Genomic DNA, 72,089 nt, shown 5'->3' with positions numbered 1-72,089 from the left:
TTTTTATGCATTCATCATGAAAAAAAATAGCATAGCATGTTGCATAGAAAAATAATAAATCACGTATGGAGCATTACGCAGAAAAAGTCATGCATCATTGCAAGCATAGGCTGGTCTCAAGCTGTGGTTATTGTTTGAGAGGTGGTTTTGACAGAAGTTGGAAGATGTTACTCTGATGGGTTTAGCATCATGACGTCAGATCAGCAATATTCCCCAGTAGTGCGATGCTGGAGGAAACTTTTCCGTCGGACAGAGATAGAAATGTTACGCGATCAGCGCGACTCGAGCCGTGGTTACCGCTTGAGATTTGGTTTTGCCGGACAGTGAAGACGATACTCCGAGGGGTTCAGCATTGTGAGTTTGGAGCAACAGTATTTCCCAGTCATCAGTAAGTGTCTGGTCGATCATTGTTCGATATCCTGTCAACATCATTGTTTGATGCCTGTAAACATCATTGTTTGATGCCTGTAAACATCATTGTTTGATGCCTGTAAACATCATTGTTTGATGCCTGTAAACATCATTGTTTGATGCCTGTCAACATCATTGCTCGATGTCCTGTCAACATCATTGTTTGATGCCTGTAAACATCATTGTTTGGTGTCCTGTCAACATCATTGATTGGTGTCCTGTCAACATCATTGTTTGATGTACTGTAAACATCCTTGTTCGATGTCCTGTAAACATCATTGTTCGATGTCCTGTCAACATCATGGTTCGATGCCTGTAAACATCATTGTTCGATGTCCTGTCAACATCATGGTTCGATGTCTGGTAAACATCATTGTTTGATGTCCTGTAAACATCCTTGTTCGATGTCCTGTAAACATCATTGTTTGGTGTCCTGTCAACATCATTGTTCGATGTCCAGTAAACGTCGAGTTCTCCCAGTCATTGTTTAATGTTTGGTCGAGTTGTCTTTGGTGTCAGTAAACATCATCGTTCGATGTTCAGTAAGCATCGAGTGTCTTCCCAGTCATCAGTCAGTGCCTGGTTGAAGGTGTACCCTCTGATATGTCGCCATCAGAGTGGTGATTGGTGTTGACGTTGCCAGCGGAATTATCGCGAGAGGAAACAAGGTAACGGGGTTCAAATGCAGTGATCAAGGATCATTTGCGCAAATGAAAAATTTCGGGGTTCAAGAAAATGAAAAAGAGAGAAAAGATCAGAAAAATTTCGGGGTTCAAGAAAAGCATGAAAAGAAGGAGAAATAATAATCCCCAGCGGATGTGTGGTATTCAGGCCATGGTTATCCCTGCGTTACCATTTATTTTGGTATCCGGGTCGACGTTGTTGTTTCGGTGATCAGGCCGACTTTCTCCGTTCCAGACGGATTCTTTCAAGACTGTTTCTTTGCCGATTCTGACAGGCATTGTTAATTATTTCCCATCAGAGTGCAAATTGTTCGTCTGTTCTTGGTATTCAATCACTCTTCATCCTGATCATCTGAAAGCCGAGGCTGTTCATATCGACAGGTTCACAGTGGATTGAATAGGGGCAGCTGTAACACCTCAAAATTTGCCCTCCTCTCTTGGGACTAGCTTAAAATATTGCAAATCATTTTTTAGGTCATTAGGCATTGCATATTGCATATCATGTGGTTACATTGTGCAAGTTATCCTCCTAAGTCTTGATCAGAAGATGAAGAGGTCATGATGCAAGCTAGGGTTTCATTGGACTGGTCATTAATCATCTAAGGATGGAGGTCCAAATTAGGGTTTCATGGTTCTCAAGGAGATTGGTCTTCATCTTGGTTGAAATGATACATCATCATCATCATGGTCTTGATATCATCTAAGAAGATTTAGAAGATTGATCAGATACCTTGAGATTAGGGTTTTGACCACTGGTCAACCCTAATCAGTTGCATTGGGCCAATCAGGGCATAGCAAGGAGATGGGGTCTATGATGGATATGGGGATCATTTCATGATTATATGGAGTTTATTGAGGCTAGGGTTTCATCCTTGAGCCATTTCATCAGAGAATTGGGGCTCAGATTGATCAGTGCATTGCCAAATTCATCTGTTAGTTGAAAAGTCAACTGTGGTCAACTGTGCTTGATTTTATGGATTTTGAGGTGGGAGAGAGTTGGATACACTTCATTCATGTTGGAACAAGCTTCATTTGACATGTCAAAGCTCAAGAATGAAGAAAATAAAGTCAGAACAAAAATTGCCAAAAATAGAAAGTGACTTGTAATGGAAGTTTTCAAAAATGGAAAGTTTTTCACCACAAAATTACATGTCCAAAAAAGCTTCAAATGAAAATTTGTTCAACATGAAAGTTGTAGATCTTGGTCTCACCTTTCCAAAAAGTCCAAGAACTTGAAATTCCCATGTGTGGTTGGCAAGATATGGTCCATTCATTTTCCAAAAATGCCCAAAATCAAAGTGCCATAACTTTCACATGGAGTGGCCAAATTGGATGGTTTTTCTTTGAGCAAATCACATTTGATATGTACTTTCATAATCCGTCATCACATTTTGCCAAAAGTCTTCACATAAAAAGGTCAATTTTCAAGTGCAACAATTAAAATCCAAGGGCAAAATGGTCCAATTTGAGAAATACATGGAATTTTGAAATGGGACTTTTTGCAACACTATCCAAATGAAAAATGTGACTTGTTCCAACTGTCATGAGCTGTCATGGTGCAATATTTGGCAAGGCCATTTTTGAACTTTCACCTAAAGTGCATTTTCACTAATTTTCCAAATTTTGGTAATTGTGATTAAGGAAGTGGATTAAGGTGGAGTATAAGATGTTAATCATAACAGAATGTTAATCACAATTGCACATTCCAAGAAATCTAACAAATTTTCCCTCCATTTTCTCCCAAATTCTCCAAAAATCTTCATCACTTTTTTTCATCAATCTTCATCAATTCTCAACCAAATTGAGTAATTCTTTTTGATTCATCTTCCACATACCTTGCTCTACATCTGTTTTGGTGAATTCGTGGAAAAAACTACAAGATCAAGGACTGTTCATGTTGTGCACAACAATGGCATTTTGAGAATTCTCACACCTGGAGCAACCTTGAGCTGAGATAGCTTCTCCAATCATCTTCCTATACCTCAATCATCATCTGTTTTGGAAAATCGCGCGTGGAAACAAGCTGATCAACAACTGCCATTAACACAAGGTAAAAATTTGAATCTCATCATTGCTCAAACTATGCTAGGGTTTAGAAAGATCATTCAACATAGATTAACATGATATGCTTGGTTTGTGAATTGATTGAGTGTGGAGAGAGATATCGTGAGTTGAATGTTTGGATGTGAAACTTTAATCGTTCGATCCCGTGGCTGTGTTAGGAATTAGGAGAAAATAGTTGCATATCTTGAATCCTTGTTGAAGGACGGTCACGTTGATGTATGGATTGTTGCGTTTCGTTGAAAAGTGTTCTTGGCGAAATCTGGAAAAATTTGAAGAGTTCTTGGTGAAGAACGAAGGGAATAGTGTGTTTGATCTTATTTTTTCCTTTCCTAGTTCAAATTCATGTTACCCGCCTGTTTGGTCCAATAGAACGCTGGCAACACATTAAATTGAAACGCCGTCGTTTGGTGCTGGCGCTTAAATATTACGAAATTGCCACTGGATTTAATTATTTATTATTATTTCATTTCTTTTTCTTTTGGTTATTTCATTTTGATGCCATAACTTAGAAAATTCATATCTCACTCATTTTGCATCCAAATTTTATGAGAATTTTTGCATTGTTCTCATGATGATGTGTAGAATTTGATTATAATTTTTGTGGATTTTTTGCACGTGTGGAAAATTAATTGACCTAGGGTTTGTTGAATGTGTCACATTTATGTATGTTTTTCCAAATCCTTCATGAAATAGTGATGCTTGCAAAGAAATTCATGAAAATTTTTGTGCTTGTTCTGGATATCTTGATGGTGATTTTCATGTAGAGTTTGTGATTTTTGGATACTTGGTTGATTAGATATGATTTTTTGAATTAAGGTGTGACAATTTGTGTCACACCAAGCTAGGTCAACTTCATGATTTTATTTAAAATGCTTAGGGATGTTGATTTGAGATGAAATTTTGTGTGGATGATCATATGAATGTTAAGATTACATGTGAATTTTTCTGGAATTTTTGATGTCATTTTCTAATTGATTGATAATTTTCTTCTCTGTTGGCTCATTTGGTGACATTGTGTGACACATGTTGGCATTTCATTTGTGAAATTCTCATAATGTATTGGATGAAGATGAAATTTAACATGTGGATTGTAGACACATTATAGGACATTGTGGTTTTGATCCCATTCATTTCTTAATTGTTGTCACTGTTTTATGATTTTTGGAAGTTGATGCTTATGTTGATGCCTTGTTTTGGCTTGTATAAATGTGTCTGGACTTCTTGATTTTCATTGCCCTACTTCCTTTTATCCAATTGAGCTGAAAATTGACATGCTATCCATTGAATGTGTCCTGTTTAGGTGTGAATTTTTGTGGGATTAATTGAATTGTTTTGTTATGCTTTTGAGTGAGATAGTTCTGTTTAGACTTTTGAAGTTGCAAATTGCATGTTTGGTGCTATATTGTGCATAAAATGATAATGGTGATTGATATGAGCATGGGACCAATTGCATTTGCTTCTGATTTGTTTGAATGTGATTTTGGATAATTTTCACTTGCTGTTTAGAATTTTTTATCTCCTTTGGACCCTAGGCTTGGCCTAGTGGTCTAGTTTCTCACATTTGGTTTGGATTTTCAGGTTTGAGCTACAAATGCCCTAAGGAGTAAAATGCAAGTTGCAAATTGAATTTGTTTGATGTTGTCCACTAACATTGATTTTGTGTTGTAGCGTTTGATGCTTGAGCTTGAGCTCATGGCTTGCACTTGTGTGCATTAACTTGTGTTAACTGTACTGATTAACATTTGCTGTTTACTGTTGGTTTGTCTGAGTACTGATGATGCTTGATTGATTTCAGGTACATTAAGTTGCTTACAGTTCCTTGAGAATTTGTGCTTGTTGTTGCTTGGTTGTATAAACCAATTGAGGTAGAATTTCTTTCCTCCATGTAGTCTGGAAGACCTGGCCTGTTACTTGGCCAGGCACCTGTCTGAAGTCCTCCTTAAGAGGCGATGATTGTGATTGTTTATATTTGTCCCAAGCAGGTAAAGACCTTGATTAAGGCAATTGGTGGATCAAAGAGATACGCAATCTATCTCCCACTATTCTGTTGAGTCGTCCCTCTGCTCACACAACTGGTGTTGATGCATTGGGACATTAACCCAAGATCAGTTGTGTCAGAGTCTTTGAGCGTAGAAGGGTTCCATCTTTCTGAACCCACGCTCCTTTGTCTGAAGCTCTCCCTGGCCAGGGATAAGAGCTGTGAAGTCTAATCTTCACTCACCTTTCATCTGCTTCACCTTAGCCCCTCAATGGCAAGGTTAAGAGCGAACACTACCTCTGTACAGATGACTTGCTTCGGCAGTCAAACCCTTTGTTTGAGCCCACTTGAATGGTTATAGTGTGTGCCATGTGAATATATGTTTGCTTTGATTTGTTTATGATTGCATGCTTGTTTTTCCTGGTTAGGATTAGCTTGCTTATGCAAGTCAGGATAGAAACCTTAACATAGGGCAATGATGCATGATAACACTAGGCTCGAGTCCAGCTCCCTGGTAGTGTGTCTCCCCTTGGTTTCTGGCTAGAATTTCTTTCCCTTTCAGGGGAACTACATCGCCCTGATCCTCGTTCCAGACGAGGTATGTAGGCAGGAGACCGTGCGAGGTCTCTCCGGGCACACTTTTCTTTCTTTTTGTGTGTGTGCTTGACAGTTATAGGCTCGAGTTCCCGACTCCCTATTAACTCGTTGGTTGTTGTGTGCTTGGAAGCTGATGTAAGTCCATCGAGTGGCACTCAGGTTTCAGTGTGCGTGTGTTTGGTTCGGATGCCGATGTAAGTCCAGTGATTGGCTTTCGGGCTCCACGTTTGCCTTCTTGTGTGCGTTTTGGTTCGGATGCTGATGTAAGTCCAGTGATTGGCATTCAGACTCCATGTTTGCCTGTGTTTGTGTTTTGTCTTGTTTGGCGTGCGTGAGCCGAACTACGGCAGCTCTGATTCTCGTTCCAGACGAGATACGTAGGCATAGGATGCGATATCCTATCGAGCTCGTTCCTCTTAACCCCACCTGTGTTGTCTTCGGTGCGTGTGTGTGTGTGGTGTTTTAGCAACCTTTTCTTTTCTTAGAGCGTGGATCCCGTCGAGTACGACGGACGTGAGGGGTGCTAATACCTTCCCCTCGCGTAACCGACTCCCTTACCCTTTCTCTTTGGTCGCGAGACCATGCTTTTTCCAGGTTTCTCTGAGCGTTTCCTTTCCCTATCTTGGAATAAATAACGCGCAGTGGCGGCTCTGTGTTGTTTTTGTTTTAGCCCGCCGGTTGTTTTTCGCGGATGCGACACCCTCTGATGATGACAAGTTTCTTTCCATTAACCCTTTGACGATGATACTACATATATAATTCCTTTTCCACCAACCCTTTGGTGATGCCATCCTTTACTTCTTTCCGTCAACCCTTTGACGATGACAAACTCTTTTCCATCAACCCTCTGATGACGATATGTTACAACAAATCTTTTTCGTCAACCCTTTGACGATGATATAAATTTCTTTCCACCAACCCTTTGGTGATGACATCCTTTAGTCTTTTCCGTCAACCCTTTGACAATGACAAACTTCTTTCCACCCACCCTTTGGTGACGACATCCCTTAGTCTTTTCCGTGAACCCTTTGACGATGACAAATTATTTTCCATCAGTCCTCTGATGATGACCTTTACCTTTCCGTCAACCCTTTGACAATGATAATTACCGTTCCACCACCCCTCTGATGATGACAGTCTTTTCCACCAACCCTTTGGTGATGCCACTCCATAGTGAAATTATTTTCCATCAACCCTCTGATGATGACACTCTTTTCCACCAATCCTTTGGTGATGCCACTCCATAGTGGAGTTTCCTTCCGTCAACCCTTTGATGATGACACTACATGTATAATTATTTTCCATCATCCCTTTGATGATGACGATTACCTTTCCATCAACTCTTTGATGATGATATTCCCCACTAATCTCATTAAATGCCTACAAAAATAAAAAATCAGTTGCATTCCTACGTACATCACATGCATCAGTTCATGCATAATTTTCCTACCAAACATGAATTTCATCAGACACAATCCCATCAATCATCAGCATACTTATGCATAACCTTATACAAAATCAAAAATCAGTTGCATTCCCAATGCCTATCCTAAATATCCCCAACAATTGCATCCCTTCATACATATCATGCATCATCCCATGCATAGTACTGCAATCCAAAGTGGGACATCATACAAAAATAAAATACCAGGATCTAGGGTCATTCATATGTATCCCGGACGTTCCTTATTAATTCAATAAAGTTATTACCCTGCATGTGCTCATGGAATTATTTCCCAGCAAGTCATTCTTCAAATTTTGTGGTTAATAACGATATTCCCCAACATCTTTGCTATCATTTCTCCCCAAGCAGAGGTTACCCTAAAAGGTCTCTTATTAACTTCTCCACTACAGAGCTTTGCCGATAAATTTCCTCCAAAAGGAATCTTTTCTAAAATATTTCCCCTAACAGACGAACATTTGAGATACTTCTCTAGTATCCTCGAAGAGTCTTAAATTCAATTAAGATATCATTCCCTTCGTTTGGAATATCTTAATTCTATCATATAAGATGTTGCTTTGATATGATACAGAGAATCTCATTCTGCTGTTTGAGATGTTGCTTCATCAATATGAAGAGTCTCATTCAATTTTTAGAGATACTGCTCTAGTATCCGTGAAGAGTCTTAGATTCAATTAAGGTATCATTCCCTTTGTCTGGAATATCTTAATTCTATCATATAAGATGCTGCTTCGATTCGATACAGAGAATCTCATTTTGCTGTTTGAGGTGCTGCTTCATCAATATGAAGAGTCTCATTCAATTTTTAGAGATACTGCTCTAGTATCTGTGAATAGTCTTAGATTCAATTAAGGTATCATTCCTTTTATCTGGAATATCTTAATTCTATCATATAAGATGTTGCTTTGATTCGATACAGAGAATCTCATTTTGCTGTTTGAGATGTTACTTCATCAATATGAAGAGTCTCATTCAATTTTTAGAGATACTGCTCTAGGTATCCTCGAAGAATCTTAAATACGATTAAGGTATAATTCCATTGTCGGAATATCTCGATTATATCATATGGGATACTACTTCGTTGATACTCAGAGAATCTCATGCCTTCAAATCAAGACGATGTTCTGCTAATGCTCAGAAAGTCTTAGGTACAGTTGAGGCATCATTCCATTGTTGGAAAATCTCGATTGTGATATCCAAGATACTGTTTTGACGATTCCCAGAGAGTCTTGATTATTTCATTTTACCTTCTAAAAGCATTTCTTACTGTATTTCTCATTGCATTTTCTTTATGCATTTCTTCCTTGCATTTCAAAGGATAAAATTCGAGTCTTTTTGTATTTAATTATCTTCCACCATGAATGTACGAAGACTGTTGTCATCCATACCTTCTGGTTCAAGTTAATTAAATAAGGGCAGCTGTCATACCCCAATTTTGTCCGGGCATTTTAAAATTTTCATAAGTTTGATTTTATTTTTAGTATGCATCATGTGTACAACATAATATGCATTTCTTCATAAATAACACCAAAAATATCAGTCGGAATAAATTCTTGAATATACAGAAAATTTGGTTAAATCATTTCTCAAGTACGTGCAAAATCAGTGGGTAAAAAGTTTCGAAATTAAACTTGCAGGCGCCAGTATTATTAATCTACGATTTGCGTAGTTCAGCCTGGTGTGCTCGTTATATTTTTCGACGACTTCTTCAGTTGTATTTTAATCCGTCTGAGCCTTTTAACTGGTGAAGATTTATTTCAAAATTAAAATAAACGTTGTATATTTCCAATAAGTATATTTCGCACTGGTCATTTTAATGTATCCGATTTAATTTTTCGAGCAAATTTCCGCCCGACTTTTATTCATTTTTAAGTCGTTTTAATTTTGTTTTTTTGTCAAAATATTCAGATTAAATAAACAGAATTTTCCATGCTCTTATTTTATTTTTATCATATTTATTTGGGGAGTTATCAATTTTATTTGATTTAATTGATTTAAATCGTTTAAATCAATTAAATTATCTAGGATGAGCAATTTAGGCATTTTTTAAAGTTGGTTACAATTTGTGTTTCTTTCACTTGATCTCAACCATTAAATCAGGGTTAATCAAAGGCCCATGTTAGCAATCCATACTCCTTTCCATCATCCAACCAAAAATAGGATTTTAATAATAATAAAGAAAAATTAGAAAAAAGTTAAAATATAAATATCGTTCCCATGAGACACGCGTCTCTCTCCGGGCGGAGGAATGAAAACGTTTTGAAAATCTCCTCTCGTGTGAAGACAGGTGGCCCATTAAAAGTTGTCCATCCATTATTTATTCCAACAGATCTCTCTCAGAAGAGGACAAAAGTCTCCCTCCAATGAGGAGGAGACAACTGGACACGTAATAGGGGTCCCTATTTCTGAAATAAAAAAAGAAACTTTTTCTTTTAAGGAGGACGCTGCAAAAAGGCATGAAAAAAAAAACCTTGATTGAGGATCATTTTTCAGAGAAAGAGAAAACGAGAGTGGAATTTTTCTTTGAAAGAAGTTTCATTGTGAACCCTTTTCTCTTGTTCATCCACTAACACAACACCCATCACCCGCCGGTGCAACCTCTATTTCCCGTTCACACTCCACCCAACAACCTTCTATTTCTTCTTCGAACCACACACAACCTCTTCTTCACCACAACTGTCGCCAGCAAACCCTCGACTTCAACCTTCCATTGTTTTCCGCTGCGCCAACACCGCATAACTCCGTTCGACCACTTCGTCACAACCCCAAGAAATCTTCATCAACGCACACCACCACGAACAACAAATCACTCACCACTCAAAGGATCCCGGCGACGACTGTTCTACGACAAACCCCTTCCGCCGTCAAACACCCACTTTCATATCCACCATAGGTCTACCGCGAACCACCTCCACTCGGTTTTTTCATCAACCTTCCTTCTCCAATCCAGTCACACCTCCATCCTCGCCGTCTTCACCTCACCATAAGTCACCATTCACTACCGTCTCTATGTCGTGAATCCATCATAACACCACTGACCGCTGCTCCTCGACCTCTTATCTTCCTCCATTAAACCTCAAATCTGAACCACAACCGCCATGATATTCCCGCCACCATGAATCAACCTATAAAAATCTTCAGAGACACCACGATAAAAGCTGCTTGACTACCATTGTTGTTCGATTGCACCTCGGATTCAAGCTGCTCGCGGCAAAAAACACCGTGAAACTCGCCGCGCCATCCCAGGCAGGACGTCCAAATCCGTCCGACTCCACTTCGTCTGTCGGATCCGTGCATAAAACACCATGATAAAAGATGTTTTACCATTTCCATTCGACTACACCTTCGTCCAAAATAGTTCACAGCAAGCGTTTGCCATGTAACTCGTCGGATCCGTCACCGTCTCACTTGGTAAATCGATTATTTATTTGATTATGTGTTTGTTGATGGTTATTCGTGTCCTTTGCGTTTTACATGTTGCTTTATCTATTTTATTTTTCTTCGTTGATGAAAGAAATATTGAGAAAGGGTATGAAACAAGAAGATGAGTTTTGTTTCTACTGATTTCAAAGCTTAACAAGTAGAAGATAGATGTATTTTTTCTTTGTTATCATTTTGTACTGAAATCGTGCCACATGTTGAATCACCATTGGAAAGTTGGGAATTTTAAAAAAATTATGATATCTCTTTCAAGAGAAAAAGGGCCGCCGGAAATTGTAACTTGCACTCCAATTTTTTTTTTATCATGTGTAATAATATTGGAGTTAGGGTTAATCTGGGCTTTTGGATTAAGCCCAACTAAAGCTTGATCTCTTACACCCCTTGTTCATACATGAGCCCCATTTTGTGTGATTTATTGATTATTCCAATATACCATTTAGTTAATTAATTAAATTCTTATTTAATGCATTGATTGGATCCTAATTAATTATTATTTGATTAGTAAGTGGTTATTGAATTTTTCATTGCCTTACGATTTTTGGATGTTTAAATTCAATTCAACTTTCAAAAGTAATTTAGATGCACATATTATATTGATTGGTCTCAGATGAAGTGATTACTACATAAATCACTTTATAATTGCCGAATATAACGCTAAACTCAGTTTGCTTTCAATTTTGTTTGATTTCTGGTCCTGTAGCTTACTCTTGGCTTTTCTCATAATGAGACCTACTCAATTATGATTAAATCGATTAGATGATTGATACACCAAAAATTTCTATCTAAATCCGACTAACCGTGCAAATTCCAATCATTTTTCTAATCAACAACTTAATTTCTAAAGAATGTTCTTTTATAATTTTAAAGATTGGGATGAAAATGAGCAATGAGAAGCGTCCGCTTTATCACCTCTCAAGAATTCAAATGATTGGCGTACGCCACATTGATTGAATTCTTGTCACCCGATTAAAACCTTAAAACTTACCAATTCAAATCATTTTCTCAAAATTTCTAAAGACTTTATTTTTTATAATCTAAATTTTGGATGAAAAATAATGGGAGGCGTTCGCCTCACCATCTCTCGAATAATTGAATGATTGGCACTCGCCATATTGCTCAAATTATCGACTTCCGATTAAAACCGCAATCTTACAAACTTAAACAATTTTTCCAAACCGATTATAATACCAAACAATATTAAATCTAATTTCTCGCCCTCGTGCGATCGACAACTCAATTCTTTTCGGAAAGAACATTGCTTAATCCTTTCTAGTGCGTACACGAAGTAGTGCTTAAGCCTCCGAGAGCAGACAAGCCAATGTTTAACCGCTAGGATGCGATCTAAGCGTTTGTTCATTAAAACACATCCAACTTATCAAACCTCTTTCATCGGCCCCGTGCGATCGAACCTCTTTTTCAAAAGAACACTGCTTAATCCTTTATAACGCGCACATCAAACTAGTGCTTAAGCCTCTGCCGAGAGTAGACAAGCCAATGTTTAGCCTTTAGAACATGATCTAAATAGTCGTTCATTAAAAGACACCAACAAACCGTAGTTCCCCGAACTACGAATGCTCTGATTTCCTTATTGCACCATAAGGATACGTAGGCACGAGATTGCGAGATCTTGGCGAGCACACTAATAAAAAACCTCTCTTTCCCGCTTTCTGAGGTTTCCATCCATCTCTTCTCAATATTTTATCACTCGAAGAAAACAAACAATGTTAGCTAACACTCAAATCGCAAATTAAATTAAAAGGTTTCCGTTGAGTACAACGGACGTGAGGGGTGCTAATACCTTCCCCTTGCGTAATCGACTCCCGAACCAGAATATGGTTGCGACGACCATTATTCAATTCTTCAAAGGTTTTATCGATATTTTCCTATTCCTTAATTGGGATAAATAAATTTCGGTGGCGACTCTGTTCGAACATAATTTTTTCCGCGACCATCGCGAGGAATCGTATTTTTCGAGATGCGACACAAGTGAATCAAGTATGGGTGTGGTTCTCGTGTCAACCCAATGCACAAAACGCAGGTCAACATGACTATCCACGGGTTTATCCTGTGTATCTACTCAGCTCGGTTATAGAGCTTCTCTCATGTAACATCATCCCAAGCCAACATAGAGTATATAATATCAATATCCAGAATATAATGAATATTTAAAGAAATAAAGAATGTGATAAATAACATAAAGATAAAGCGAGTAAACTTTAAAGATAAGCACCTAAAGCAAACAAAGAAAGCAACAAAACTAGGCTGACTCTTACCTACCTAAGCAAGGACTTCCCAGCAGAGTCTCCAACTGAAGCTAGCGGAAATAAACCCGAACGCATTGCATGCTTGAACATACAACAGAGTCGTCATCGAACTTTATTTATTCCCGAAGGGAAGGGAAAACATCGATAAAACCTGGGGAAAAGAAAATGGATAAGGAAGATGGTTATGCAAGGGGAAGGTATTAGCATACCTCACATCCGTTGTACTCATTGGGAACTATTTTGATTGTTCTATGCTCGAATGGGTGTTAATATCTATGGGTTACTCACAAAAGAATAAAGGAAAATAATGGAATAGATAGAGTGCTCAGAGAGGATTAGGACCCTCATTCCTACATATCCTTATAGTGCAATAAGGAATTCGGAGCTCCGTAGTTTATAGAACCAATGGTTGGAGATAAAATAAAAGTGATAATAAATATGGTTTGAACCAATGAATAATGTTGTTTGAACCCAAAAAGGGGTGAAATTTGAACCAGGGAGTAAAGGTTGCATGCACCAATATATGCGGGGTGAGGCGTGGTACCACTATATGGAAGGGCCGAAAACAAAGGGAATTAAGTGTTTAATAATAATCCAAACAACTCTAGTTCAAAGGCAGACATTGGATGGAACTAAATGAAATAATGTATTTGGATCAAAGAGAGAGTATATCCCATGAATTGAATGAAGGTAGAAGACATTTAATGTAGGTACTGAGTAGTGGATAATGGAAGTTAATGGTAGAATAAAGAGTTATAATTATGGTAGAAAGAAATAGAAGGATTAGGTATAAGTGACAGAAGGGTATAGTTTGGAACCAAAGATAAAGGTATTGTTAGGATCCATAAAAGAAATGGTATTTAAAACCTAAGAGTAAAGGTGACATGGACCAATATGTGAGGGTCCTAAGCCATGGTACCACTATATGGAAGGGTCGAAAACAAAGGGAATTAAGTATTTGGCAATAAGCCAAACAACTCTCGGTACAAAGGTGGATAATCATCCTAAAAGGGTATATATGGAATTCCAAAGGGATATGGTATTTAGTTCTAAAGAGAGACAATAAGTCACTGAGATGATTGGTTATGATTGAAGATAGATGATGGTTCATAAAAGATATGAATGGATCCCTAAGGCAGAAGAAAGAATAATAATTAGGATTTTGCTCGCCAAGGGTTCGAAGCCTTGTGCCTATGTATTCTCGTGCAATGAGAAAGTCAGAGCTTCGTAGTTCATGGAACTAATGCAGAATAAGGACAACAAGAGATTTCCAAGGTATACAACCCTACGGGGCAAAAAGAGGAATGCCAAGGTCTATAACCTTATACGAAAAGATGAAAGATTTCCAGAGTCTATAACTCTACAGGCAAGAAGGAGTTTTCCAAGGTCTACAACCTTATAGGCAAAAAGAACGGAGGCCAGAGTCTATAACTCTATAGGAAAAGAACTGAACTACCAAGGTCTATAACCTTAAATTCAAAGGAAGGCACTGTCAAGGTCTATAACCTCATGGGGCAAAGAAAGATTTCCAAGGTCTATTACCTTATAGGCAAGAAAATTTCCAAGGTATATCACCTTAAAGGTAAGAAAGATTGCAAAGATCTACCACCTTAAAGGCAAAGGAAAGAATTGATTGAAGGAGGGTGCACAACCATAGGGTCTTCAAACCACATGATCTGAATATCAAAGAGAATGTGACCCAAAGAGAGGGTGCGACTAGCTTGCTTGAAGAAGACTTTTCAATTTCCTGATTCGAATTGCACTAAAGTCTACGAACAATGACGAATACCTTGAGCATCTGGGTCATTTGTCCCGTACCCAAGGATATTCTAGAAAAGGATAGAAATTATCCACTCTCATCATTCTTCGTTACTTAAGCCTCATGGCATGTAACTCTTATCATGATTTACAAGTAACTATAAAAGATTCTGATTGTTGATCTGGATGATACGATATTGCTTAAGGCTCATGTCACACAACTTAGATCATGATTGACAATTGTTGACCTTTGTTGTGCTTGAGAAGTAGTTCAATCTGTCTATAATGTGAAGATCTTGTACTGATTTGAAGTCTTGAACTTTTGATCTTGAATCTTGAGGTCTTGAGCTCCTGAGGTCCAATACAACTTGAACACAAGGGACTTGCCCTATCAAGTGATTAAGGGTCTTTTGATCACTTGAATATGTTTGGCTAATTGAGCATAGTGAAAAGGATTTGGTTGATCAAAATGAACTTTGATCAACACTAATTAATGGGAAAAGATCAGTTGGTTTATGTATAATCTAATGAATGGTTTACTCAGTCAGACTAAATCAAAAGATCCTAAGCAAAACCCTAGACTAAGGGAGCATGAAAATCAATCAATTAGCAAAACTCACATAAGGAACAAATGATCAATGAAGCCTAAACAAATCCTAAGCTAAGAGATCATGCATTTCGTGATTTAAAACCCTAAGTACTAAGATTAATGGCATAATTAGGAATCAAGATCTAGTTGATAACTTAACAAACCTAATTATCTAATTATCACTCTCACTAATCAATTGAAAATCTAATATTTCTAATTATATTCTAACAATTTTAAAATCTAATTATCATTAATCTAACTAGAATTCTAAAACTCTAATCAAGTTCTAAAAAAACTAATTAATCTAATTAAATTCTAAAACCTAATCAAGTTCTAAAAACCTAATTATTCTTAAAATCTAAATTAACATCTAATCAAATTTTAAATCAAATTCTAAAACCTAATCAAATTCTAAAAACCTAATTATTCTTAAAATTCTAATTAACATCTAATCAAATTCTAAAATCTAATTAAATTAAATGACCTAATATTCTCTAGTTAACATGATTAGAATTCTAATTATCCTCTAATTCTATTCTAATTAATCCTAATTCTAAATCCTCAATTCTATATATTTATAAAATCTACAATTAACCTAAGATTCTGATTAACCTAATTAGAAAAATAATTAACCTCTAATTATATTCCAATCATAACCTAAAAATAATAGGGAAATAATTAACTAGATGATTAAGAGGTTATTGGAGGTGTAGGCCCAAGTATAGGGGGTATAGGACATAAGGAGACTTGTTTGGATGGGCCAAGCACCGCTGGCCCAATTGCCAGGGCTTCAGGTGAGTTAGGAGGGTGTACATCAAGAACAAAGTGCAGACAATAATCACAATGGGCTGAGTGTAAGCCCAAGTCCACCACGTGAGGAAAGAAACAAAACGTTAATCAGGTCACGTATTTTAAAAAGAACAAAACTCACATCTCAACCTCGTGGCCGAAAATCTCCTCTGCTGCCAAAAATCGCCTTCGGCGGTGGCAAAGAGCCAAACCAACCACAACCTACATCTCCAAAATTATATGAATTCACCAACAATCTCATATAATTCCAAATTTAAATTCTCAACCGAAGCTAAACCTCGATGAGCCCTAAACCATAATCTCAGAAATTAATCGCAAGGGATATGAAATTGAAGCCAACATACTTAGGGCTTCAATTCCAAAGGCTAAGGACTACATCCCAACAATAATTTGAAGATGAAATGAATAAGAATCACAATGAAGCTTACTGGCCGGAGCAATTCTGGCGACTCTTCCAAGTAAATTCTTCGAACCTTTTTCACTCTTTCTTCTTCCTCCTTCTTGCTTCCCTTTTTTTCTTCTTCTTACTTATGCATTCTCCTTGAACTCTTCTGAGCTTGTGTGATTCCCTATGTGTGATTCTTGTTGTTTGTGTCTATTATTGCTTAAGATTTCCCAATGCCTTGTAGTACTATATTGAGAGAGATATTCAGAAAGAAACACTTGAGAGGGAAAGGGAGGATTCTGAGATTTGTGTTGAGAGGATTGTGGGAGTGTGATAGCACTAAATCACATAACATACTTGAATCATATTGCACATGTTTTACCATCCTTTTATTATAATTTATATTGTTATGCTGGTACTTTTCCTTGTTTTTAGGTACATGGCCTAGAAAAGGCCTTACTCGAAGAAACGAAGCAAAACAAAGGAAAATGGAGAAAAATGAGTAAAATGTACACATGGAGTTCAACATAGCATTCTCCATAGTGGTAGCCGCAGGGAAGATGACGTGTCTCACGTCCCAACGGTCATAAAAACTAGGTCTGGCCATTTTGGGAACATGGCAGTCGCCATACCTACATGGCGGTCGCCATCTTTGATTTTGACGCTCCAGTCAAAGGTAGTCGGAGATTCACCCCCATGACCACCATTTTTTCCTCACACAAATGCTGAAAAAGTTACATGCTTCCCTAGGTCTAGTACTAGTATAAATAGGCCATAAAGTTCATTGTTTTGGTTATCCAAGCTTAGTACCAATATAAGCCATAAATTCAGTATCATTAGAGCTTTAACTCCTTACATCAAAGGGTTATCGCATTTTGTTTGTGTATCAAGCTTGAAGCACTTTTATTTTGAAGTTATTTATATAAAAGATAAAGAAGTGAATGGAATATTATATATTTGTTATTACTTTCTGTCAGTATAAATACAGATTTGTAAAGCCTAATTTTGGAATGAATCAAGGTAATCAAATCTCCTCATGATTCTCCTCTAACCATACGCTGGTCTTTAGCCTAAAGAATATGGATTTACAATTCTAAATAATTACAGGAATTAAGACTAATTATTAGTATTGATATCCTCCCGCAAGTTGTATAATCTGGAAGAGATATGCAACTTGGACAGTAACGACTCAAACCGAGGACGAAGTAGAGGCTTTGTTAAAATATCGGCAAGCTGATCATCTGTAGACACGAAAGACACCCTAAATTTTCCATTTTGAACATTTTCTCGGACAAAATGGTAGGCTAGGGCTATATGTTTCATCCGAGAGTGGAAGACAGGATTAGCACTTAGATTTGTGGCTCCGAGATTGTCACAATAGATAACCGGATTGGTTGATGGTGTGTAACCAAGTTCTGTGAACAAAGAAAATACCCAAAGTAGCTCACTAGCTGTGTCAGCTAAGGCTTTATACTCTTCCTCTGTTGAAGATAGAGAAACAGAACGTTGCTTGCGAGAGCTCCAAGAGATGGGTGTGCTGCCAAGGTACAACAAGTAACCAGTGGTTGAGACATAATCATTCTTGTCACCTGCCCAATCCGCATCCGAATAGGCATGAAAGGTCAGCGGGGCAGTCGCAGAGATGAAGACTCCTTTGCCACAAGTGCCTGCCAAGTATCTAAGCACTCTTTTGAGTGCAGACCAATGTGTCGTTCGTGGGTTTTGCATGAACTGTGCAAGTTTGTTGGTGCTGAAGGCGATGTCTGGGCGTGTAAGACTCAAGTATTGAAGACTTCCAACGAGTGTTCTGTACTCAGTTGAGGAAGGCAAGAAATCACCTGAATCCTTGAGTAATGGAGCACTCGCAGACAAGGGAGTGGATGATGGTTTTGTATTTGCCATGCCTGATTTGTGTAGCAGATCAGTGACATATTTCCTTTGTGAAAGAAACATACCTGCAGCGGATGGAATTACTTCAACACCCAAGAAATAGCTGAGACAACCAAGGTCTTTCAGTGAAAAACGAGCAGCAAGTGTGGCAATTATTTTGGACAACGCCGCAGAGGAACTCCCAGTGACAATGATATCATCAACATATACCAATAAGTACACTGTAACTCCCTGTTTGTGGTATATGAATAAAGATGCATCTGCTGTCGAATTGACGAAGCCAAGGGAGAGCAAGAATACTCTAAGCTCCGTATACCAGGCATGGGGTGCTTGTTTTAGTCCGTAGAGTGCCTTTTTAAGACGACATACATGATCAGGGAAGTTTTTGTTGACAAAACCTGGTGGCTGTATCATGAAGACTTCATCGTTGAACGTCCCTTGAAGAAACACATTATTGACATCAAGCTGACGTATTGGCCATCCTTGGCGAACGACAAGTGTTAGGACAACACGAATGGTTACCGGTTTAACTACTAGGCTAAATGTTTCCGTATAGTCCCAACCAGGGCGTTGATGAAACCCTTTGGCAACTAACCGAGCCTTGTAGCGATCAATTGATCCATCCGGATTCCGTTTGATGCGAAAAACCCATTTACAACCAACTAAATTTTGAGTAGAGGACCGACTAACAAGATCCCAGGTGTTGTTATGGTGTAGGGCATCAAACTTAGCTTGCATGGCGGAGCGCCAATCAGGATCACGAAGAGCCTGAGTGATGGTGTTGGGTTCTATAGGAGCGGAAGGTTGGAGATGGAGATTGAGCTTTTTTACCGGTTTGACAATGTTGTTTTTAGACCGGGTGATGATCCCGCTGCCAATGGGTTGGGATGGTGGGGTAGGAGGGGGGATTGAGTGGTGGTGGTGGTGGGTTCGTTTGAGGTTGAGGTTTGAGCCATATCTGGAGAGTGAGTGATGGATGGATAGGAAGGGGAAATGGGTAAATCTTGTGATTTTAGAGTGGTGCTCACCATGGGTTGGTTTGTAGGAGGTAAAATGGATAGTTGAAGTGGGCCTGGTTGATGCTCTGTACTTGGATTGGATCGAGTGACTAGAGACCCGAATGGAAATTCAGATTCAACAAACTTCACATGGCGAGAAGTGTAAATCCTTCCTGTTAAGGGATCAAGACACAAGTACGCATGTTGATCAGCCGAGTAACCTACAAACACACACTTAACAGACTTTGGCGCAAGTTTATGGTTAGCATATGGTTTAATCCAGGGAAAACATAAACATCCAAAACATTTTAACTTATGATAATCCGGGCTAATGTTAAGTAGTTTGGAGTAGGGTGATTGATACCCAAGAATTGGTGTTGGGACGATTTATTAGGTACGCTACGGTGGTCATGGCGTGAGGCCAATAGGTGAGGGGCATACCTGAGTGGTGAAGAAGAGACAGACCGGTTTCAGCAATGTGCCGATTCCGGCGTTCTGAGATACCATTGTGTTCAGGAGTATGAGGTGGGGTGGGGTGATGACTTATACCATGAGTGCTTAGAAAAGGACGAAGACCAATATATTCACCACCATTATCTGTGTATAAGATTTTGATTTTGTGGTGGTAGAAATTTTCAACAAGTGATTTGAATTTGGGAAATATAGTTTGCACATCAGATTTGTGTTTCATTGGATAAAGCCAGATATAACGAGTAAAATGATCAACAAATATGCAATAGTAGCGAAGACCATCAATTGATAAAATGGGAGAAGTCCATACATCCGAAAAAATTGTTTCTAATGGATAAGAGGATTTAAGAGTGGATTCATGAAAAGGAAGTTTATGACTTTTGCTAATTTGGCATGAGTTACAATCGAATTACTGGAATTTATTTGAACCCAAAAGAAAATGCTGCTGGAGAAATTTGAAAGTGGAAGATGAAGGGTGGCCAAGCCGATGGTGCCATGATGCAGGGGAATCCTTGCGGAGAGTGTGAACGGATGGTGAGATGGTAGGCCAAAGGTAAAGTCCATCCACACATGAGCCTTTATAGGTTGTTTGACCCGTCTGCAAATCCTTCACATAAAAAGAATTGGGCAGGAAAACAATAGCAGAGTTAGTTTGTTGGGTAAGTTTAGAGACAGAGAGGACTTTTTGTTTCATGGAAGGAACACACAGAACATTAGACAGGGATAAGTCATTAAGTAAAAGTGTTCCAGAGTGAGAGATGTTTAAACCTGAACCGTTACCCATAAACAGCGAGTCAGGACCAGTGTACGGATGATGTAGTGCCAGATTTGCAAGGTCATTGGTGACGTGGTGTGTTGCTCCACTGTCAACTAGAAAACCAGTCTGAGATGGACCAGCAGCTGCAGCATTGACATGAGCTTGTCCAGCGTGAGCTGAAGAAGAATCCTGAGGTGGTGGCGGGACACCAGGATGTTACTGCCTAAAGGTGTGGCACTGAGCAAGAACATGTCCTTTGACATTACACCACTGACAGCGGCCTAGAAAGGGTTTGCGATTGCCAAGGCGTTGATTGGGTTGTGGAAAGAATTGCCTAGATCGAGTCCTGTTGTTGAAGTTTGGCCGTGCCTGAGCATGTAGCGCTGTTAGTGGAGCAGAGGTCTGGCTCTGAGCAGCAACAATGGATAGCTCTTGAATAAGAAGTTTTTCAAGAAGGTTATCAAAGGTGATTGGGTTGTCCCTTGCATTCACGCCGTCGATGACCGCTTTGTAACCATCGCCGAGACCTCGCAAGACATAATCAGTCATGTCTTCTACGGAGACAGGAGATCCAAGTGATGCAAGAAGATCTGTTGTTTGCTTCAGAGAATGCATATAGGTTGTTATGGATTGGGTACCTTTGGAAGCTGTACGGAGACGCTCCTTTAGTTGCTTGAGGTGGCTGCGAGATGCTTTGGCATAGGTGTTCTTGAGAAGAATCCAAAGATCATGCGAGGTCTTTGTCTGAGACACCAGGGAGGCAACTTCGTTAGAGAGAGTGGTGTGAAGGGCACCATAGATGAGGCGATCCTGTCGACGCCATGTCTGAAAAGCAGGATTGGGGGTAGTCACTGGAGGCGTTGCAGTAGTGGTGATTGAATCCGGCGGCGCGGGGAAGGATCCATCTGGATATTTGAGAAGATCATAACCATCAAGGAAGGCTTCAACTTGAAGTTTCCAATTGAGATAATTTGTGGGAATAAGTTTGGTAACACTGCCAAGAGTGATACAGGTAAAGGGTTTGGATGGTTCATAAGGGTTAGTCATGGTGAAGGTGCTATCGCTGGCCATTGGGAAACAGGGGTGGAAGCTAGGAACGGCGTCCTGAATTATAGAGAGGTGGCTGGATCGTTTCCAACTGATACCATATAAAAGATAAAGAGTGAAAGGAATATTATATATTTGTTATTACTTTTTGTCAGTATAAATACAAATTTGTAAAGCCTAATTTTGGAATGAATCAAGGTAATCAAATCTCCTCATGATTCTCCTCTAACCATATGCTGGTCTTTAGCCTAAAGAATAGGGATTTACAATTCTAAATAATTACAGGAATTAAGACTAATTATTAGTATTGATAATTTATCTCCCCACATTTACATTCCGTCGAAGTTTATTTTCGTCTACCCGCATTATATCAGATCCAAGTCTCGGATTGGAGAGGGTTCTTATCTTATTCAGCTTTATTTATGCTTTAATTGCTTTATCTATTTAATATCTTTGCTTTACTTTCCCCGCATTTTATTTATCGCATTTTATTCCCCTAATTTAATTTCCTCGTCTTAGCCTTTAAACCGCTTTATTTAAATCCGTCGTTATGGTTAATTCTAAATCTAAACTAAATACCTTTTTACTCACCATGATCATGTTTAGTTAATTTGTTCGTACTAGAATTTGAAGACCGTCCTTTGACGGTACTATGTCCGTTATTTCTTTGGGATTACAATTTTGGGCTGTTTTGGTTTTAACGCAATTTTTCCTAACTTAATCAAATCCGCTACTACGAACGTAGGATAGTGATAACGTCAGATAAGATCGAAAGTCGTATGACACTAAATATTAAAATTGGTTATTTTTGGTTAGTAAATACCGCGAAAGCACTTTATTAATTATTTAGGAGGTTTAATATTTCTAGAAGGTGGTTTTAAAACTATTTGCGATCGCGCGCCTACAGGGTTAGGACCCGATCACCTGAGCGGAAGCTAGGGACCCTTTTTATTTAAACTTACCAATCAAAATCACTTTTCGAATAAGTAAAGATTCTAATTCCTTAAAATAGGATTTACTACTTTGACACAATAAGCGCCGGTCATATGTGACAAATGGACGATATGAATTAAGGAGTAAATTCCGGTTCTGAATATGCAAAAGCGACAATTCCTGTTCAATTACATTCTTTTCAAAGTAGAAAATATTGCCCCGTACAATAATCCCATTAAACGCAATCAAGAGTACTGTTAATTGATGTGAACCACGTTCTAGTATTACTTGTCCGAATTTATTAAAGTTTATTATTTCACCTTGTCCCATTCTTAATTCTTTCGCCTTAGATAACCACCATAACAACTAGAAATGATAGATTGACAGTTAGGTCTCTGTGGGATCGATATCTTTTAAAACTACGTGATAGACTATACACTTGCAGTTAATTATTCCGATAGACTCATAATCTCGCGAACAAGTTTTTTGCACCGTTGTCGGGGACCAATTACGTCAAAATTTCGTAACTTGCTGTAACATTGTCTAGATTAAGGCATCCTATCTCTATCACTATGCATCATCAAAATGTTTCTTACAATTACCGCTCTCAATATTTTGAAGTCCCGCATGAGTCTCATAAACCCAATCTTAATATTATCTAGGATAATTATGTTGAGACGCTAACTCTCTCCAACCTATAATGCTCCATGCGGAAATTTATGGCAACGTAAACCATGCGGAATAAAGAGTTTATAAACCAACTTTTTAATACTAAAGAAACCCTTAGACAACTGAACACTATGGTCGAGTCCCTAGTAACTCACAACAAGGCAATGGAGACTCAAATATCTCTGCTTGCACGGACACCTCTAGGACCTTTCCTTGAGAAACATGTGGATGTTATAACAACCACCAATGAAAAATCTATCGAAAATCCTAAGGAGAGTGATAATTAGGAGGGTTCAGGTGAGAAAAGAGTAGAGATTGAGAAAGATCAACTGACACCACCCGAAAGGGAGGTTGTCGAGGAGGTAGAGAAGAAAGCACCATGTGTTACTCCTCCTCCCTATAAATCACTGATTCCTTTCCCGCGAAGGTCTGTGGGAGTTAAGGTAGACTCCGAATCCGAAAGGTATGAAGAGCTATTGGAAAATATCCACACTAATGCACCTTTGTTTGAGATCCTGAATAAGAAGAGAAAATTAGAAGACCATGAAACTTGGGAACTCATTAGTATTAAGAGGGGAAAGTTAGACTTTGAGGTGGTGGATGAAAAAATTGAACCCAAACCTGAAAAGCTAGTTCTCAGGATAGACCCAGAACCACCATCACAAGTTCAAAAGGATGAACCACTTCGTAGAAGGAGGAAAAGAAAAGGTGATGGATATGAGAGATGGCTTGCTAAGTGGCCATGGAAATCGAGGATAATTAAAAGTTGACTGAGGATTCATCCTCAAAAGAACCACCATGAGTAATTACACTCCCGAGTCGTCGAGCTACCAACGTTAAACAAAGAGCTGCGTGGGAGGCAACACACAAATTTCGTTTATCATTTCCTTTTCCTTTCTTATCTGAATATATAAACGATAAAGAGGCATACAGAGGCATCAAACCGAGATGACGACCCATATCCATCAGATTTAGGCCCAACAAATTGATTACATTGAACGGACCGAACCGAACTAGGGGGGCCTAATCAAAGATATAGCGAGATTACGGGCAAGGATGGATGGATTAAGTGAGTATGTGCAGCATGTTGGAGTTCCACACCCTCAGTATGGGAGACATGATGGTCGAGGCCGTTTTTGAGCTGGGACACATGTTCTTTCTCTTCTTCTTCACCTTACATCGAAACATCGAGGACAATGTTCGGTTTAATTGTGGGAGGGAATCTTTACCATTTTTATCGCTTTCTAGTTAGATTTATTATTTTATGCATTAAGTTAGGATTTTATCATTGCATGTGTTGTCGAGTCTTTATGTGTGATTTTCTGTTATTTATTAATTCTTTCATTTCTTGAGCCATACCAAAAACAAAAATTTGAAGAAGAAAATAGTGTTTATTTTTGAAATTTTAGGCTATTAAACAAGCTAAGGATATGTTGTAGAGACTTGAGAAAGCTCTTAAGATCAGTATCGTCTTAGCACCGTAAGTCTCCTAATCATAGAGATCGATCTAGATACTTGTTATGTCATGGCCTTGAACTCTCACCCCTAAATAAGTCCTTAAGTAGTTTACTTTAGTAGTCAACACCATCTTAAGCACAGACAAAGTAGGAAAATTGATGCAAATAAGTGAGTGATTTTGAGAAAAAATGAATAAATGGTAAAGCATAAATACCAACCGGTAGTGAAAAATAATAAGTTCCTATTGTTGGTTCATTCAGAAGTATCTGGTTCTGAACTTGGTAAGGCAAATCACGATCCGATCCCCCGCAGCTGCAATTTGGAAAAAGGGATAACCACTTTGATACCAGAGCCCCTTCGGCAAAAATAAATCACAATTACTAACAAATCTCCTCATTGTGTGGGTACAGATAACATGCTTAATATGATTGCGCCTGAATGAAAAAGAATAAAAAAATAGGTTGATTAAGTAAGGCCTAGGCATAATAACATAATGCAGATTGGTTTGTATAGGAAGGAGACTTATGGTCGCAAATGCGGAATGTGTTGTTACGATATCCTTAGTTTGCAAGGTAGTGCCTATCGACACGATAATAACCAAAGCAAAGTCTATAGCCTAAAATAATTATCCGAGAGTTATTATTTTTCTTCTTAGCATAAATTTTACTTGAGGACAATCAAAGGATTGTGGGAGATTTTGATAGCACTAAAACACACTACAATATTGACTCAGATTGCACATGTTTTACCATCCTTTTATTATCATTTATGTTGTTATGTAGGTACTTTTTCTTGTGTTCAGGTACATGGCCTAGAAAAGGCCTTACTCGAAGAAACGAAGCAAAATAGAGACAAAATGGAGAGAAATGAGTAAATTTACACATGGCGTTCAACATGACGTTCAACATAGAGGTAGCCACGGGGAAGATGACGTGTCCCACATCCCAATGGTCACAAAGGTTGAGTCTGGCCATTTTTGGAACATGACGGTCGCCATCTTTGATTTTGGCGCTCCAGTCAAAGGAAGTTGGAGATTCACCCCCATGACCACCATTTTTTCCTCACACGAATATTAAAGGAGTTACATGCTTCCCTAGGTCTAGTACTAGTATAAATAGGCCATAAAGTTCATTGTTTTAGTTATCCAATCTTAGTACCAACATAAGCCATAAATTCAGTATCATTAGAGATTTAACTCCTTACATCAAAGGGTCATCGCATTTTGTTTGTGTATTAAGCTTGGAGCACTTTTATTTCGAAGTTATTTATCTTCACGTATTTACATTTCGTCGAAGTTTATTTCAGACTACCCGCATTATATCATATTCAAGTCTCCGATTGGAGCATGTTCTTATTTTATTCATCTTTATTTACACTTTAATTGCTTTATCTATTTAATATCTTTGCTTTACTTTCCTCGCATTTTATTTATCGCGTTTTATTTCCCCTAATTTAATTTCCTCGCCTTTGCCTTTAAACCGCTTTATTTAAATCCGTCGTTATGGTTAATTCTGAATCTAAACCAAATACCTTTTTAGTCACCGTGATCATGTCTAGCTAATTTGTTCGTACTAGAATGTGAAGACCGTCATTTGACGATACTCTGTCCGTTATTTCTTTGGGATTACAATTTTGGGTTGTTTTGGTTTTAACGCAATTTTTCCTAACTTAATCAAACTCGCTACTACGAACGTAGGATAGTGATGACGTCAGATAAGATCGAAAGACGTCTGACACTAAATATTAAAATTGGTCATTTTTGGTTAGTAAATACCACGAAAGCACTTTATTAATTACTTAGGAGGTTTAATATTTCTAGAAGGTGGTTTTAAAACTATTTACGAATGTGCGCACATATAGGGTTAGGACCCGGTCACCTGAGCGGAAGTTAGGGACCCTTTTTATTTAAACTTACCAATAAAAATCACTTTTCAACTAAGTAAAGAATTTAATTCCTCAAAATAGGATTTACTACTTTGACGCAATAAACGCCAGTCATATGTGACAAATGGACGATATAAATTAAGGAGTAAAATCCGGTTCTGAATACGCGAAAGCGATAGTTCCTGTTCAATTCCTATCTTTTCAAAGTAGAAAATATTACCCCGTAAAATAATCCCATTAAAGGAAATCAAGAGAACTGTTAATTGATGTAAACCACGTTCTAGTATTACTTGTCCAAATTTATTAAAGTTTATTATTTCACCTTGTCCCATTCTTAGTTCTTTCGCCTTAGATAACCACCGTAGAAACTAGAAATGATAGGTTGATAGTTAGGTCTTTGTGGAATCGATATCTTTTAAAACTACACGATAGACTATACACTTGCAGTTAGTTATTCCGATAGACTCATAATCTCACGAACAGAGTGACGATGAAGATGTGAGTTTTTGTGAATTGTGGTTGAGAGCCTAACTGAAGTGTAATGATGGAATTTATAGGCTCTCAAATTTTGTAAGAAACTCAACTGGAATTAGGATCAAATGAAAATGAATTAGAAAGTTAGTTATGGAGTTTGTTTGAGTTAGTTAGTTGTTGTTGTTAGTTGTTAATATTGAGTATAAATTTCAAAAATATGCTAGTTATCATGAAAATAGACTGAACCTGTTAGTGCTAATGAGGAATTTAGTTATGATGTGAATTTCTGTTAGATTGATATTAAAATCTCTGTTAGCGGTTAGTTAACTTTCTATTAAGTGGATTTGAAGTTAAGTGAAAGTGTTACTATTGACATCACTGCTAAATGTGTTGTTAGTGAATTTCAGTTAAGCAACTAATGCATTTTGTTACTACTGATTATTGGTTTGTGAATGAATTATAAGTGACAGTCTGTTGAAAACCATGAATTATATGTGGGTTGCTTTGAACTTTGGGTAAACTGAACTCTATTAAACTTTGTTGTGATTAGTTTGTAACTCAATGCCAACTGCTAGTTATTTTGAACAAAACCATGTTATGTGAGTATGTAAATGTATGTGATGAACCATGTTATGGAAATTTGCTATTAATTGGCTTGTTAACATGCTATGATGATGTTATGTGCATGTTTATGCTTATAATATGGATGTATGGTTAAATTGGATTTATGAATGTTAAGCTTGTTATTGTTATGTATGTATGCTACATGAATGACATTACCATTTGAGGCTGGTGATTTTTGTGAGTGATCACTTGGTGTACTACATTCATCTTCTAATGTGACATGTTGCAGGGTTGACTTACTTGGAACTTGGCCATGACTTCAAGAGACTAGGGGTAGAAAACATGAATCTTGGAGAAAACATGGCCTACTTGTACATGAATCAAACTTTGGATGAGAAGTCAAATGAGCACATAGAAAGGATGAAGACTCAAAGTAAATTAGGATTAAGACTATGGATTAGCTGAGTTGACTTAGGTCAACTGGTTAACCAAAAGGTCAACATTTGACCAAAGTCAACTGTAGATCAAAGTCAAGTTTTTTGCTTATCATTTTTTGTATGAATGTTGTAAATTATAATACATGCATGAAATGGACAGTTTTGAATGAAAATAGCTCTCTTATTTCAATGCAAATATTTTATTTTCAAATTATAATTTTTCCCTCCAAAGGCATATTTGAAATCACCTTGAACCAATGGGGACTTTAAATGGATCACGTAATTTGACCCAATGGGCTATGAATACACCATGAATTGAGAATCAATTAACTATAATGCGAAACATGGAACTTGAATTGGGGGACCATGGATTTGAATGAAATCATGATAACATGACTGCAACAAAACCTAGGACCAAATGGATCATCAAACAAAAGCCAGGTGACTAGTCATGTCAATAGATGACAAAGAAAAACGACATGAGTGAAACCACAAGGACCAAATATCCCCTTTACAAGAACTAGGTTTTTAGTCAAACTAAGATCAAGATGCAAACCTTATAATCAAGCCTCTCAAACCAATCAATAAGGATCTGCAGGCAAATGGTCCACAAATGACATGAACCAAAAGTTAGGGTTTAGGCATGGTGCAATCTCCAAGGTCTCAAACACCAAAAAATTAGGGTTTGAAACAATCTAGAGATAAAAAGTCAAGCCCACAAGGCCCACAAGAACCAAGACTTTCGAGTTGGGGTTTTATGGTGTACACCATCTAATCAAGGTCTTTAAGCATGAGACTCCATAGACAAGATCCCAACACATGGACCCCACAATTAGAGTTTAGATGATCAAACCAAAGCCCAAGAAGCAATCACAAGGTCTCATAGTAGCATTAGTTAAGAATTTGGGTTTTGATGCCTAGATGAATGTCATAATGTGGTATCCCTGAATCAAGGTCCCAAAGGTCAAGAAATTAGGGTTTCCCTAATGATGAACATATGAAGATCCATGTCACATTTCTAGAGCTTGATCCAGAAGCAAACCCTAGTTTTGCAAGTCACAAGCTTTGAATTTATGATGATTAGTTAGCAAGTGTCAACATGAATGAATGATGCATATGAATGGGGTATGAATGAGTACCAGTGAATCTTAAGTCAGAGGTTGGATGAAAAGATGAAAATGGGAGGGAAAATTTTGAGGTATGATATTATATGCTTTAAATGTTGCCAGCTGGGATCAACAAGGTAATAAGTGGACTCTAAAGAGATTAATCCTTATTAAAAGAGAACGGCCATTATTAATAACTATAAGAGTGGACATTTTAGTAACATTAATAATTGGTCAATTGGTACTAGAAGATAAAATATAAATTAAGATATTTTGTATCACTACCTAATACTATATATATATATATATATATATATATAAACCCTAGTTTTGCAAGCCACAAGCTTTGAGTTTATGATGATTAGTTAGCAAGTGTCAACATGAATGAATGATGCATATGAATGGGGTATGAATGAGTACCAGTGAATCTTAAGTCAGAGGTTGGATGAAAAGATGAAAATGGGAGGGAAAATTTTGAGGTATGACATTATATGCTCTAAATGTTGTCAGCTGGGACCAACAAGGTAATAAGTGGACTCTAAAGAGATTAATCCTTATTAAAAGAGAACGACCATTATTAATAACTATAAGAGTGGATATTTTAGTAACATTAATAATTGGTCAATTTGTACTATAAGATAAAATATAAATTGAGATATTTTGTATCACTACCTAATACTATATATATATCTATATATATATATATATATATATATATATATATATATATATATATATATATATATATATATATATATATATATATATATGTTATGTCTATTTTGTGTGGTGGAGAAGAAAGAAGAATAAGTGGATCGGAATAAGAAGAAAAGTAGAAGTTGGTAAGAAAGAGGATAAGAATAGGAGAAGAGAGAAAGAGAGTTATCAGGAAAAGGAAAAAGGAGAAAGAAAAGAAAGGAAAGAAAGAAAGAAGGGAGAAGAGAGGAAGAGGAAAGCTTGAAGGAAGAAGAGGAAATTCATGGAGGGAGCATCATCAAACATCACCATCATATACTTCATCTCAATTTCATCATATTCTTCTCGAATATGTGATTTCCTAGATAGCTTTAGCAATTGGGGAGAGAAATTCATGTTTGGGAAAGTTAGGGTTTGTCTTGTTTTGTTATATGCTTATGACATTGTGAAGTTTATTTTGTTCTTGCTCATATGTTGTTGTTGTTGTTGTGTTGAATCTATGTTGTTATGGTGTTGATTCTATGTTGTTGTTGTGTTGATTCTATCTTATTGTTGTGTTGATCCTATGTGTTTGTTTTTCTTCCGTATGATTGAACGTTGTTGTTAGAGTGATGCATATTTGTGTGTTATGTGAACCTATATCACGTGAATTTTGAACTCTATGGGTTGTTGCTGTTAGAAGTGTTTGGGTATGGTTAAGAATGGAAGGAAACACGTTTAAAGAATTCTAGAGTATAATTTTGAACCTATATTTGTGCAGTTGATGATTGTTTACATACAAAGAATTCTAGAGTATAAAGTGGATTGGAGAAAGTTATACCTTAGTATTAAGAAGCAGGTGGAAGTAGCATTATGGTCACAAGTGTGTGTAATTTGATTACCTTATTCTAAGATGGATGTGAAGTAACACACTCTTTATTTCGAGCAGTGAGTCTTGTGTCATGAAAAGTCTGAGCCCATGGTATGAAATGGAAGGCAAACCAAGCTTGAGTACGGATCTAAGTATGGAACATGAAACGGACTACGCCGTATGAACTCGTAAGTAGGTGACAAAGATTGTCAATTGTAAGTAATCTAAGTAAGTAACCTTCGTATGAGAAACCATGATTCTTAAACCAAGAATTTTTGGTGAATAATGATAATTGTTATTGGTCTTATGTGTGTTATTGTGTATGTTTGATAATTTTCTTGTTTGTGCTTAATAATCTAAAATGTTGATAAGTGAGGATAATTAGGATGACATCTAGGCGAATGAATTAGTAATATAACTTAAGCTAGGATAAGAGACTTAGTTGGCGATATCCATACACAAGGATGCCTTAGTGTATATCATGGATGGATATTTGCTACCAATAAATCAAATCGTGAAATAATATGCTTTGTATGGAACATGATATTTGTGTGAGGGAGAAAATAATCACATAGTGATTAGCAGTTAATCACGTTGCTTTTAACGAACTAGTCATATATTCGTAAACATCCCCTTAATTGTGTCGTCCCAGAGTTCGATACTTATGAAAAGTAAGAATTAGGATATGCACACTGATACTTTGCTCAACCAAATGGATTAGATTCCCATAAATGACATGGACCTCAAAGTGGGTTAGACTCCCGTACTAGTAAAAGGCTTGAAATGGGTTTTGAGTCCCATAGGGACCGAGGATTCTTGAAGTGGATTGTTATCACTTGGAATCTGAAATCCACACTTCAGTCGAAGTACGACACAAGGGTCATGACCCATATCGATAATACTAGACGTAGGGTTGGCTGGGAAAAAATACCTTGGTATGGTTTCCTAATAATGATTGTTTTAAGTTGGTGAACTCAAGTGTGCATGTTCTTATATAATGTGAAAATCCCCTAGTTTCTTAAGTCTTTATCTTTTGAAGACTTGAGCTAGGAAATCGATTCGAAACCCTATAGAGCTGAGTGAACCCATAAGTTAGGGGAACTCATTGAGATTATTATCTAACCTCAATATTGTTGTTGCTTTTCAAGTGTTCTTTGCAGGTTTGATACAAGAGAGGTTGTATGTTGATGTTTCAAAGGATTCGGTTATTGTGATCTTCCATTGTGGATTATGTGCAATGAAGAGATTACATTTAGATCTTAGTTTTTATCTTTAGGCATTATTTTATAACATTTAGCATAGATGTATTTTAGTTTGGTCATGTGTATATAAATGATGTCATTAGGCTCTTATGTTGTGTCAATACCGAAAAGTAACACTTGTATGATATTATTCTAGATATATATTATACAGGTTGTTACATTCTGCACCATATAATTTTTTTTCTCAATCCATATTTTTTCAAAATATAAATTAACAAATTATATCAAAAATAAATTGAAACGAAAAGGTGAAAAAATTGCCCCCCAAATATTTTCAAAAAAAAATTGTGTGTTAAACACTTATTCTCCTTTAAAAATATTATGGGTTAAACCCTTGTTTTCCACCTATTTTCCCCCCAAAAAAAAGAAAATATTGCATATTATTATTATTATTATTATCAACATAACCTATAACATAAATACTATATTTTTACTTGAAGTTTTTGTAAAATGTTAAATTATTTGAGAGAAAATATTAAATAATCTATCTCCCTTGTTAGCAAAATCTTGAAAGAAAAATGCATGAATGTGAAAAATATTTATAGAATTCCTAGAATGATTTTTCATGAACTAAATAGAAAATCACACAATATTTTTAATTAAAATTTTAAATAGAAAACGACTTATAAAAGCAAAAACTTATTAGCAAAATTAAGAAATTTTATAATCTTAAAGGTGATTTAAAAGAAAATTAATTGAATATGAAAAGTATTGATATAGATTCTTTATATGATTTTTTATTTTTTATTTTGAGGTGATTAAAAAGCAAAACGGCAGATTAAGCTGATTGAAAAAAAATGGTAATTGAAAATAGATTTGTGACTTGAAAGTGTAGTGACAATGTAGACTATTTTCAAACAATTATATTATAAATATATATTTTTTTAATTTATTGAATAACAAATTAATATTGCCTATACAAAAGTAACATTTTTTATAACTAGGAGGGATTACCAAGGTTTTAAATTTGACATTATAAAAAAAAACCATGAAAATAGTTTTTTCACCTAAGACACAAATTCTGTAACATAGAAAATTACGATCTCAATCCATATTTTCTCACAATATTAATTAGCAAAAGTAAAACACACCATAAAACACTACTATGTGCAACTTTCATGCATTTTTAAATGACAAAGTTGAATTCTTCTTCATTTTTTTAATGAAATAAAATTTCAAAACATATCTAATAACAAAATCACAACAACACCTCATTTTTTGTTTTATAAAAGTAGACTATTTTTTTTTAATTATCCAAAATATTTAAAAATAAACTGAAAAAGAATATTCTAAAAATCAATTAGTTTTTTCAAGATCTTTTTAAATACACAGGGTATAAGTCAAACAAAAACCAATCGAATTAAAAATTGGGTTAGGTTGAAAAGGAAAATGATAATATATCAAAACTCTAGCTAAAAACAGTCTATATTCAAAATTTATATATACGAGATTCATTAATTTCTCGATCAGATTATATGTTTGATTGTCGAAATTTAGAACATAATTTAAAACAAAAATGTATGGATATGAAAAATATTTATACAATTAGAAAGGTTTTGTCATTTGAGAAGACTAAAGACGACGAAAGAAATGTAGGCTAAAGAATGTTTTTGTGTCATTTTTTATAAAGAAATAGAATAAAAAAAGACAACATATTAGAAAATTGATTTTTTATTTTAAGAATATGAGAGAATGACAAAGATCAGACAAATGAGACATACAAGTGGTAAATATTTTTCTAATGATAAAGAAAGAGATGCAAACTACAATGATTCGCAATAGATTTCTAATGGTTGACAATAGGCTTCTGACTATAAATATCAGTGGTACCTCTTTTCAACCCATATATAAATAAAAATCATTTTTTAATTAATTGAATAACAAATTAACATGGTCTATATATCAAATCATATGTATTCATTAATAACTAAATTTACAAAAACAACTTCTTTATACATAGAGAGACAAGAGGAGGAGTACTTCAGAATTAAATTTAACCATATAAAAATATATTTTAATATTGGTTGTCAGAAATTTGACGCAAATCGCAGTTTCATTTTAAAGACTCAATTTCGACTAATACAATTTTAATTTTTGGCGGATTCGATTAGATCAATTTGTCGTATAAATTAGGTGGATTTAATCTATTTATTATTTATTTAGCTAAATTCATAAAAAATTATATAATTCACGAATATTTATTTTTTAATTTAAAAAAAACTATCAAAATTATAGAAAACTATAAAGAAGAATTTTTTTTTTACTTAATAACATTTTCAATATCATTCGACATTTACTTAATCATTATTATACTTTAAACCACAAACTAAATATCACTCAAAATTTTATATTCCTCTTTGTTTTATTCTTGTGAATAAACAATGCCGTTATTAGAATATAAAAATGATAATAATATAACAATATTATGTACTGGATTTTTATAATGGATCAATCTATAATAATAAAAAATATTAATTGAATTCGGTTTGATTTAGTTTTGGACGGATCTAAAATATTCATCTAATTCCGACCAAATCAAGTCTATACAACCCAATTTAATCAACTGAATCAACCTAATCAACCCGACACCGATCGATCCGAACAGTTTGCACAAAAAATTCAATGAATCGATCGATTTTAATCAGCCGGTTGAAACTTTTCCACCCTTAAGAGAGAGTATCCGATATGATAAGATAATTTTTGTACCATACAAAATTCTGATATCAATTCATATTTTCTCAAAATATAAATTAACAAATTATTTCAAAAACAAATTGAAACAAAAACATAAAAAAATTGTACCCAAATATTTTTAAAAAAAGACAGTTGTGTGTTAAATCATTATTTTCCACCTATTTTTAAAGGAAAATGCATGGATATAAAAAATATTTATATGATTCATAGAATGATTTTTTATGGACTAAATAAAAATTCATACAACAGTCTAAATAGAAAACTATCCATAACAAAAATCTTATTACCAAACTTTAAGAGATTCTCCTAAATTTTTTGTAATATTAAAATTATTAAAATTGTAATATATTATTTGATTGGCCAATATATGATCCTCCACTTCACGAATTCAAATTCTAATAAAGGTTAAATATGGAAGAGCCCTTAACTATAATTCAAATATTGGAAAGGAAAATAACAACCTAATAACATTGATAATTAAATTTACAAAATTAATATTTTTTTATAAGTAAGAGGGAGTAGCCCAATTTTAAATTCTTACCGAATAAAGGATCATATATCCATCAAGGCTGCCAAATTTTTGCAATAATAAACCTGAATCATTAATATTCTAATAAAAGAGATGATTCCAGTGGTTGTTTTGTTTACGAAGGTGGAAGTTGTGGGTTAAATCTTTGTTTTTGACATGTTTTTCAAAAAAATATATGTGGTTAAACTTTTATTTTTCAGATATTTTCCAAAAAAAGAAAAGAAAATATCGCATTAGAATTAAATATCTGATTTTTAAGTTTAGAAATAATATCTAACCTCCTTTTTAATAAGATCAAATTTGATATAATACATCTGATATTATTATCAATATAAACCCCAAAAATGTTAGAAAATGTTAGAAAATTATATGTTAGAAAATTATTCATATGGATATGAAAAATGTTAGAAAATTATTCATATGGATATGAAAAATGTTCATATGATTTCTTTAATGGATTTTCATAAATTAATAGGAGAAAAACACACATTTTTAATTAAAAGTCTAAAAAAAAAACTACATCTGCATTGAAACAAAAATTTATTAGGAAAATTAAGCAATATTTTAATCTTAAATATAATTGTAAATAAAATTATATAAATATGAAAAGTATTGATGTAGATTTTTTATATAATCTTTTATTATTATTTTAAGCCTAATACAAATAGTAAAATTAAACAATATTTTAATCTTAAATGTAATTGTAAAGAAAATTATATGAATATAAAAAATATTTATATAGATTCTCTATATAACTTTTTAATTATTTTGAGCTAAATAAAAAACAAAAAGTATGTTAAATTTTTTTTTTATTTGCATTAATTCGCGGAAGATTTGCAAGGATGATAGAGAATTGTGATAGTAAATTACAGTAAAAATGCCTTTTCAAAACATTATATAAATAATTATTTTGTAAATTTTATTAAATAACACATTAATATTGTCTCTATATTATACCACAAATATTCACTAATAATTAAATTTACAAAAATAACATTTTTTTTTATAAATAATAGGGAGTACCCAATTTTAGGTTTGATTGTAAAAAAAAATCTTACAAAAAAAAATTTCTTTTATGAGATTAATTACTATACAGTGTCAGTGTAAAAAGTTTTACACCGTCGATTCATCACCATCATCCGTTTGTATTACTTTATAAATTTTTAAAATAAAAGTCAAACTTCTTTTAATATCCGACGTCTATGATTAACTGACGGTGTAAAATCCTTTTACACTGTCAGTGTATTTCAATTAAACTCTTCTTTTATTTCATCTAAACAATCTCTTAAATTTTAAGATTGAAATAAATTCAGCACCATGGCAAAAACAGGTCTATATGTCATCACTTTTAAGCTTCAAAAATTGCAATATCCTCGCTAGATAAACATAAATTGTTGATTAAATAGTCTAATACAAAAATTTATTAATAAAATTAAAGAACATTTTAATCTTAAATGTAATTGAAAAGAAAATTAAATGAATAAGAAAAATATTAATATTGATTTTTTAACTGATTTTATTTATTTATTTTGAGCTTAATGAAAAACAAAAGAGTATATTAAGTTTTTTTTTTCATTTTTATTAATTGAAAATAGGTTTGAAGGTGACTTGTGACTGTAAATCGTAAATTGCAGTGAAAATATAATGTATTTTTTATATTCATCAAAAGAAAGTAGATAAGTAAATTTGACCGTATCGAAAAAATTATTACCAATTTTTTTTTATTTAACCTAAAGAAAACTAAACAATGATTAAAATTTAAGATTTTAAATTATAAAGATCCAGACAAATTATGCACCCTAAAAAAAATTATGATTTAAATTCAAATTTCTCAAGATATAAACTCCATAAAAATACTACTATTATACTACTTTTATGTAATTTTGAATGACAATGTTAAGTTTTTTTTCCATTTTATTAATTAAATAAAACTTCAAAAACATGATTTAATAACAAAATCTCAAAAACATCTAATTTTTAATTTTATATATTCAAAATTTGTATAATCGAGATCAATTAGTTTTTCAATCAGATTGATATGTTTGATTCAAAAGTTAAAACATAATTTAAAAAAATATAGATATGAAAAATATTTATATAATTAGGATAGTTTTTCATTTGAAGAAAGATAGGTAGGTTAAAGAATATTTTTTTAACAAAAAAAAACAAATTAGCACATTAATTTTCTTCTCCAAATATACGAAAGAATAACTAAGATCTGATCTATGTTTATAGGTACTAATCTACTCAGGAATACTGACAGATGTCTTATAGATACTAATCTAATCGGAAATACTAATAACATTGATGTTGAGAACGAGAACACTGACAGGTGTCTTATAAATACTAATCTACTAAAAAATATTGATTGAGGACGAGAATACCGACCAATGTCTTATAGATACTAATCTTCTCATAAATACTAATAGAGATGGTGTTGAGGACGGAATACTAACATTAGGGGTGTTCGCGGTGCGGTTTGGGCGGTTTTTGCAATAAAAATCACCCGAACCGCAAGAGAAAAAAACATGCGGTTCGGTTTGGTTCGGTTGACTTTTAGAAATAAAACCAAACCAAACCAAACCAAATCAATGCGGTTTGGATTGGTTCGGTTGGTTCGGTTTTTTATAATATTTTTATTGAGCCATATATACTCCTATAAATAACGACATAACTTTGTGTTTAGTCATTCATATATTACTAAATAACATCAAAATTCATCATATTTAGACAAAAACGTTGCATTCAATATACAAAAAACCAGATTAGACAAAAGTGGAATAAAAGACAAATATAAATAGTAGCATAAAATAATATCAAAGACATTATAATAAAACATGAAAAAACATATGAGATGAGAGATTAGAGAAGATGAAAAAAAGAACATAAGAGATGCGAGATTGAGAAGAAAAGTGCAATAAAAACGTAATTGGTAGAGAAAATAGTAACATAAAAGATAAAAAAGAAAGAACATAATAGATGACTTATTAGAGTAGAATATGCGAGACCTACATGGAAAATAAGATGAGAAGAATGTGTGATACTACTATGGGAGATTTAAGAAGGTTGAAATTGAAACCCTAAGTGTGATTAAGAGAAAACCGTTTGTAATTGTAAGGTTAAGGCATACTAGGTTTGAGGTTTGGGTTGGATGTGGGATAAGTGAACTTTGGGTTGTAACCTAATGCGGTTTGGTTTGGTTTAGTTCGGTTTGCAAAATACAAACCGCAAACCAAACCAAACCGTGCGGTTTTATTAAAAAATGACCCAAACAAATCCGAACCAAATGCGGTTTTTTGCGGTTTCGATTTGGTTTGGTTTGGTTTGCGGTTTTCTATTGGGTTGGTTTGGTTTTGAACATCCCTAACTAACATATGTCTTATAGATACTAATCTACTCAGAAATTCTGATACAGGTGGTTTTGAGGACGGAATACTGACAGATATCTTATAGATACTAATCTACTCAAAAATACTAGAAAAAAAAAGGAGGTTACATTCATTCACAATAAATTTTAGATTATTCCCTCTTTTTAACTTATAATTAAAATAAATAAAAAATCTTTTTTTTTATAAGAAATTAACCTAGTCTATATATTACACCACATAGTAATTAAATTTAAATTTATTCAGGTTTAAATTAAACTATACAAAAATATTTTAATATTAGTGGTCAGATCAGAAATATAAGGAAGTATGATGACAATGTGCTAATACCAACCGAGTCACTATCTCATAAACCAAAAACCTGTGAACAAAAAACATGGAAAAAGTGTTGCGAGCCAAGTCATGTAACTGTTTCAAATCTGTTGTAGCATTAGCTTTGTGTGTTGGAGGAATTCATTTGAATCTTGTGTTCATACTCTTCACTCTTTTCTTCCTTCCTCTCTCAAAATCACTTTTGTATGTTTTCTTTCTTCTTTTATTTTACTTCAATTATATTTATTCATGCTGTTAAATTGGAATTGCAATTTGCATGTCAGAGTTTTCGCTTTGATCCTACTGTTTACTGTGCTTCCTTTGAACAAGAACGGTTTATTAGCCCAAAAACTATCCAGGTAATTTATTCTTTCCTTTATTCTCTTGACCTTAATTATTTCCTTTTTTAGTTCCAAATAATAATAGTAATTAAAAGGGAATGCACAAGCTTACCATTTTTCTTTCTTTATATTTCAGATTCATATGTAAACATGTTTCCAGATATTTTCCTATCACCCTTCACTTAGAGGATGCTGAAGCTTTCCATCCTAACCAATCTTATGGTATGTATTAATCTACAAAACAATAAATAAGTATAATTTTTAATTATGTTTTTTATCCATATTTCTTTTTGTCATTTAAATTGTTTCCCTGCATTTAAATGAATTTTCATTTAAACTGTTTCTGGTTTAAATTGTTTTGTTTTGGATGATATACTATTTTGATAATAGTAATTAATAAAAAAATTAATGGTTATGATTACATAGTATTTACTTTTATATTAACTTTTAACTCATGTGAATTTACATTTTATTTGATCTTTTGGTAACTGGAGTGATCCGAGTAGGTTCCATAAATTCTCCTTTCTAAAGATTGATGTGTTTCATGGCTATCTTAAGCTTTTGAATGCTCAATGTTACCAACAAAAGTGTTTTATTTTGTCATGATTTATCCTATGAGGTCTTATTTTTTGGAAACTTTATGCTGCAGCTCACCTTTTACACCCTCAAAGATCATCAGCGGAGCAATGCTTCTCAATGGGCTCTTTCTAAAAATATTTATGATCCTTACCCTATCATTTTTAAGTACTCTAATCAATTATGGAGTATGAAACCTTTCCGACTTAACCACCACTACCTTGATGAGCATAATGGTCTGCCTAAGGTGGTCCTTGATAGCTGGATCAACATGTCCTCCACTGGTTGGAAAGCTTTTTGTCCTGAAGGATAACTCAAATCCCTCAATGTTGTTCTAAAGTTGGAATTCACTTGTGTTTGACAATCTTGATAATCGGTATCAACTCTTAGAGTGGAGATGAATCAATTAGATTCTATAGTTAACCAAGTTATATCTTATATTGAGGATCTTTTTGTTAGGAGGGGCGAATCTTTAATCTTTGTTCAAGTCCAAAGATTCTCACATATTTCAAAGGTCCAAATCAAATGGATCCTGGTTCTTTTTTCATGTTGAAAATATGACACATGTCTGACTCTAGGTTGAAGGGTGTCCGAGGTTAGGAAAGAGATGTTTAATATTTTTCTTTAATGACTTTAGGGAAGCTCTTCGTGATTATCCTGTACGGGACAATGTAGATTTTTATTTGCTCTCAGACGAACAATAATATCACTTTATACTTTATCTGTCCTGTTTGTTTTCTTTGAAATTTATCCTCAGTTTGTCCTTTGTGACGGAAAAGTATAAACCTATTGCAAAAGTATTAATAGTTTAGCTAGGTATGATCATGGATAAGTTGGTTTTTTCTTACAATTTAATAAGAAATTAAGAAAGCAAAAGACGAGCCATTAGCTATGATCCAAATGTTGAAAAGGAAAATGATTATCTCAATCAAACATTTGTCGCTACTATATCTATTTTACCGAGCATATCAAAATCGAATAAAACTTCCTTCCTCATTTGCTTGTACTTAAATTTGGCAGCTACAAAATTTATCAAATAGTATTTTAGTCGTTATATTTCAAGATTGATATATATTTTTTGAATCTCAATAAAACTTTGATAAACATAACATCACGTCTTTTATGCCGTTTTTGGTTATGAGCCACGTTCAAGCATCTTTCCACTTCATGACAACGCAGGCTTCTTGCCTATTTCAAAAATAAGATTTTTGGTTAGGTTTCATGACTCGCTTAAGTTTTTGAATGTTCAAGGTTAATTACTTACTAAGTTACTATTCAACTATGACAAAACAACGAAGTGTCTATTTAATCATAGTTTAAGTATGAAAGGGCGATCTCTATTTAGTCTCAGAGGAAATATCTATCATATTTATTTCATCTATTAGACAATTGTCTTTTGTGACAGGAACAAGTGTCCTAATCTTGTTGGTTTCAGTTTTCTTCTTTAGAAGATTCTTAATTTCCAAAAGAGAAACATTGAGATTATGTCTAATTAATTTGCTTCTATTCCACGAAATTTCTCTTCCTTCGTCAATATTTTTATCCCTAAAGTTGAATCTCCTACCTAGTTTGGAGATTTTAAGCCTATTTCTGTATTGGATCCCAAAATAAATTTGTTACCATGATATTGGTGGTTTAACTAGCTATGGTGATGGATAAGTTGATATCATCTTATAATTTAATAAAAAAGCAAATTTTAAAAGATTGTGTTGAAAATTGTGCTAATAGTGTAAACAAAAATTTATTAAAAGTGTACTATGTTACTTTATTGGCCAATATATGGTCCCCTCATGAATTTAAATTCTAATAAAGGTTAAACATGGAAGAGCCCTTATCTATGTTCCAAATATTGGAAAGGAAAATGCTCAAACATTCTTGGTAGTATTTCTGTTTTACCAAACATATCAAAAAGGAATAAGACTTCCTTCCTCATTTGCTTGTACTCAAATTTGGTAGGTATAGAACTTATCAAATATGACAACTTAGGCTTCATGCCTATTTCAAAAATAAGATTTCTTGTTAGCAGTGCAGTAAGAGTTTTATTTACTTGTGACTATTTTCGTTAGTTAATGAGAGTTATTAATTAGATAATAATAATAACTGTTGTCATCTGATTTTATGAATGAATAGTCTTTCTACATACCATTTTTGGGACAAGTATGGGGATGCATGGGTTTTACATCAGTGGCCATGAAGAACTTAATCTCCTTGTTGACATTTGGGTATAGTTGCATTATAGTACCGGGTGGAAATCGAGAAACTCTTTTTATGGAGCATGGTTCTGAGGTACATTACTTCAATTACAACAATAAGAATAATTCACACACCATTAGTAATTCTGTCCTAATAAGAAGTATATACATTGTATATAGAATGTATATCTTAAAGAAAGAAGAGGATTTGTTCGAATAGCAATGGAGATGGGTCACCCACTTGTTTCAGTTTTCTGTTTTCACATCAATTAGTGAATGAAAGATAATATAATTTCAATTTTTGTATGTAATTGTTAAAACTACATCAATGAGTAGAAAAGTGAGTTAATAATTCATATACGAAAAAATTGAGCTATTAAATTTTAATTGATATTTATAAAACTAAATAATTGCATAAACGTGTGAAAAAATACATGTAAGTTATAAATTGGTTAAAAATAATTTTATTAAATACATGTCACTTATCGATTTTTTTTAAGATAATCATATTTTTCAAATTAATTTCTGAAATAATCATATTTTCAAAAAAAATACCGGAATAACCATCTTTCCAAACAGATGCGCCAGATCAACTGGCGCATCCATTTAAGATGAAGAGGAGATGTCAATGGTGTTGGCGCATGCTTTCAAAGCATTATATGGAGGCACCAACAACCATGATGCATGTGCATGTGCATTTGTGTATGCGCCAATTCATCTTGCGCATATACCTAAATTGTTTTTTAAAATTTTTTAATGGTTTATTTAACAATTAATTAAATAAAATATTAAAAAAATTATTCATGTTATAATAAAAATTACATGAAATTGATTAAAAAATCAATGACCGACCCGATCGAAACGTCCCCTTGTTCTACATCTAGGTGCGTTAGTCTGTCTTCAAGGTCTTCCACGATTTTCCTAAGGTGTTTGGGATCTTTGAGTGCTGACATGATCCAATGGTGGTCGGATGAATTCTGGATGGTATAGTTTCCCGAATTGGGACATTGAATCGTTTTGGAAACGAAGCAATGGTTCCTGTGGTGTACTATAGTTAAACAATGGTTAGGTGTTTTGGTGATGAGATGTTTGGGTGGTCATTGATAGGGGTCTACGATGAAGTGAACCATATGAATCATCTAGGCTATAGACTGTTGTGGTGGCTGCGTTTGGTTATTGGTGGGTAGGGTTTGATTTTTGGTTTTGAGGTTGGGTGTGTGGCATGAATGGATTGCGAGGTTAGGTGTTTGACATGAATGAGTTGCGAGGTTGGGTGTTTGGTTGTTGGGTGTATGCGGTAGGTGATTGTGTGAGGTTGATTGTTGGGTTTGGGTGGTTTGACATTGGTGTTGGACGGGGAATTGTTGTTGGGCGTATGATGACGAAGCTAGTTGGCGTGGATCAATCAAATACCTTGGCTCAGACATAAATTGTTGCGTTGTAACCGACCTAAACCATACCATATATTGTTCAGTAGGTCTAGCACCCTGTATGACTGGTTCATTTAAGATGTGTTGTCTTTGATTCCTCCAATGACGACACATCTCTTTTGCAAAGTCTCTTTAGTCGGAATAATCCCATTGGACATCGACTATTTTTTTATGCCAATCTCTCAAACACGTCGGAGGTTCTGGAATTTGTTGCTGCATGCCGAATTGTAGTTTTACCCAGTCACTTTGGTGTATCTCCACAGTAGTGAACAAGATAATTGGTGTCTTTGCTGTCCAAACTGCATCATCATCATGGTTAACCTGATGACCAAGACCCAGATATAGCCTCCAGATAAACTGTACAACAATACGACATGATTAGATGATAAATAATTTGATAAGTATTTTTAAATTAAAATAGAGTTGTGTAGGAGTATTACATCGTCTGGTCCAATGTGATTCAATAGATTGTGATAGACTACTATAGCGTGTTTCGAACACCTATTGTAGTTCATCCCTCTAACTGACCATCTAGATAAAAAACAATTGAAAAATATTATTTACAGTTAATTGTAATATGAATGGATTCTCGTTTACTGGGGCGAGTGACGACATTCTTGACCAACCCCAAACTTGTAGTAAATACGTGCATGAATAAAAAGTATCGCACTATATAGATGAGCAAAAACAGTTGAACCCTAACTATATCTGCTTACCTTATCTATCTTGCGTAACAACGGTAAATACATAATATTTACCGTATTACCAATACTTTCTGGAAATAAAAAATTATCAAATAAAATCATAATATAACACCGAGCTTTAATTATTTTTTCGTACTCGGTAGATTCTTCATTCAATATTATACTCGGATAATATTGTTTGAGATATCTTAAATTTATACATTGCCCCCTAGCTTGATCGGATGTCTCTCCCGCAGCTTGACCGTCACACAAAGGGGCATCCAATAATTAATTATAGATAGAGTTATTCTAATTAACTCTACCATTCACGTCCTTACCATCGATACATAGACCCAATAACATGTAGACGTCCTCAAGTGTGACGATACACTCACTGAAAGAAAGGTGAATGTGTGGGTCTCGGGTCTCCATCTCTCCAACAAAGCAAGAATAAATTTGTAGTCATCTGAGTACGAGATTATGTTGAGGAGATTTCCAAAACCACATCCTCTAATATATGGTTATATCAAAGGATCGTGGGGTACATATTCATGTACACGGCATCGAAATCGTTTAGGGTCCTAATAAAACATAAGTAAGAAATAAAATAAGAAGAAGTAATATACAATAAAAACATAAATAAGAAATATATACAAAATAAATATGAAATAAGTAAAAAGAAGTAATAACATACAAATGTCGAGATATTGTCGATTGTTCCTCGGTGTTCATCACCCATAGTCAATAGAGACATAATAGTGTAGAGGTTGAGTGTTGTAGAAGTTGAATCTTTATCGGCGGTGCGACTGCTGAAAAGATTAAATCGGCATTTCTCTTGCGAATGTATTCAGACATGGTTAAAAATAAAAAAAACTGAAGGAGATTGAAGTAGAATGAAAGAAAATGTGATTGGAGAGTAAAAGTTGTGTGAAAATATGGGAGATGCACTAGGTATTTATAGAAGAAGCTTTCAATTCATGCGTCAAAGGGCTAGGTGCCACAAGCACAAATCAGAAGCACATGTATGCGCCATGAGCATAGGCGCAAGACACTGTCGCCTCCATGCAATGCTTTGAAAGCATGCGTCAATGGTGTTGGCGTCTCCTCTTCATGTTATATGGATGCACCAGTTGACCTGACACATCTGTTTGAGAATGTGGTTATTCCGATAATTTTTTTGAAAATATGGTTATTTCAGAAATAAATTTGAAAAATATGGTTATTTTTTAAAAAAATCTCATTTATCAGTTAGTTAATACAATCACTTAAAATATTTTTATAAATATTGTCAAAACAAAAATAATATTTATTTATAAAAAAATATTATATTATTGAATAAAATATTTTTATATACGGGAACAACTTTATTATTGATTCAATTTTTTATAAATAATATCAAAACAAAAATAATATTTATATACGAAAAAAAATACATTGATTGAAATATTTGTATAAATGAGAAAAAATACTACTAATTCAAATATTGAATAGTGAAAAACTATCAACAATTTTGTTTTAAATATGTGAAAACAATTTAGGGAGTCTATTAAAAAAGATTGAGTTGATATTTTAAAATTTTATTTTCTATTATAAAATAATTATCTTATTGGTAAAAAAACTGATTTATCTAATAAAAGTTTCAATAATTTTTTTAATTATAGTATTCATAATATTATTGTTTATATTTTATCTTCTACACGTATTAATATGTCAACTTAAATTGACTATTATTCTTAAATTTTTTCATTTTTTCAACTTCCCACTCTTATTGCCGTATGCACAAAATGTGAGTCCAAAATTATTTCTCACCCAAAATTACATAAATACGAAAAGTATTGATATAGATTTTTTATATAATTTATTAACATTATTTTGAGCTTAATAAAAAACAAATAGTAAAATTAAGTAATATTTTAACCTTAAATGTAATGGTAAAGAAAATTATATAAATATGAAAAGTATTGATATAGGTTCTTTATATAATTTTTTATTATTATTTTGAGCTTAATAAAAAACAAAAAGGTATTTTAAGTTGTTTTTATTATTTGCATTAATTCATAGTATATTTGCAGGAATGATAGAGATTTGTGATAGTAAATTAGAGTGAAAATGTGTTTTCAAACAATTAGATAAATAGTTATTTTTAAATTTTATTAAATAACACATTAATATTATTAATATTGTCTCTATATTATACAAAACATTCATTAATAATTAAATTTATAAAAGTAACATTTTTTATAAGTGGGAGGGAGTACCCGGTTTTATTTTTGACCGTATAAAAAAACTTCTTACAACAAAAGTTTCTTTATTTCACATAAAGAACCTCTTAAATTTTAAGATTTTTAAAATTAAAACAGCAACGTAGAAAAATGGATCATATATCTCATCAATTTTAAGATTCAAAAATTGCAATATCCCCCGAAAATTATATGACTAGAAAAAGTATTGATATAGATTTTTTATATGATTTTATTTATTTATCTTGAGCTTAATGAAATACAAAAGAAATACAAAAGAGTATGTGAAGTTTTTTTTATTTACATTAATTGAGAATAGATTTACATGTATGATAGCGACTTGTGACTGCAAATTGCACTGAAATGTAATGGATTTTTTATATTGATTGAAAATAGATAAGTAAATTTGACTGTACCAAAAAAAATATAAACACCATAAGAAAAAAAATCTCTAAAAATGTGAGAGAATGACTCAGATCTGACATATGTGTTAGATTACATTTATTTACAATAGACTTCAGTAAAACCTCTTTTCAAAACAAAAAATAATAATAAAAAAAGCTACAGTTCAGTAAAACCTCTTTTCAACTTATAAATGAAAAATTCAGACAGTTCAAATGAAACCTCTTTTCAATCTATAAATAAAATAAATAAAAAATTTAGACAGTTCAGTAAAACTTCTTTTCAATTTATAAATAAAATAAATAAAAAATTCAAACAGTTCAATGAAAACTTTTTTTCAACCTATAAATAAAAATTCAGAGTAAATTCTCTTTTCAATCTATAATTTAACCTATAAATAAAATAAATAAAAAATTAACCTGGTCCATATATCACTCGAGATACATTCATCAGTAATTAAATTTAAACTTATTTATAATGGAGGAGTACTTATGTATTTATGTTTAATGAGATTAATTATTATGTATTGTCATTGTAAAAAAATTTATATTTAAAATAAAAGTCAAACATTTTAAATAAATCAATAGTTATGATTAGCTGACACTGTAAAAAATCTTTACACTGCCATAGTATATCAATTAAATTCATGTTTAATCATAGACGTCGGATATTAAAAAAAGTTTGACTTTTATTTTAAAAATCTATAAAATAATACAAACGGATGATGGTGATGAATCGACGGTGTAAAATTTTTTACACTGACAATGTATAAGTGTATAATAATATTTTAATATTAGTTTTCACATCAGAAATATATAAGGAAGTATGATGACAATGTGCTAATACCAACCGAGTCACTATTTCATAAACCAAAAACCTGTGAACAAAACATGGAAAAAGTGTTGCGAGCCAAGTCATGTAACTGTTTCAAATCTGTTGTGGCATTAGCTTTGTGTGTTGGAGGAATTCATTTGAATCTTGTGTTCATACTCTTCACTCTTTTCTTCCTTCCTCTCTCAAAATCACTTTTGTATGTTTTCTTTCTTCTTTTATGTTACTTCAATTATATTTATTCATGGTGTTAAATTGGAATTGCAATTTGCATGTCAGAGTTTTCGCTTTGATCTTACTGTTTACGGTGCTTCCTTTGAACAAGAACGGTTTACTAGCCCAAAAATTGTCCAGGTAATTTACTTTTTCCTTTATTTTCCTTACCTTAATTATTTCCTTTTTTAGTTCGAAATAATAATAGTAATTAAAAGGGAATGCACAAGCTTACCGTTTTTCTTTCTTTATATTTCAGATTCATATCTAAACATGTTTGCAGTTATTTTCCTATCACCCTTCACTTAGAGGATCATGAAGCTTTCCATCCTAACCAATCTTATGGTTTGTATTAAATAAGTAATTTTTAATTATGTTTTTTATCCATATTTCCGCTTTTAAAACAATGCATGCTTTTTGGATGTTATATTAGTTTGATAATAGTAATTAATAAAAAAATTAATGCTTATGAGCACACAGTATGTAACTTTTAATTGATTTGATTTTACATTTTATTTGGTCGGTTGGTAACTGGACCGATCCAAGTAGATTCCATAAATTCTCCTTTCTAAAGATTGATAGGTTCCATGGTTAGTTTAAGTTTTTGAATGTCTAATGTTGATTTCCTACCGTTATGATATTCTATTTAACTATAATTTAATGGATTTTTTTTTTAAACTTTATGTTGTAGCTCACCCTTTACCCTCTCAAGGATGATTAAGTGGAGCAATGCTTCTCAATGGACTCTTTCTAAAAATATTTATGATCATTACCCTTTCATTTTTAAGTACTCTAATCAATTATGGAGTATGAAACCTTTCAGATTTAACCACCACTACCTTGAGCATAATAGTCTGCCTAAGGTGGTCCTTGATAGCTGGATCATCATGTCCTCCACTAGTTTGGAAAGCTTTTGTCCTCAAGGATGAACTCAAATCCCTTGAGGTTGTTCTAAAAAGTTGGAATACACTTGTGTATGGCAATCTTATCAAATCAACTCTTACAGCGTAGATGAGTCAATTAGATTTTAGAGTTAACCAAGATATATCTTACGTTGAGGATCTTCTGGTTAGGACTAGGGGCATTGCGATCTTTGATCTTTGTTCAAGTTCAAAGATTCTCACACGTTTCAAAGGTCCAAATCAAATGGCTTAAGGAAGGAGATGTGAATACTAGTTCTTTTTTCATGCTTGTGTTAAGATTGGAAATATGACACATGTTGTTCTGACTCTAAGGTTGAAGGGGTGGTGTCCGAAGTTAGGAGGGTGAAGTATAATGTTTTTCTTTAATGACTCTAGGGAACATCTTCGTGATTGTCCTCTATTGGACAAGGTTGGTTTCTATTTCCTCTCAGAGGACGATAATATCACTTTATCTACTCTGTTTGTTTCCTTTGAAATCTATCAGACTTGTTTTCTTTGAAATCTATCTGACTTTATCCTCTCTATTTGCTTCCTTTGAAATCTATCAGATTTGTTTTCTTTGAAATCTATCAGACTTGTTTTCTTTGAAATCTATCAGACTTTATCCGCTCTATTTGCTTCCTTTGAAATCTATCAGACTTGTTTTCTTTGAAATCTATCAGACTTTATCGGCCCTGTTTGCTTCCTTTGAAATCTATCAGACTTGTTTATTTTGAAATCCATCAGACGGTTGCCTTTTGTGACGGGAAAGTTTTTGAAATTTATCAGACGGTTGCCTTTTGTGATGAGAAAGTTTAAGCTTATTCTCAAAGTATCGATGGTCTAGCTACTTGTGGTGATGGATAAGTTGATTTCTCCTTACAATTTAATAAGAAAGTAAAAAAAAACAAATTTTAAGAAATTATTTTGAATTTTTTGCAAAGAAGTTATATTTCAAGATTGATATATATTTTTTTAATCTTAATAAAACTTTGATAAACATGACATCACATACTTTATGCAGTTTTTGATTATGAGCCACATTCAGTTTTTCCATTAGGCATCTTCGCATTTCATGACAACCTTAGGCTTCTTGTTTCAAAAATAAGATTTATGGTTAGGTTTTATGGTTGTCTTAATTTTTTGAATTTTCAACGTTGATTACCTATTATTCAATTATGACAAAACAATTCAATGTTCTATTTAATCATGATTTAAGTGTGAGAGGACGATTTCTATTTGTTCTCAAAGAAGGATGATAATATTATTTTATCTGTTCAATTTATTTTCTTTGAAATCTACCAGACAGTTGCCTTTTGTGACAAGAAAGTGTCCTGGTCTTGATGATTTCAATTTTGAGATTCTTAATCTCCAAAAGAGAAATATTGAGATTATGTCTAATTAATTTGCTTCTCTTCCACGGGATTTCTCTTCCGTACTTTGATCCCTAAAGTTGAGTCTCCTATCTAGTTTGGAAATTTTAAATCTATTTCTCTATTGGGTCCCAAAATGTGCACGTTGTTAAAGTAATGGTGATCTAGCTAACCATGGGGATGGATAAGTTGGTTTCTCCATACAATTTAATAAGAAAGTAAGAAAGCAAACTTTAAAAGATTATGTTGAAAATTGTGCGAATAGTATAAACAAAAAATTATAAAAACTCTAATATGTTACTTTATTGGTCAATATATGGTCCCCTCATGAATTCAAATTCTAATAAAAGTTAAACATGGAAGAGTCCTTATCCATGTTCCAAATATTGGAAAGGGAAATGATGATCTCAAACATTGTTGGTAGTATCTCTATTTTACCAAACATATCAAAAAGGAATAAAACTTCCTTCCTCATTTGCTTGTACTTAAATTAGGTAGGTACATAACTTATCAAATAGTATTATAGTTGTTAGTTGTGTTTAAATAAACATAACAACACGTTCTTTATGCAGTTTTTGGCTATGAACCACATTCAGTTTTTCCATTCGGCATCTTCGCACTTCTTGACAACATAGGCTTCATGCCTATTTCAAAAATGAGATTTCTTGTTAGCAGTGCAGTAAGAGTTTTATTTACTTGTGACTATTTTCGTTAGTTAATGAAAGTTATTAATGAGATAATAACAATAACTGTTGTCATCTGATTTTATGAATGAATAGTCTTTCTACATACCATTTTTGGGACAAGTATGGAGATGGTTGGGTTTTACATCAGTGGCGAAGAAGAACTTAATCTCCTTGTTGGCATCTGGGCATAGTTGCATTATAGTACCAGGTGGAAATCGAGAAACTCTTTTTATGGAGCATGGTTCTGAGGTACATTACTTCAATTACAACAATAAGAATAATTCACACACCATTAGTAATTCTGTCCTAATAAGAAGTATATACATTGTATATAGAATGTATATCTTAAAGAAAGAAGAGGATTTGTTCGAATAGCAATGGAGATGGGTCACCCACTTGTTCCAGTTTTCTGCTTCGGTCAGGTATATATTTATATTCTCCTGCTAAATATATGTTGTTGGACCATAATATATATATATATATATATATATATATATATATATATATATATATATATATATATATATATATATATATATATATATATATATATATATATATATATATTTGAGTAAGATAAATGGCACAAAAATCAATTCAAACTTTACCTACAAACACCCTAAATAACATATACTTCTAAAGACACAAAGATTATGATAATAGAGCTTGATATCGAAGAGAATATCATGAAAAAAAATTGACATTGTGGAATATGAGTTTCATCAGGTAAATTTATATCTTAACTATTAGAAAATGTCGTCTATCATTGTAATTAGATAAATTTGATGTTGTTGATTTGCATTTATTTTCTTTTGGTGACAGACAAATACCTATAAGTGGTGGAAAGTTCCTGGTAAGTTAGTTCAGAATCTTACAAGGTTTATCAAGATTAATCCAATTCTATTTTGGGGAATATTTGGGTAAGTCTTTTCCTTTTCTAAGTTAAATTGTTTCCTTCTCAATTTTAATTTTTAAAATCTGTTTTATAAATTTATTTTGCAGATTTGTTTTTGAGAAAAAAATAAAAAGAATTCATTTGATAATTCAATTTTTGAAAACTGTTTTAAAAATTAAAAAGTAAAAAAGATGTTTGATAGTGTAACTCATAAAAACTGTTTTTTTAATAGAACAATATAGCTTGTTTGATTCTATATTTTAAAAATCTGTTTTACTAAATAAAAATAATTGTGATATATTTTTTGAAAATATAAAAATTCAGCGAATATACATTTAAGTTCATTAAAATATTTTTAGTAATTAATGATAAAATATACCATTCACCTAATGTATAAAAAATATATTTGTAAAAATTATATTTGAGTGTTGGTTTGGATATATATATATATATATATATATATATATATATATATATATATATATATATATATATATATATATATAATTCAATTCACTAACGAGGATTAATTAGAGAGAGATTAATTGAGAGTGAAAATTTTAATTTCCATTAACAATAGATGAGGATTAATAATAGATTGAGAGGGAAATATTGCGATTAAAAAATATTGCAAGTAATTATTATAATGTGATTAATAAAACCTTTTTTTTTTCAGCTTACCTCAATTGAAAATTGAAAAGTAAAACTAAAAATTGAAAATTAAAATATATTTTGATAGTTTTAGTTTTTTAAATTTTAAAATCATGAATTTTAAAAGTGTTTTTAAAAATAGTTTTGAGAAATAAATATATCAAAAAAAAAGTTTTTTGTTTTTCAATTTTTAAAAATTATAAAAGTATTTTTTAAAACTGTTTACTTCTAGACTCTAATAGTCATGTAACATGTCTTATAGATCTCCTATACCATTCAAGAATCCATTGTATGTGGTGGTTGGTAGACCTATTCATGTTAACAAGAATCCAAAACCAACAACCGAACAGGTATGCATTTATTTATACATTAATTTTCCTTTCACCTAGTTTTCATACATTCATAATCAATACTAGCATATCATTAATTTATATATTTTTTCTCTTTTATGCTTTTAGGTTGCCAAAGTACATAGTGAGTTTGTTGAAGCACTTCAGAATCTTTTTGAAAAACACAAGGCCAGAGCTGGTTGTACAACCCTTGAGTTGAAAATTGTTTGAGAAAACAAAAAGTTCATCTCATTTATATTTGGATTAGTTTATATATATACATAAATAAATGGAAAAATAGATGGAGTCTTGTGGGTTTGAATTACACACACTCATGTATTTTTTCATATTTCAATGTCATCTGAAAGACGAAGGGGATGTGTGGTATTTATAAGATATGTAAGCTTTGATTTGTAAATTTTGTTCATTTCTCTTGCGATTAGGAGAAACTTTATAAATTTTAAAGACTATTGTGATGCAGGTAAAATAATTAACCTTTGGGAGCGTGGGGATGTAATAGGGTTTTAGAATATGTTTGGATTGAAGGAATCAAATGGATTGTGATGGAAAGAAATGGAATAAACATTTGTTTCATTTCATTGTTATGATTAACTAATAGAGAGTGGAATGGAATAGAGTACGATGAAATGCATTACATTTCATTTTATCACATTTTGTTCTGTTTGGGAACCAAAAATGATGGGTGAGGCGGTGAGATAAGATATTGGATTGTTGGATTAAGTTTCTAGTGTGACGAAGAGGGGATTGACGTGCATGGTTAGCACCCCAACATCCAAACTAGTGAGAAAATAAGGAGTAATGTGTGAGGTTCTAGTGAGATATTGGATTTGTTAAGCGTCACTGACTGCCAGAATAAAACTTGAGGAGGACTGGTTCTGCCGGAGGTTATACACTAAACCCACTTGGGTTTCCTCCTACAATTTTGTCTTTCCATGGTCCGCAGACACCAATGGAGTTCTGGGGTTCCTCCTACAATTTTGTCTTTCCATGGTCCGCAGACACCAATGGAGTTCCAGACTTCTCTCTCATAAGAAGATTACTCATATTTTTTAAATAAAGTTAAGGATGCTCGTCAAGAGGAGTTATCGTAATTTTCTTATTATACTCATCAGACATCGATTGTCTTGGCCTTTGGAGTTGGGAGGCGGGGATAAATCTTCTATTTTAGTCGTCTTTGAAAGGAAAAGAGGTATCCTAAAAGAATTTCATTTCTGTTACCATCGAGCGAGATTGGTATCTAGAGGAACTCTAAGGTGCTTCTAGCTCGTTTTCAGAGACAAGAGTTATTATTGAAGCCTTTAGGTACGACAAGTTACTGGCTGAGAATGTGAAGTTTCTTGTGTAAGAAGTGACAAAGAAGAATTAAGCTTTAACTTCTACCTAGGAATCACTATCCATGATGAAGGTTGCTCTTGTTGAAGCAAATTAGGCATTAGATCCTTCCTGTAAAAGGGTATGTGTCTTGAGAATATCTCCTTGACCAAGAATTTTTTAAGTAATCTCAAGAAGGTCGGAAGGAGACTGAAGACGACCTTCAGGATATGTGTCTTGAGAATATCTCCTTGGCCAAGAATTACACGAAGTTGGTGAAGAAGAGTTACTCTATTGCATACGATTCTTTTGATAATTTTTTGTAAAAGGTGGAACACTTCTATCGCCCGATGTAAATTTCACAAGTACAAGTCTGTCTTAAGTAGATGATGGAGAATGGAAAGTCGGTCTCCCTCAGGGATTAGCCAAATGTATGGTAATCATTCTCTCTATTTTGTTGTCCCTGTGTGCTTCTATCTTCATTGATTAAGTAAATTTCATGGTTTCTACTGTTGGGCGTATATATGGAGTATTCAACGGTCTAGAGTGGGGTGAATAGACCTCCCAATTAAAACCTTCGTTGAAAATAGTTTGAAAAACTTTTATCAGAGCTTTAAAACTAATTATTTTTGCTCGACGGGAATAAATTTTATGCGTATAAAGCGGTTATACTTATCGATTGGAATTGACATGTAGTGACTTAAATAGTTAACAACACAATTAAGATTGAAACACGAATTCAACCAAATATACAAACCAATGAGTTTTATTGAATATATGTCAAAATTACACGAGATGCGGGCTTTTACAATACTAATACTATGTGTGAATTTTACGATCACAGTTTAAGATTAATCTTCAACAAGACAAAATCAAGGTCCCAATTCTAACAAAACCTACGCTTTATGAATAAATTTCTACCAAATGATATCCTAATGGCATGCGATTCTAGAAAGCAATAAAGTACAACCTATCATGTGATGTATACAAAATTAAAAAGAAAGGAGAGAGAGAGAGAGAGAGAGAGAGAGAGAGAGAGAGAGAGAGAGAGAGAGAGAGAGAGAGAGAGAGAGAGAGAGAGAGAGAGAGAGAGAGAGAGAGAGAGAGAGAGAGAGAGAGAAGGTGTACATAGGAAAACTTATTCCACTTTCCAATGATTTTCCATCAAAATATTTGTGGAATTTCACTATAATTTATGACAAAATTATACAAGTGTAGTACAATCACAATATCCAAATTAACATTGAAAATATAAACATCTTCAATTTGGATCCCTTGAATTGTACATAATATACGAATTGAACTCTTTGTGAAATCTTGACAGAAAATTGTATTTAATCTTCCAGACCCAACAAACTCGTTCCAAAGTCTTCGTTCTGTAGCGATCATTAATTGATCCTACTGGTATCTTAAGCTTTGCTATGCCTGAAGATTGAGAAGAAATTTCACCATGTTTGTATGCTTCCACACCACACTACCAAGATGAACCTAGAGAGAATAGCCTCCTTCTTTTTAACTGAAATTGTCAAAAATAACCACAACACCACATACTTTGCGAACCTCTTAAGTCTTAACTAAATCTTTAAATTTTTTTGTTAAATTCAATAAACCAATCTTATAAAAAATAACAAATCTCCAAGTATGCGATTCGGATCCATGCAACAATGGAAAAAGAATGAGGTAGAAGATGAAAGAAATCGTTTAAAAGTGTTCGAGATAGATTGAAAAGTCTTTTGAAAAAATGAGAGAACAAGTGGTTTGTGAGTTTCCAAATCAATATTGAAAGTGTATGTTTTCTAGCATTGTGAAAGTTTTGAGAGAAAATGATATATATATATATATATATATATATATATATATATATATATATATATATATATATATATATTATATATATATATATATATATATATATATATATATATATATATATATATATATATATATATATATATATATCATGTTTTGTTGTGTTTCTCCATTGATTTTGATTTAGTATTGTTGGGAATCATGGTCTATTTGTTGACAAAATGCATGAAAATGACAAGGTTCGAAATCTTGAGATTACCCACGGACTGTAGCCTTAGCTAAAGGCCGTGGGAAACCCATGTGCTATTGAAATGAGCGTTTTTTTGGGTTTGGCTACGGGTCGTATCAGTAGCTACTGCCAGGTCGTATTTGTTTCATTTTTTTCACTTTTATTAATTTCTGTCCAAAAAGTTTCTTAATTGATGAACCCACTTCCATGGGTTTTCAAGGGGACAATTGTAAGTGATTGATGAGTAGATAAATCTATATTTCATCTAGTATATGAAATGGAATTAATAAGTAAAAACTTTATTTAACTATGTAATTTTTCTTAGTTATTAAATAAAAGAAAGTGAGAGATGTGATTGAAATTAGGTAAACTAAGAGAAAGATAGTGATGAAATCTTGGATGCTTAGATATATCATGAGATAGTGAAGATATGATGGTATTGGTTTCAAAAGTGAATAACTGAGATACGTGAGATAATGTCGAGACTTCTTGCACCTGTCTGAATGGAGTCCATAACCAATAGGATGTTTGTCGGTGATTTTGTTAAACAATCACGAGTTTGAATATTTGCGAGATTAACTTGAAAAATATCCAAAGCTACTTGTGCAAATAACTTGCGCGAACACACGTGTATGTGAACTGAAGGTAGTGTGACAAAAATACTTTAAATGAAGTCAAGTTATAATAAATGATAAGGTAAAAATGTAGTAAATAACGTTAAATAAAGCAAAAAGAAAAGTACAATGTTCTGTTTAAGAAGATAAAACATATTACAAAAGGGTAGATACAGACGCATACATGTTTCTCACTCAACTATTTCTCTCTATGACTCGGGTACTCCAGTGATATGGAGAGTATGTATGAAGTCTTGTGACCTTTGATCCAATGTATGAGTCTGTTATTTAATCTATTTACAAGATGATTATCGATGACGGTTATGGCTGCTAGGGGCTTGTTGTGTTTGCTCAATGTTTAATTCTTCAGGTTCCCACTAATGCGCTTACGTGTCTTCCAAGATGTTATCTTCTTGTAGCCCATGCTGAGTGGTAACTACTTTTCCACTTCTTCGACATCATCGCGTCCTCTCGATGATAACCGCTCTAACATGTTATCGATGATGCATGTCAAAGCTTCAAGACTTATGAACTTACAAAGTCTTTTATACCATGCAGTTTGGTCGACCAGTCCCTTTGGTAGAATGAAGGATCTTGTCGACTGTCCCTTTTGAGATTCTGGACATGTTTCTGTCGACAACCCTTTTCAAGATTTTGGACGTATTTCCTAGGAATCTGGGATTGTAGGGGGTTTACCCCTAAGAGTCTTCCAAACCATTTCTTGTTGTGTCGATGGCTCGGTCGAGCCTTCTTTGTTAGCTTGTTGACAACTCCTCTTTAATGCTTCTATTAAAGAGACTTCATTAATGTTTGTTCAATAAATGTCTTTTCATTGACATTCTTAGTTGACTTTCCAATAGTTGAAAATCCTAGTGTAACAGATGCCCCCCAAAAAATGTCATTGTTGACCTACATTTGAAGGGCGATAAAATGGAATTGTTTATAACTACTTCATAACTATTCACATTTTGCGCCACACCCCTTCAATCATTCTTGTTGTCAGTCATTGTGACTAACTTTCTTTCTAAACGTTACATCCTTGAAACGTGCAGCATTAGCACATCATTGTCCTAGTTTCTGATATCATTAACTAACCACTAAACCAGGAGTTAAGGCTTTTCTTTGATTTAATCATCATTTTCCTTTGTTTCGAGGCTTCTTGTTGTCTCTAAATATGCCATATGTCCATATTCTTGGGAAATACTCTCGCCACCCTTCTATTTAAACCATTCTTCTCTCTACCGCTTTTCTTCTTCACGCGATCTCACCAATCTTAGATGAACGTTATTTCTAGTTTTTCTCCTGCCATTTTTTCTCTTCTTTTTCCTTTCACAATTAATGGCGCCTAACTTCTCTAGTTCGCAACGTTCACCTTTTGCGTCTCAGATTGATGAACCAGTCTTAATTGACGATCGATCCTACGTTTCAGAGCCTCCTTAGGTGGAAAACATCTTAAGATTATGGTATTTTGATGCTTTGGTTCCTTATTCCATTTATGGTGATACCTTTGCATTCATGGGTCCTCTCCCTAGGTTTGTCAAGAAATGAAACTCCTCAGACAGGTTTTTCCCCAACTACTGTGAGTGGGAACCCGTAGTCTTTAATGATCAACCTTTTGATTTTCATTTCTTGGAAAATCAGGTATATTTCACTCCTCCACTTGAGGCATCTGGCTCAGAGTATATAAACTGGTTAAATAGGGTGGAGAAGAAGAAAAAGGCCTTGTGGAAATACTTGGGCATTTTCGACTTTGCTCAGCTTTCGTGGGTTCACCTCAAATACAACCCGACCATGTTACTTGCGACTTCCGGTTTTTTGGAGTCGACTACTAACAATTTTCACCTCCCCTATGGGATGTTGACTCCCACACTCTTTCATCTTGCTGCCATTGGTGGCCTTCGATCTATTAGGGAAACTTACGCACCCCCTGGCCTACAAGGACCATTCCTGCTCTTGATTTTTCTGACAGGCATTTTTACGTTTTAATTCAGGCTCACCGCAGTTCGATCGAATATGTTGACGCTTGTGAGCATATAAGATTCTTAACCTATTAGTAGAACCATTATGTCTTATGTCCCCCTGGTGACCAAATTCTAAAGATGTTCATACCTCTAGCCACTCAACTTCACGAACAACGCAAACTTTGTCTTAGCAAGCTAATTTTATGTGGTATCTACGAGTCGCTGGGAATATCTTCCCGATAGATCCTCAATCACCCTTATTTTAATATTCTTCAAATAGGAAGCCCCATTTGGTTACTATAGTTGTTGCTTAATGCCACTTCCGTTCCCAACTTGGGCTCTGAAAATCTTCCTAGTACGCCAATAGGCACTGAAGGTGTCTGTCTTTCCAGCATTACTCCTGAGGATGGCGAAACTGTGTTGCAGGAGACGTTCGAGAAGTACGTATCTATGTTTTACAAAAATAAAACATTTGTCTCCACCATGGCCCTGTAAGACCCCAATTTTGACCCTAAGATCCCTCATGTAATTTCATCATAAGCATTAGCATTGGGATCATATCTTGGTATCCTCCTTACCTCTCCTTCATTGGGTTTGTTTTGGGAAAGATCACCAAGCACTTTATGATTATGTCATACTTGTATTTTATCATTTCACTAACCAAAATACCAAAAATATGTCTTTGCATTTTTCTAACTCTTTTGTAGGAAGGGCATGATTCCATTGATTCATCAAGTTCACATCTAGGGTTTGAGACCCTCATGAACAAAGAGCGCAACCAAGAGTTTATTCAATAATGGTTATGAACATCATATATGAGTCCCAATGTTCTCTACATGTTATATTGATCAAGTTTTCTTCAAGAGTTTGAGGGTGATTTGCCTTGGAAGCCCTAGTTTGACTGGGTATCTTGAGTAACTTCTCCAACAACCTATCTCACCAATTGATCAAAAAATTTTAAGATACACTTCAAAATTCATCATATTATGCATATATGATCTACCATGAGCCAAGAAAGTCAAGAGAATTGAAAGTTATCAAGTTGGTTGATGGTGGTTGGCCATATCGATTCATCTAATCAAAACTGGGTCTCCCTAGACCCTATCTCCTACAATTTTCACCATATGAAAATTATTCCAAGATAAAACTTACTCTAAATGACATTAAAAACAACTTTCATGTTGAGACCTAGAGTTAGTTTTGCTAGGAAAATCATTTTCTATATTGAAACATTATAGGTCATTTTGTCTAAACCCTAATTTGAAAGTCAACTTCCCAAGGCCATAACTTGATCAATTTTTATAAGATGAAAGATTTCCAAGTTGAAAAATCAAATTCAATGTGTCTAATTCAACTTTTATGTTTGGAGTGGGAGCTAATTCAACGTTTTTGAGCATGTGATATGAGGTTACATTATAGGTCACTTTTGACCTATACCATTGATCAAGTGATTTTTCCAAACTTCAAAAATGCATAACTCTATCATTTCAAATCCAAATGACTTGAAATTGGTTACCATTTGAAGGTATTTGAAATAGATACAACTTTGATGAAGACACTTTTCTCATTTAAAGCTCATATAAAAAGTTAAGTAAGGTGGAATATTGAGACATATGGCTTGACACTTAGAAAAATTTTGATATGTCAAAAATTTCCAAACTTCCACCTCAAATTTCTTCAAGTTCCAAGCTCCAAATGAAAAAGTGTTGAACATGAAAGTTGTTCCTCTTGATTTCACCTTTCCAAAGATCTCAAATTCATTCATTTTGGACAAGGAATGCATAGGTTGCGCATGGCATGAACATGGTGACATCACTTGGCAAGGATCAAACTTCAAATCCAAATGCACACTTGCCTTGCAATCCAAGATGAATTCAGACTATATAACATTCATTTGTGGACTTATGGCAATGATTTTATGGGCCTATGCACGCCCATGCACCCATGCATCATCAATGACCAAATTTGGAAAGTGGATTTCAAGTGTGCAAAAAGCAATGGTTTCAACTATAAATAGAGCCTCATATGCTCAGCAATGAATACACATTCGCGACAGCTTTGATCCCCCATCTCTAACCCTCACTTTGCAAAGGATAAACCTGAGAAATTCATTTGAATTTGAGGTTGAATTTCCACTATTTTGAAATTCAAATCTCCAGGAATCCACAACCTTTTAAGCATTCAATCCTTCTTCTACAAGAAAGTGGAGTGAGATCAAGAACAAGCAAGATCAAGATCAGTTGAATCTAAACCTCCATTGAAGGTATTTTCTAGAAATTTTGATCTCTTCGATTCTCTCAAATTCTTGCTCAATTCTATTGATTCTTTTGTTGTATGAAGTTCTACCAATGTAGGCAAGAAGATTGAGTTACTTTAAGGTCAAATCGAAGCAACCCAGTTCATGTGCCTTAAATTTCAACTCCATGTATCTCTCAATATACTTGGAGTTAGAGTGAATTGAGGTCAGATTCAAGCTCGGTGTCATTTTTACTTTGAAATCATGTCCTTGTTTTTAATTTTGGTGATGGTTGATGGTGGACCAGTCCGGTGAGGTCCACCGGAGAAGAAGACCGGAGCTACAGCTTCGGCCATGCGCTGGCATGTCTCACAGCCATAGGATCCATCTCATTTGTTTTAATCACGATCGTCCCTTTTAAATACCAATGTTATGGCGCGCTGACTCATGTCCATCGTGGATAGCGTGTTTCTGGCCACTTGATCTGCCACCTCAATTAATGAGGGAGATCAAGTGGTCCACGTTTTTTCTGATATTTTAATTTTCATTTTTATTGCATTATTTTCAATAATTCATATTAAATTCAATATTGATCCAAAAAATATGGGACTTTCACCAAAAAAATTCAAATATTTTTCTCTTTTATATTCTGAATTAAAATTATTTTTTGGATCATTATTAATATTTTTCATGAATTAATTGATTTTGCATTTGTTTTTAATTGTTTAAAAATATTTTTTAATGTCCAAAAATTATGAAATTTTTTCTCGAAGGTCCTTTGATTTTGTTTGACCTATGATAAATCTCATGGCCATTTCTTTGGTGTTTTGATGAGATTTTAGGAATTGGACAAACCATATTTAATTTAAATGTACTATTTTAGTATTTTTAATCTGAATAAATGCCAAATAAATTTGTTGACCAATTGTGATGACTTGTTTATGTTTAACTCTTGTTGTTGGGCATTGGTCAAGGTTGATTTGACTTTGTCAAATTAATATCATTGGATTTAGGGGATTGATGGAATGTACATTCCATCTCCCAAAATGAGTGAATGATATTAATTTGGTAAAAATCCTCCTTTGACCAATTTGTGTTTTGATCCATTCCCCTCCCACTTCATCTTATTCCCTTTCTTCATTCATTCGTTCCATTTGGCCTATGACATCTCAAAGTCCTAATGCTAGTTGATTGAAAAATTGACATGAGTATGGATGAGATTAGGCCACACCTTTTGCATATTCTTTTTGTGTGTGGTATGTTTCATGAGCATAGTCCATTATACTATGTCTCTAACATGCATTAACATCAAAATTCTATTACCCGACCTCAAATAGTTGTGACTTCTACATAAGTCCAATTACGATTGCTTAACATAGCGCTAAATTTGTGACATAAAAGGCATAAGCATTCTAGTTAGTGAGATTGTAAGTCTCCCCTCTTTCATGGTATTGTGTGGAAACTTGGCCTTCTTTCCTTCCTTTGGAAGATGTTTTGGTTCAAGGATTCATGCTTGTGATAAGTGGGTTGAGTGTTCTACAAAGAATGTCTTGAAATGAAAAGCAAAAGCAAAACAATACTAACTTCTAACCAATTAACTACTAGCTTTTACTTTAATGCAATTTACTTTTAGCACTCTATTTCATTTGCCATTATTCATATCATTCTAATTGTTTATGCTAATGCAATTTTCACTTTGTTCATTTGGACCATATTGTGTGATATATTTTGCTTGTGTATACTTTGCTTGTTTGTGTGGTCTTTGACCATTAATGTATATAATAATAACAAAAAAACCCTAAAAAACCTTTGAGTGGACTGTTGGCTTGATCTTGGACAAATGGACTTAGAATCTAGGCAACCTTCCTAAGCTAAAGGACTTGGCCAATGCCAACTTATTGAAGAATCAAGTGCTTGCAATTTGAACTTCATCTGATACATCTTTGAAGACCTCTCTAAGTTCATCTGCAACATGATCATTGTGAAGTTGTTATTTTGAACCTATGACTTGTGGAATTCATCTGTTATATGGGCTATTTTGGAGAAGATAATGGAATGGATAAGCTTGGATGTGACCATCTTTATTTGATTCCTTGCTCTTCAAGATAATATAATTGTGCATTTATGTGTTGCTTGATTCTAAAGGTCCAAGGGAATTCTGGGTTTCTATTGACATTCTTGTCTATTGGATTGCTACCCATTTAGTAAGATCTTTTCAACTCTAAACTTTTAATTTTGTACATAGGATAGTCTCTTCATCTTCTCCCCATTTCTTTAATTTCAAAATCTCTCCCTCCATTTTTTTTAAAATCTTCTTTGTGTGAACTACTTTTGGTTCTAAACTTTGACCACTTTTGCAAAAAAAAGATAGAAACTTTGGCCTTATGCCATTGCATTTTCTAACCTCTTTTCTTAAATCAAACTTGTAAATAAACTTAACTATACTTGACTTAAACTTTCAAAAAAGCAAAAAAAAAAACTAACACATTCAAACCATTTTTAGGCCTTTGTGCCTTTCAAACTTAATTTTTGTTAAAAGCAATGCATCCACTTTGAAATTTGTATCACGAACTACGAGGTTTTGATCCCTCATTTTTATGTTGGTACGTAGGCACAAGACCGAAGGTCTTGTCAAACACAAAAATATTATTAATGAATTCTTTTCTTATCCCCCATTCTATTTGTTTGTAAACATCACTTTATACCAAGTATATATGCACACAAAGAGGGCGCCCTAGGAGTACCTAGGACACTTTGGGTGTTAACACCTTCCCTCTGTGTAACCAACACCCTTACCTGTGATCTCTGACTTTTTATTAGTTTTGATTTGAAAACTTCTTACTTTTGGGTTTTGTTCGTACTTTTTCCCTTTTCCCTTGGAAACAATAAAAGTGCGGTGGAGACTCTTGTTATTTGATCTCTAGCTTGCCAATAGCTTGATGATCATGAATTTCCCGCTACATGCCCCATTTGTTGATCGAAGGTGCGACCCTACGTGGTTTCGTGAACCATTTCCCAATCCTAACGTCGAGAGGGAGAACGACATTCTTGGTGTCTTTATGGAATACTTTCGGCCCGCTCCTTTATGGACGAGACTTATATTGGTGGAAGAGGTATAAGACTAGCCTCATACCAGCCCAACCTGGAGGCCAGACAATTTGGCTTAAGGAAACTTCTCCCTAAGTCTCCCATTCCCTCAGAAGACTGCATGTTTATTTCCACGGAGAGTGCTTCTGAGGAGAACTTAGCCAAGTGCCTTAATATTTTCAAGGATAAGCCATTTTATCTGCCATCTTTTAAGCTTTTTCCCTCCTTCCATTGTACGAAGAAATTTGAGGACTGGAGAAGATCCTACTATCGGTCCGTGGCAGATTCAACACTTATGGAACAAAGCATCTCAGACGTTTTTTTATTCTCTCCATGACGCATGTGTGTGGTTCACCGACGTACGTTGTCGGCCTCTTTCTTTGATGTTGGTAAGTTTCTGAATTCCACCATATTTTGTAATAAGTCATTATGATTGAGGGGAATTTGAGATTTCTGATGAAGACGAAGTCTTTAGTTCTCCTCAACCTTTTCTTCCTAAGTCTGGGATCACTAGGGAACTACACCCCGCACTACCTCAAGAAGGGAAATGTTCGGCGACCTCTGAAGTTGCACCATCTACGAGCCCTAGATGCATAGAGGCGAATAATAAGGTGAGGTTCAAGGTTGAGCATGTGCTTGCCTTTGACTTGGACTATGGGATATAAGTTGAATGCAATCTTTTGCAAAGGAGAAGACAAAGTGGGAACGACCTTGTTCTCGATCTTGGGTATGTCGCTTCCAATCTGCCTCTGAATGCTTAAAAGGTCACTTTTACTCCCCATTTGTCCCTTATACATTATGGTTCTCATATCTCAATATATTCTATCGTGCATATTCTTTCCACCACCCTAATTTTTCCCTCATCTGAAGAGGGGACCGCCAATGCCACTTTGACACATGGCCATAGTTTACAACCCGAGAATCGGGAGGGACCAACAGGCCATACATATTCTCTTGTTCCAATATCATTCGTCAACCCCCTTGGTTTAAAGAGGAAGCTACCAGAGGCATCATCAGCGCCTTTCAATCCTCTTGTCGGCCCATCTAATGATGTTTCTATTGCTCTTTTCGACGTTTCTTCGGCTCTTGATTTTGACGAGCTTCTTGGGAAATTGAAGTTTAAGATAGTTGGTTTGGACCTCTTGGGAGTTGTTTCCAACGACCTTCCCGTTCTTCTCGAGGTTAGAGAATTGGTGTCTCGCTTGGTTCGGTCAGAGGCTCCAGCTGCAATTTCTTCCTTCGTCTTAGACATAGAAATTATTCTAGACCAAATAGTGTCGGTTATGAAACTCAAGAAATCATCTATTGACCTCCTTGAGAAGGTGTTTTGTCTTAGTAACAGAACACAATGTTTTAATTCGAGCAGCTGTTGGCTTATTGGAGGGCGGAGATTCACAATCAACAAAACTTTACTGTCCTTGATGATAACATTCAGAGTTGGACCCAGTGGGTGGATTATTTGCAGTCTCTTGTTGAGAAGGCGCAGAAGAAAAAGGCTACAATAGATATCCAGGACTTGGACAACCTCACGCCTTTGATGGATGCATAAGTAAACATGGGCATAAAACTGGTTGTCGTTGCGCGGTCTTTGGAGAAGGAATTAGGGCATTTGAAAGCACAAGACCTTCATAACGATCAGAGGTTGGCCCATGTGCGGGCTCGTTTTGATGGCATGAAGCGAGCATTAAGACTTTAGCCTTATTTTTCTTTTTGTAGTGGCATCCCAAGCTTTTGGCCTGGTATTATTTGATTTTTTCGGCATTTTGTAATTTCACTATTTTGTAATATTGTCATTTCGGCCACATTAATGACATTACAATCACTATTTTTATTTTGTGATATTGACTTCTTGAAGCATATGCCTATTCTTATTTAGATATTTTCCATTTATTCGTAGCGTTCGATTGTTAGAATTTAACTCTTCTATTTCGTACGCATTGTTGGAAAACACTTAATTGACTCTGAAGGGTCCTTCCCAATTGGGTGACCATTTTCCCAAAGTTTTATCCTTCTTGTCGAGAAGAAGTATAACCTTCCAAACATAATCTCCAACAGAGAAAACTTTAGGCATGACCTTTTTATTATAAGTCTCGACTATTCTCTTCTTTTGCCTCATCAAGGCATTTAAAATGGATAGTCTTTCTTCATTGAGGTCAACCAACTCATCCATCATCATGCTCCAAAAATGGTCAGATAGGATTTATTTTTGCCTTTGGATTCTTACCGACTGTAAGCATATCTATGCAGATATAACTGCATTATGGCCAAACGTGAGTTGAAAGGGTGTAGCATTATTGGCATCTTTAGGTGAAGTTCTACAAGCCCAAACTCATTGATTCAAAGTTGTATGCCAACTCCTTAGATTTTTGCATATGTGCCTTTTTATCAATTTCACAATGATTTTGTTCGCAACCTCCACTTGGCCATTAGCTTGAGCATAGTAAGGAGTCAACGTCGGGAATTTTATCCTTGTCTCTGTAGAAAATTCAATCACCTTTCACCCGACAAAGGCTAAACCTTGACTCTTTGTTATGGTTTCAAGAGTCCTATATCTACACATGATGTGACTTTGTATGAAGTCAATCGTGGTGTCTTGGTCGACATTGGTCAAAGGTACCGCCTCGACCCATTTTGTAAAGTAATCAATACCCACGAGGACATATCTATGGCTTTTAGAGGATGCTCGCTTGATCTCTCATATTATGTCTAATGCTCATCCTCGAAATGGCCATGGCTTGATAATCGGATGTAATTCACTAGTAGGCAAGTGTTGTATCCCTCATTGCTTTTGGCATTCTTGACATCCTCGAGCAAACTCGATGCAATCTTTCAACATAGCGGGCCAGTATACCCCCTGTCAACATAGAAACCACTTCATTTTATGGTCTGCTTGGTGAGCATCGAAAAATCCATTGTGAGTGTCATAAATTTCCAAGTAGCCTTTGTTTTTGCTAATGCATTTGAGCAAGACCTCCTGTGGATTCTTTTTGAACAACTTGTTTCTAATGATGACAAACCTTAACGCTCAGTATTTTGTTTTTCAATCTGTCGTTCCTGTCGGATTTCTAAGGAACTCTACAATCTCTCTTCTCCAATCGCCACTTGATACGTTGTCGATGGTAAAAGTTTCAAAATTTTCACAAAATTCTGGTAACTCTTTTGCCCCCACCTGTTTTGGCGTTGACAACTCTGGTCGGATAACGTTGTTCGATCCCAATTTGTATTTTACTTCAATCAAGATTTTTAGTTTTCTCTTAGCCACCTTGTAACCTGAAGCTAATTGGGCCAAATAGTTGGCCTCTTGGTTGCGTATTCGTGGCACGTGTTCAAAATCTACCGTTTTGAATCGTCCAAGCATTGAATTTTCCTTGACGAAGTGAATTGCTAAGTTATATTTCATACATTTCTATTCCTTTTGTTAATTGCTTTATTACCAATTCGAAGTTACCTTTGATCTCGATTCTAGTTTCCCCAAAGTCGAATAGTATGGCAAGACCTGTAACCAAAGCTTCGTATTCAGCCTCATTGTTGAAACAATAACCATTGATTTTGAACTTATATTTAGTAGGGATCCCTTTTGGGGACATAATGAAAATATTTACGCCAGTTCCTTTAGAATGGGTGGAACCATCAAAATATAATTTCAATGTCGGGAACTCGACATAGTTTTGTGCTATTTCCATTACTACGTGATCTACTATGAAATCAACAACAATTTGTCCTTTCATGGCCTTTAAAGGTGCACAAGTTAGAGAATATTTGGTAAGGGCTAGTGCCCATTTTCCAACTCTACTATGTAAAGTTGGTTTCGAAAATATGTGCTTAATTATGACGAAGTGTGAATAAACGAACACATATGAAGATTTTATGTAATGTTTCAGTTTGGTACAAGAAAAGTATAAATATAAACACAATTTTATGTAATGCTAAGAAGAGGTGGAAATCCAATGCTTCATTATCTAGCTCCGGAGCTCATACAGAACATAGAGTTTTCTCAAGGAAATGGTGGTATGGTAACTGTGAGGATACCATGCTCGTGGCTAGAGATAAGACTGCTCAGGGCAATCGAGAAAAAGGAAGAATCAAGGGCTAGGGGAAATTGGTTAATCTTGTTCAAGAATAGGTTCCACTGAGAAAGGGAGTTTCTTATAATATGAAACAATTGGGTGATCAAAGGGGGAATATGAACTTCAACAAGCATGAACAGTTGGTTAACAAAGGTAGAGAAGTTCTTATGAAGAAGGCCATATTCGAGAAAGACTTCAATGGTTTACAAGACCTCGTGATTGATAAAGTCTATATGTATGAAGAAGAAAGAACAACCAAGATGTCAAACAATATGTCTCACCATCTTTCTCACAAGTGTGAATTATTTCATGTTGATGGTAAGGTTGGAGGTCCTCCCATTTTTTAACAACCTACAGTGGTTCAGAAGAAGAAGCTAAAGAAAAATAGAAGATGTGACATAATTCCATATCATGTGTCAAAATGTATGAATAACCAACAACATGATATGATGGTTAGTGAAGCAGAAGCTGGTGTGTTGAAGTTTGGTCACAAAGTGTATGTATTAGATAAATTTGATCTAGCAACTGTTGGAAGTTTGAGTGAGGTTCCACTCAAGTCTGGACCTATGAGAAATCATAATGACATTCTAAGGGCTTCTGGATTGTATCCTAAGATCATCTCAAAGGAATCAAAACCTATGAATGATATGTTACCACATAACGATGAAGAGCAAACTACAAATGTAGTTATCATGATATTTGCTGATATCGATGTAGAAATTACCCTCCTAAATTTCCATTGGAATGCCACTCCCGATATCAACATAAGAGACTATGAGGATCTGATGACAAACACAATGGTGGAAAGTAGGACAATGTCAGATGCTCATCACAGGGTGATTGAGTATGAGTTCATCATGACTGAAGATGTGAGCTACCTTCATGATTTTCAAGAAGAGAAAATGAAGAATTTCTCATGTGATTCCATGTGATCAAAGATGTCATCAAAATTGATAAGAAAGATATTGTACTAGTTGTGACAGACATCGTGAGTGACAAAATGGTATTTTAGTTCCCAAGTCTGATGAAGAATAAGCAAGCTAGTCTTGTTGACTATGGAGTATAAAGAAGGCCAAAATCAAAGACAAATTTTGAAGCAAATGACTTGGCCATTGTGAAAAGGTAGAATGACAAAGAAATCCTCACTCCCAAAGTGTCTTACTTGATTGAAGAAAGTATGTTGAAGAGGATGTGGTTGTATCATAAAAGGATAGGCCTTGAAAGGAAGTTGTCAACATAAGTTATGACAATTGAAGAAGGAGTAAAACTATTGAAAGAAGGATATGGAATCTTGTCATCTGATGAAGTTGATCATACAACTGAAGGGAGCAGTGGTAAAGAGTTGCTAAGGATAAAATTAGTATTGAAGGAGAATAATATGGAACAAGATGTTTTGACATTGTTCCAAAACATCCTAAGGGCTATAAAGTATTCAACAATTCCAGGCCAACAAAGCATAAATGAACATCTTGACATGTATCATCATTTCCTTAGGGAACATATTGAAGAAAAGGAGGAAGTTGTTGAACACATGGAAACTAAAAAGCAAATGTATATCAGTCTCACTAAGGCATTAAGGGATACTCTTAATGTCTTCCCGTGTGATAATTAATAACAATTAATTCTAGGGAGGTGTACATGGGAGTTTATCTCTCACTAGGTCTATGTTGCACATGAAACAATACAAAATTTGCTTGTTTTTATACCTCTTTTTATATGGGCATGCGTAACAAACAAGGATCTTAATCTTCTGTTATTTTTCTCTTTCTACCTTCATATCTGCAATTCAAAATGAGTGAGCTATCTGTAAATTTAAAACCCTATAAATGAATGATGAAAGAAAGAAATATCAAAGGGGTTGGGCCTTCTGCAAATGGTGAAGATGTAATGTCATCTACAGCTGACAAGAAGACTATTACCAAGAGGAAGTCTGTGAAGAAGAAACATATTCAGGAAGATGATTCTAACTTAGAGGTTGATGCGGACTAGATTTCTCACAAGCACTATAGAGGATGGATTGAAAAATAAATTAAAGATTTCAAGTGGTTATTTTGGCTCTTGTATTTGTGTTTTTTTTTTGTAAGGGCTCTATAGCTCATTAAAGACTGGCTTGTCGCGGCTGGAAAATTATAAAGTTGCCACCATCCTTTATTTGTTCCTAAGGAATAGGGAAATAATGATAAAACAAAATGGTTAAGGGCGAGAGACTAGGTTCGGGAGAAGGAGATTGTCCCCGGTTAAACAGTAAGATTAACCCTTATTTTTTTCTATTCCTTTTTTTCCTTTTATGTTTTCCAATCGTAGTCTTCTCGTAATCCTTCTTTTTTGTCCGCACCTTTTTGAAAAGATCAATGATGATGACGATTTTTTAGGGTTTTGGTGTTATTGTTCTTCTGTGTGAAGAACAATAATATTAGGATAGAAACTTTTTAGATCGTGGATGTGAAAAAGTGTAGAAATTGACATGTATTTATACTAAAAAATTGGTCAACAAAAAAAGTAATAATTAAATTAGGATCAGAAAAAAAAAACAATTACTCTTTGCAAGATGTCAGAAATAGGTCCAGATTCATTCCTTGATAACCAAGATAAAAATCAAATAAAAAAAATATTTTTTTGTGTTAAAATTAAATAAAATCATGTTAATTAAAAACTAATTTTAAATATAATCAATTTAACTAAAAATAGAATTAACCTAATTAAATCTAAATAAAAATGTATTTAAAATAAGATATATATTTTTTACCTTTTTTGAAAACTTGTTTATCTAAACATAATGCAAAAAGTGAAAAATAATAATTTTTTAAAGCGCATAAATTAAAAATATAAAAGTTAATAAAAAATAATTAAAAAACGCAATTTTGATTTTTTTTTTGTAAAAAGATAAAAATAAATGAAAAATGAAAAATGCACCAAAAAAGAGAAATGTCTATCCTATTTATATTGCTTAGGAATTAGGTTTAACTCTAAAAATGCATTAAATCTAATCACAATTAATCAAAATAATAAAGAACCTATTAATCAAATTTATTTAGTTTTTTATTTATGCCCAATTAGATCAATCTTGCTAATTTTTTCTAAAATTAACCTATACTATTCTAAAAAGAAAAAAGAAAAAAATCTCTCTTTTAAATAGTTTTATTATATTTTAAATGAAAAACAAATTAAATCACTATCCTAAAAAAAAGAATAAAATATTTCCAAATATTTTTATTTTGTGATTTTTTACTATTTTATGCATAAAATCATGATTTTAATGAAAAAATAATATTTATAAAAAATCCATTAATAAAAAATATGAAAATTAACAATGAAATGTTAAAAAATGTTATTTTTGTGATTTGAAAATAATGCAAAAAGTTGAAAATAAAGGTAAAATAAATAAAACAGAAACAATGCACTAAAAGATAAAAATCAAATTAAAAAAAAACATATCTTTTTGTGTTAAAATCAAAATAAAATCATGTTAATTAAAAAATAATTTTAAATATAATTAAATTAACTGAAAATATAATTAACCTAATTAAATTTTAAAAAAATGCATTTAAAAAAAGATATATTTTTTTTTACCTTTTTTGGATACTTGTTTTACTAAAAGTAATGCAAAAATTGTAAAATAATAAATTTTTAAAATGCATAAATTAAAAATACGAAAATTTTTATTAAAAAATGCAATTTTGACATTTTTTTTAAAAGACAAAAACAAATTAAAAAGGAAAAAATGCACCAAAAATGAGAAATCTCTATTCTATTTATATTGTTTAGGAATTAGGTTTAACTCTAAAAATACATTAAATATGACCACAATTAATCAAAATAATAAAATATCTATGAATCAAATTTATTTGACTTTTGATTTATACTCATTTTGATCAATCTTGCTGATTTATTCTAAAATTCACATAAATTAGTCTAAAATGAAAAAAAGAACAAAATCTCTTTTTAAATAGTTGTATTATATTTTAAATGAAAATCAAATTAAATCACTGTCCTAAAAAAAGAATAAGATTTTTCCAAATATTTTTATTTTCATTAAAATCGTGATTTTATGCATAAAATAGTAAAAAAAAAATCTTAATAAGAAATAAAAATAAATAATAAAATGTTAAAAAAAATGCTACTTTTGTGATTCGAAAATAATACAAAAAGTT

General features: G+C 33.8%; 1 protein-coding gene across 3 annotated transcripts; it reads left to right on the top strand.

The window, feature by feature from the left end:
* Positions 1–38,895: 38,895 nt before the first annotated feature.
* Positions 38,896–53,021, top strand: LOC127074804 (diacylglycerol O-acyltransferase 2D). 3 transcript variants are annotated; one of them, XM_051016178.1, is made up of 9 exons: positions 38,896–39,063; positions 47,834–47,908; positions 48,027–48,112; positions 50,615–50,721; positions 50,822–50,977; positions 51,064–51,150; positions 51,551–51,648; positions 52,537–52,624; positions 52,733–53,021. In XM_051016178.1, the coding sequence occupies exons 1-9, from the start codon at positions 38,924–38,926 to the stop codon at positions 52,832–52,834; spliced, it is 939 nt and encodes a 312-aa protein (XP_050872135.1). In that variant the 5' UTR covers positions 38,896–38,923; the 3' UTR covers positions 52,835–53,021. The 3 variants fall into 3 exon arrangements, with proteins under 3 accessions (XP_050872135.1, XP_050872136.1, XP_050872133.1); XM_051016179.1 differs by lacking the exons at positions 47,834–47,908; positions 48,027–48,112 and adding exons at positions 39,144–39,218; positions 39,337–39,422; XM_051016176.1 differs by lacking the exon at positions 38,896–39,063 and adding an exon at positions 47,561–47,753.
* The last annotated feature ends 19,068 nt before the right edge of the window (positions 53,022–72,089 follow it).

The sequence above is a fragment of the Lathyrus oleraceus genome, chromosome 4 (assembly GCF_024323335.1).
Source record: "Lathyrus oleraceus cultivar Zhongwan6 chromosome 4, CAAS_Psat_ZW6_1.0, whole genome shotgun sequence".
Classification (NCBI taxonomy): domain Eukaryota; kingdom Viridiplantae; phylum Streptophyta; class Magnoliopsida; order Fabales; family Fabaceae; genus Lathyrus; species Lathyrus oleraceus.
The sequence above is the reverse complement of the archived record's forward strand: the minus strand, read 5'-3'. Positions and strand labels throughout refer to the sequence as shown.

Excerpts from the sequence above, each read along its gene's own strand:
- LOC127074804 (XM_051016178.1), top strand. The coding sequence starts at position 38,924 with ATGGAAAAAGTGTTGCGAGCCAAGTCATGTAACTGTTTCAAATCTGTT. Across the intron at positions 48,113-50,614 it reads CCATCCTAACCAATCTTATG|TTTTTGGCTATGAACCACAT; the intron begins GTTTGTATTAAA and ends TTCTTTATGCAG. Across the intron at positions 51,649-52,536 it reads CTATTTTGGGGAATATTTGG|ATCTCCTATACCATTCAAGA; the intron begins GTAAGTCTTTTC and ends CATGTCTTATAG.